The sequence below is a fragment of the Orbicella franksi genome, unplaced genomic scaffold (genome assembly GCF_964199315.1).
Source record: "Orbicella franksi unplaced genomic scaffold, jaOrbFran1.1 SCAFFOLD_61, whole genome shotgun sequence".
In the NCBI taxonomy this organism is placed as follows: domain Eukaryota; kingdom Metazoa; phylum Cnidaria; class Anthozoa; order Scleractinia; family Merulinidae; genus Orbicella; species Orbicella franksi.
The window spans coordinates 22838-87000 of record NW_027670644.1 but is presented as its reverse complement, the minus strand read 5'-3'; the positions used below and the strand labels follow the sequence as shown (position 1 = coordinate 87000).

At 39.0% G+C, this 64163-nt stretch overlaps 6 protein-coding genes and 1 pseudogene across 6 annotated transcripts; 3 read left to right on the top strand and 4 right to left on the bottom strand.

Moving 5' to 3' along the window:
- The first annotated feature begins 4539 nt into the window (after nucleotides 1–4539).
- LOC145473618 (uncharacterized) lies at nucleotides 4540–16377 on the top strand (annotated as a pseudogene).
- A 2161-nt stretch (nucleotides 16378–18538) lies between these two features.
- Nucleotides 18539–20653, bottom strand: LOC145473620 (neuropeptide FF receptor 2-like). The gene has a single exon (XM_081455066.1). The coding sequence runs from the start codon at nucleotides 20038–20040 to the stop codon at nucleotides 19111–19113; it is 930 nt and encodes a 309-aa protein (XP_081311192.1). The 5' UTR covers nucleotides 20041–20653; the 3' UTR covers nucleotides 18539–19110.
- A 2347-nt stretch (nucleotides 20654–23000) lies between these two features.
- LOC145473621 (uncharacterized) lies at nucleotides 23001–28239 on the top strand. The gene has a single exon (XM_081455067.1). It carries the CDS (start codon nucleotides 24153–24155, stop codon nucleotides 24933–24935), a length of 783 nt encoding a protein of 260 aa, XP_081311193.1. The 5' UTR covers nucleotides 23001–24152; the 3' UTR covers nucleotides 24936–28239.
- A 1473-nt stretch (nucleotides 28240–29712) lies between these two features.
- On the bottom strand, nucleotides 29713–33163 carry LOC145473612 (uncharacterized). The gene has a single exon (XM_081455060.1). It carries the CDS (start codon nucleotides 33153–33155, stop codon nucleotides 32427–32429), a length of 729 nt encoding a protein of 242 aa, XP_081311186.1. The 5' UTR covers nucleotides 33156–33163; the 3' UTR covers nucleotides 29713–32426.
- A 2633-nt stretch (nucleotides 33164–35796) lies between these two features.
- LOC145473611 (tubulin polyglutamylase complex subunit 1-like) lies at nucleotides 35797–44575 on the bottom strand. Its single transcript, XM_081455059.1, has 10 exons — nucleotides 44360–44575; nucleotides 42972–43062; nucleotides 41285–41415; nucleotides 40417–40480; nucleotides 39544–39659; nucleotides 38702–38755; nucleotides 38174–38255; nucleotides 37721–37778; nucleotides 36641–36724; nucleotides 35797–35878 (listed from the first exon to the last, which is right to left on the bottom strand). The coding sequence occupies exons 1-10, from the start codon at nucleotides 44448–44450 to the stop codon at nucleotides 35861–35863; spliced, it is 789 nt and encodes a 262-aa protein (XP_081311185.1). The 5' UTR covers nucleotides 44451–44575; the 3' UTR covers nucleotides 35797–35860.
- Nucleotides 44576–44591: 16 nt separating this feature from the next.
- Nucleotides 44592–54818, top strand: LOC145473610 (angio-associated migratory cell protein-like). Its single transcript, XM_081455058.1, has 11 exons — nucleotides 44592–44702; nucleotides 45466–45585; nucleotides 46723–46842; nucleotides 47570–47709; nucleotides 48836–48980; nucleotides 49464–49547; nucleotides 50951–51066; nucleotides 51471–51553; nucleotides 52055–52145; nucleotides 52957–53111; nucleotides 53832–54818. The coding sequence occupies exons 1-11, from the start codon at nucleotides 44597–44599 to the stop codon at nucleotides 53905–53907; spliced, it is 1236 nt and encodes a 411-aa protein (XP_081311184.1). The 5' UTR covers nucleotides 44592–44596; the 3' UTR covers nucleotides 53908–54818.
- Nucleotides 54819–62546: 7728 nt separating this feature from the next.
- LOC145473617 (histamine H2 receptor-like) lies at nucleotides 62547–63512 on the bottom strand. Its single transcript, XM_081455065.1, has one exon. It carries the CDS (start codon nucleotides 63510–63512, stop codon nucleotides 62547–62549), a length of 966 nt encoding a protein of 321 aa, XP_081311191.1.
- Between the last annotated feature and the right edge of the window lie 651 nt (nucleotides 63513–64163).

Genomic DNA, 64163 nt, shown 5'->3' with positions numbered 1-64163 from the left:
TCAGGCGCAGCTTCCGTGTGTCCATTTGTTTTGTTGTTTTCAGCCATTTTACAGGAATTTGTTAGATTTTTCGGATAAATCTGCGTTCAAACCTTATAATAGCGTCAAAATCAGTTCCTTTCCGTATTAAAACCAGGTATAATAGAGACTAAAAGGAAGAACTATTGACTACAAAACTGCACGCGGAGTATAGAATTCAACACTTTCGGATTTCACCACATTTTATCAAACCACAGGCGGCCCAAGCTCACAATGCGAGGATTTTTTTTTTTTTTAATCTTTATGCGAACGTTCAGCGCGCGAAACGTGACACGGTTACCGCCGACATCTACTATTACATAACGACCGAGTTTGGTTACGCGAAACGTGACCTTCGCCTTGCAGCATGTGGTGGTGTTGTGTTACAACGGTTTGAATTTATAAAGGTTTGTATGGGGAAAAACGGTAATCGACATTATAGCTGAAATTTCGGTATTTTTGGAATAAAAATGACTCACCTCAATGCCTTGTTGTCTTTTCTATTGTCATCTCGCTTCTCAGCTCGATCCGAAGCTATTTAAGCAAGTTGTCGCTTTTTGGTTTTTCTCTACTAAGAAAGAGTAAAGGCTACACACTCGATTCTGGACTGACCCCCGCAAGAAGCGAAAAAAAAACACTGAAATCCCGCCAGCCGCCCCAATTCCTCCGCAGAATCACAGTACAGGTTTAAGCGCTCCCTTGCAGTTAAATTCCAAGCCAAATTCATCTCCACAGCGCACGATACAAAGCTCTGAATCGAAGAAAGCTAACCATCCGGAATCAGTGATCATGCTGGCGGCACCATTTGTGGACACATTCGAAACCCGAGCGGAATGCCGGACTAACAAATTGACCCTAACCAGGGGAAGGGAGCGCACAGTTCTCGACAAGCCAGGTACTTTGAAACGCCTTGTACGCGAATTACAAAATGCGATTTAAAAATTTACACAGCGAATATTACTTACCACGTTTTCCATTGAAAATTCGAAGACATCCTTCAAAGCAAAGCTAGTTAAAACTTTCACGGACAATCCAACGATTAGATTGAGATTGCCGGTGCGAACGAAGCACTTTTTTTCAAAATTTGTAAACACGTCTAGTCGTTGCTTTGATTGGCTTGTCACAACAATGCTTCGTCGGCGGCCTGGACAAAAATCTTCCCAGAGGACCGTGGAGCAGAGTATCTGGCTTGTCGAGAACTGTGCGCTCCCTTCCCCTGGTCAGGGTCAATTTGTTAGTCCGGCATTCCGCTCGGGTTTCGAATGTGTCCACAAATGGTGCCGCCAGCATGATCACTGATTCCGGATGGTTAGCTTTCTTCGATTCAGAGCTTTGTATCGTGCGCTGTGGAGATGAATTTGGCTTGGAATTTAACTGCAAGGGAGCGCTTAAACCTGTACTATGATTCTGCGGAGGAATTGGGGCGGCTGGCGGGATTTCAGTGTTTTTTTTTTTTCGCTTCTTGCGGGGGTCAGTCCAGAATCGAGTGTGTAGCCTTTACTCTTTCTTAGTAGAGAAAAACCAAAAAGCGACAACTTGCTTAAATAGCTTCGGATCGAGCTGAGAAGCGAGATGACAATAGAAAAGACAACAAGGCATTGAGGTGAGTCATTTTTATTCCAAAAATACCGAAATTTCAGCTATAATGTCGATTACCGTTTTTCCCCATACAAACCTTTATAAATTCAAACCGTTGTGACACAACACCACCACATACTGCAAGGCGAAGGTCACGTTTCGCGTAACCAAACTCGGTCGTTATGTAATAGTAGATGTCGGCGGTAATCGTGTCACATTTCGCGCGCTGAACGTTCGCATAAAGATTAAAAAAAAAAAAAACTCCTCGCATTGTGAGCTTGGGCCGCCTGTGATCAAACACTTTGAAGTGAAAAGCCGCTGACAAGTTAGGCTCAACTGAACGTTGTGTTACAACCAACGCGTGACGACGTGTAACATTGAATAAACAATAACCTGCTCGGATATTTGTCCCCGGACACTATCTGTTCCGAGAAGCGAACAGTTTTCCGAGAGCGTAACACGAGGAAAACTGTGAGCATTAAAAAACATATATTTACAATGTCCAGGGACAAACATCGGAGCATACTTTTGCGCCAAATGGAGGCTATTGTGTTCATTATCCTTCAAATATTTTTCACAACACGGGCAGTTTTAAAAATTGGGGAATATCACATGGATATTTCCCACTTTTGGCTAGGGCATATTCAGTCTTGTGAGGGATTTAGACCAATTGCGCTCGTATCACGCAAGCGTATATTGTCTGTTTCTTTGTTTTTGCGCGCCCGTCCGTAATCGGCCAGTGGCATTATAAGAGATTATTATATGGCCTTGTCTCACAAGGACTGGGAACTGCCGAATTCACAAATTTGATTGGCTGAAATCGATATCGAAAGCGGTCTAGATTTTCCCATCTAGACCGGCATCTAGACCGGTAATATATGTTTTGCGGTGAAAAAGTTGCAAACTAAAATGCAAAAATATTGACTATTTTCTTCTAACAATATTTATGGAAGTGTCAAAAAGCCTGAAGAGAAAAAAAGTAAAGAGGACAAGCAGACTTTTATCATCTAGTACAAACCAGTTGCATTAAACAAATTAAATTTTTCTTGTCTCCCATATGATAAACCTCCTCTTAGGCAATCAGAGCGCCCGTTATACCAAATATTAAGCCTTATGCAACGTGTCAAAAAATCGTAGTTTATAGAGATTCGACCACATGAAAATAGCAGACTCTGACATTATGTTATATCTGTCCGTAAAGTGGGAAACATTCTTACGGAAACATTGTTAGGGAGGTAAATATTCCCCAGTTTAACTGCGCGGGATACATATGTTGCGGAAACAAACTGTTGCTGCCTGGAAACAAAAACAAAAAATTAATTGCCCCATGAAAACAAAGTTGACTAGGTTCCAGTGCTGCTCATTAAAAATGTTTCCAAGCAACGGCGAGCGTACAAAAATGGCGGCTGACGGCAAAGAACCAATCGTAAGCAGGTCACAGAAAAGAGAAGGGAAAGAAAAGAAACGAATTGGAACGACAAGGAGACGGAGTTACAAATTACCTTTTATGAGGACAGAGCCTGTTTGTGGGATTTAGCTTATAAAGATTATATGAATAGGGACAGAAAGGAAGTGGCTTATTGTCAAATCAATGCACACATGTCAGAGAAATATACTACCATAAGGGACGATTATTTTAAGATCACAATTTATGCGAACGAGTCGACGAGAATATGTAGATTCTTCCCCAGACTTCTTGGGAAGTCAGTTTGTTACAATACGAATGCGTGACCGTTTGCCACTTCCGAAACAATATTTCCTAGTTTAGCCACCTGGGCAGCAAAACACTTTGTTTGCTTCCCGCTGATTTAGCCACTCTCCAAATATAACAAGAAGCAATGTTGCCGCAACAATGTTTCCTAGTTTAGCCAGGTCTTGAAAATTCGGTTGTTCATATAAAAATGTTGATTTTGGCAACAGACAGGAGTTGAAAGTCAGCTAAAAATGAATGCAATGCAATGCAATGCAATGCAATATGCAAACCTACCCAAGCAATCAAAATATCCAAAGCTACACATTTACACAAAGCAATCAGGCAGCAGAACTTTCAAGGAAACTGACACTATACCCTTAAGGGGCCTCCCGTCATTAAGTGTTCCTGTCTTCCCAGGGGTGCTTGGATTTATCTTTGCCATGTTTGCTGGCTATATGTATGTACTGCAGTCCTCTCAGTGTCGCAACCCAGTTCATTATATTCAATTTGCACATCACGGCATGTAAACTATACGATCACCCGTAGTAATTTATCAACTACGAGTCATCCCTCTTTACCTCTCTTTCGCTTAGTCCGTCGTGCGCCACGCGAGAGAAAACCGCGTGAAAAAAATGGCCGCGAGAAATCCTGGCCCTATTCAAGGTGACCGCGCTTGACGGACTAAACGAAAGACGGACTACTCGCAGTCTAAGTAATTCATGCCGTGTTTATCAATTTACCTTGTCAACTCTTTTAACCAGGTCGTCCTAAAATGATTTGACACGTTTGTTAACTGACGTAGAAGACTTTACTCTCTTCTTAGACGAAAAGTTTAAGGAGTCGTATTGAGAATGTGCAGTGCGAACCCATGCTGGCATAAACACCTTTGAAATGCAACCCCATTCTAATCAATCCAATCTCAAAATGAGACCCAAGCCAGCGGCACATTCCCAGAAGCCTATCGATAGGAAATAAACCACTGCCACCCTTCCCCCCACCCCCTCCCCCCGCGCTAAGGTCAGCTTAATATCTGTCAACGAAACTGGCTGTGGCTTGGTCGCATTCCTTGGAATCAGAAACCGAAGAACATCTATCAAAAACAACGCTCATGATTGGTTCGTGCAATAAAAATATTATCATAATAAAAAGCAGATTCTAAGAAGAGCTAAAAAAAGAAAGTCACAAGACTTCATTGTTTCGAGTCGAGTTCTGCGGAAACCTAGTTTTACTCGCTTGTTTCTGAACACGACATGGATATCAAAACGTTGCTCCATAATCTCCGTGAAGAAGTGTCTTGCTCGGTGTGTGCCGACATATTTACCGATCCAAAACATCTGCCATGCTTACACAGTTTCTGTCTGCACTGCTTGAAACAATGGCATAGGACGAGCCATGGCCGCGACACCATCAGATGCCCGAAATGTCAAGCCGTTAGCAAAGTACCTCAAAATGGCGATCTGAAAGATCTTCCGACCAGTTTTTATCTCAATGGCTTGATTGATGTGCTGGCAATAAAAGAATGCAGAAACAGCCCAGTAACATGTGGAAATTGCGACAAAAAAGGCTCCGACACTTCTTATTGTTTCCACTGTTGCATATTTTATTGTCACGATTGCGTAACTGGACACAACATAATGCGAAGAAATAAAGATCACCGTGTTCTGGCGCTAAAAGACTTTCGAGACAAGGACTATGAGGATGTGTTAAAGCGGCCTGTATTTTGTCCTAAGCAGGGACATACGGAGGAAGAACTGAAATTCTTTTGCAAAAACTGTGAAACGGCAGTTTGCCAAACTTGTGTCACATTAGGCCACAAAAGCCATACAATGAACTTAATCCAAGAAGAAGCAGAAACACAGAAGATTCAGATGAAATCTATGGTTGAAACACAGAAGAACAGTTTAAAAGCAAAGAAGAACATCATTCGTCGACTTGATGAAGACTACGCCAAGCTCATACAACAAGGCGAAGACGTGAAGAGAGATGTTCAAAACACTGTTGACTATTTGATTGCCGTCATTGAAGCGAAGAAACGAAGTATTTTCTCAGCGGTGGATAATCAAACAACCAAGTCGCTAGAAAGTCTCACAAAGCGTAAGACCAAGATCGAGGAACAAATAACGGTCGTAGAATCGTCGCTAGAAAAGGCTGAAAAACTTTTAACGCGAAGTGTAAACGCTGAAGTTGTACAAGTCAAGAAATCATTGGAGACAATCTTCGCAGGAGTTGATCAAACCAAGCCAATTGGTGGTGATCCTGAAGGTCTTCTAGTGCGTTTAACTTTCGCGGAAAATCAAAAAATCTTAAATACTGTCAACACCGAAGAAATTGGTTCTTTGGAAATTCTGCACCAAACAAAAGCAAGTCAGTGCATCGCTATAGGCAAGGGACTCGAGGAAGGAACTGTTGGAGGTGAAGCACAATTTGCTCTGACGACAAGAAACGCTCAAGGAAGACAGTGTTATTACAAACATGACCGTGTAACGGTCGATATCAGGGATGAACAAGGACGAGAATGCGCGACGGAAGTACGAATAAATGACAATGAGGATGGAAGCTACAAGATTAGCTATTCACCCAAAGATCAAGGCAGATACAAAGTGACAGTAAAAGTAAATGGAGGACATGTTCTCGGCAGTCCTTTCACTGTTGAAGGAAAGCTATTTCAGGTCAGACCTGTCTTAACTTTTGGAAAACCTAATTCGTCTGTCGGAATGTTTAACCATCCCTGGGGGGTGGCAGTGAATGCCAGGGACGAGATAGCTGTAACTGATAGTTGGAACCACAGAGTTCAAATCTTCAGTAGTGATGGAAATTACTTAAGATCCTTTGGTCGGGAAGGTAACAAAAACGGAGAATTTGTATATCCAAGGGGAATAGCATTTCATAAGAATGGGAATATTTTCGTGGTTGACGGTGGTAATTCTAGGATCTAGATTTTCAGTGGGGAGGGCAAGTACGAGGGTATGTTTGGTGGGAAAGGAAGCCTTGATAGCCAGCTCTCTAATTCTTGTGGTTTATCTGTGGACAGTGATGGAAATATCATTGTTGCTGATACAGCTAACAAACTGATTAAGATCTTTTCTCCTGAAGGCAAGTTTCTAATGAAGATAGGTGGGCAGGGTTCTTTTCCTATCCACTGTGTTCAGTGTGATAGATATCTCATAGTGTCAGACTACAGTAAACATTGTCTGAAAGTTTACGACAGGAATGGCAACTTTCGGTACAAGTTTGGAAAACAGGGTGGAGGGGACGGGGAGTTTAATAATCCACGTTGTTTCTCAGTGAACAACACAGGACACCTGATGGTCTGTGATACAGGTAATCATAGAATACAAGTATTTCAACTAAATGGAAAGTTTGTTGGCAAGTTTGGAACAAAGGGCAGTAATTTAGGAGAATTCCAATCTCAATGGTCTGTGGCAGTTCAAAGTAATGGCCGAATTGTTGTGTCTGACTTCGATAACAATCGTATGCAGATATTTGAGTGAAACGATGTCTTCTCCAACTTATGATAAGTGTTATTATTTTGTTGTTGAAGCATTAGGTTTAGCTGATGATGATGACGAGAAGAAATTCAACCACAGAAGGACAAAATATTACTATGTCCGTAATTCCAATTTAGAGAAATGTGATTATTTTGTGAATTTTACATTAAAACGTACAGTGTAGGAAAATGAGAATTGTGGTCTTTTTCTAAGCAGTGCAGATGGATGAAAATATGCGCGAGTTCCAATCAATTTTTTGACAAGTATACATTATTTCAAAGAGTTAATATTCCAATTGTGATTTTGAACTAGTACACAAAGTTAATATTCTCCTCTTAAACCGCCAGAATAACATTTTTTATTTCAAACATATCAGCCATCACAACATTTATGATTTTGCTATACTCTTCATTTGGTAATTGACAAGCAATCTTTTATAAGGATTGTATTTAATTAGTCAATTGTTTGATTTTCCAAATTTCTCAGCTTGATCAATAAGTTGATGTATGAATGGTGATATTGTTTAACCAATTTTAGTAATATTTTTGTAGAGAGGTATTCAAGGCCTGTGAATGCACCATTGAAGTTTGAGCTAAAAATGGTAAATTAAAATCATACGAATATTCTACAGTGATGCATCTGAAGATTTGATTTAGTGTACAAAAAAATTTTACCTTGTATAAGAAGTAACATAGCCTGGTGAGGGTAATTTAATTTGCGTAATTAACAAATCGAATGTGGTTTAGCGTTATCTGTACTCTTATCGACAACGTTGTACGTCATCGCAGTGGTCAAAGTGTCGTGGACTCACGAGGCGCTTGACCAAAAGCGTGACACATTGACGCGAGTAGCTTGTCTGGACTCTTATCGACAACGGCAAATTAGCCAGATTAGTAGCAATTGTGGTAAAACTTAGCATAACCTACTGACAGATCTATCATACAGAAAATAGTTTTTATTACAGAAACTCCACGAAACCATTTTCAAAGATTTATCATGACCAGCTCTACAAGCTCCGTCTATCAATCTATGAACGGCCCCTGTGAAAATAATATCATCGCGTGTTTACCTGATAGTCCAGCTGATAGTCGATTGGAGGTTATGCTAATAATCATTAGTTTTGTTTCTATTGTTTTCCTAAACATAACATTTGAGAAAAAAAGTTCTACCTTTTTATTGACAGAACTAAATAGTTTCCAGCTGCTGGAAATACTTGAGTAATTTTTATGTGAGGTTTTCAATAAAGTTTGTTTGAGTCTTAACTGTAGTTGCTTTATACTTTGTATATATGACTTGTGTACAGCTATTATTTTGCATGCTGTTGCATATTTTTCAAAACGTCTGGCTTTCTAGTAACATTAACATGACATTTGTTTCGTAATACAGCAATAGGTGAAGACTTCAACTAAATTACGCGAGTCAATTCAAAATTAACAGTTCTAGCGTATAACGCAAGATTGATTTGTAATTATTATTGATTTCGGACAAGAGATAATATTGTGCATAGTAATAGCAATATCTGAAACATTTTGTGCGAGAAAAAGCCTGGCCGTTCTTAGGTTTGTTTTGCTATTTGCGCCTGAAAATATCTGTCGAGATGTTCTTGAGTTACATGTATTGGCATTTCAGTGAATAATGCGTGAGTGCCCAGGAACTTATCAAAGTGCTTAATTATTTTGCTTGTTAGCAGCTGTTATTGTTTTGGAGCTAGGGGGCATTGTTTCTGTTGTTTGTTCTATTATCCTCTTAAAGGGTATCAAGCCATTTATGTGAGACCTTACAACAGCTGCTACCCGACCCCTAGTAAAACGACGACAATTGCAATGACCGAAGAACAAAACAGATCAACTCAAGGCGTCCGTTTATGAGGTGGCTGCCTAGAGAAATTAATGTCAACGTACTTTTCTGTAGCGTCCACTCTAGTGCGCCGGAGAAATTTGAAAACGCAGCTTTATTTCTACGGTTAGGCCTACCGTCCACACTAATCCGTCACGAAAACGGAGCTCGTCAAAAACGCTTTTCAAACCGGAGTGATCTGAAAACGCCGGTGTTTTATTTTCGTGTGGACGGAAAAGCTTTTCAAAAACGATGGCGTCGCGATAATCCTGTGATATCCCTGATATTTGATGCGTTTTCAGAGTGACGTCACCGTTTTCAAATTCTTTGGGCGTGGTGTGGACGGAGCCTGAAGCTGTTTGTTAGTCGCTTGGTAACCACTCACATGGTCGGTTGCACCTGATTTACATGGCTATGGTGGCGACAACGGGTAAAACCACATCCCGTATAACAGCGGCAACAGAATTTGAAAACAAGTTTGCTAAATTCAGGGCTAAAAAATGCGTAAATAGCAGGGTTGAGGCACGAGCTTGACATCTGCGCTAGGTAACACCAGATGCGAAGGGCGAAGTTGTTTACACTTCTAACTCCATAGACCGTGGCATACAGTAACTCCACCCAAAACGTCAGCCCCCAGCAAAGGACAAATCCAAGAACTGCAACGACCATTAAACGAGTTGATTTCACTTTAAACTTGGCAACTGCACCGTGAATTGTTCCATTTTTGCTTCTTTTCCACAAACTAACGGCAATCTTTGTGTAGGTGAGGAACATGTACATTAAAGGAATAACAAACGCCAGCAAAAAGTAGATTGTTTTGGATAGCTGGGTTTTTCAATCTGAAGGCAAATCAAAGAAGCTATATTCTTTGCAAGTTTCCGTGCCGTTGTCCTCTTTAGAGCAAATTACTTGAGAGTGTGTCCTAACGCTATAAATAAAGGAACAGACGTTATAAAGGCGTAAATCCAAATGGCAGCAACCAGTTTAAAATATGTCTTCAAATGTCTCGGCGCCAAGCTATCAAAAAGCCGCAAGACGTTTCTGTGTCGGCCCCAGGCGATCGCGACCAAACTGTTGCAAATGGCCGCGGCGCAGGCGCAGTCGATGAGCACGAGAACCTTGCTTGATGAAGAGTTGCCCTTGGAGAATTGAATGTTCCAAAAAATTGGAACGCTCAAGTGAAGCAGTAGATGCGTGACAGACAAATGGAAAATCAGAAAGCTTGAAATATTCGTAAATTCGTCTATACGTATATTGCCGTATCTTACCACTTCGAACCATGACAAAGACAACCATGATGTAGAGAACAGCACCACATAAAAGCAACGCGTAGTAAGCGCCTTTAAATAAGTAAACATAGTCTGTGCGATAGAGACACGGTGATGAGGAATTTTTATCACTTGTGTTACTCCAGCTTTTTTATTGTTTGATTCATTTTCACGTTTTCAATTGATTTTCTCGTGAGCTTTGCCTTCAACGCCCTGACTGGCAGGAGACGAGAAAATGGTCTTTTTGGACTCAAAATCTTGAAATTCCTCACTTTTCTCTACCAAAACACAATAAGCTCTGTTGGTTAAATGCAAGCCTTAACCCCTTGAGATAGCGTGTCTTACGAAAGCCATATAAATTTTCTCTTAATGTTCCGGACACAGGTTGGTGGACAGCTAAGTCAATAAAACCCGCTGCGAAAAATAAAGAGTTTCATTACAACGAACGGCAAAAAGGAAACTTTTGGACAAGTACAATGAAAATCAATTATAAAGCCCCCGGTCTGTCTTTTTACGGTCAAATATATTTATTTTTCATTTCTGCATTCTCTGTCTTACAATATTTTAGAAAATAACAGAAATAACCTATAAGTGCTTCCAGCTTAGGTCGCACTAAATTTGTAATTCACTGTGTATTTTTTCGCTAAGAGTTTGCTATCACACAAGGAGTGTGCTCTGTTTAAAATGAGTTTTTGCCGCCGTCAAACAAAACTACAACATCGTAATGGTCAAAAACTAACTGGAAAGCCAACTTGCTCTACTCTTCTTAATCGTAGTCTGAGAGATTCGTAAAAGCTGCAATATTCATATACCGTGAGATCTCCCAAGAATATTTTTGTATTTTATTCTCTGGAACAGTTAAACCACGTAGGAACCACAAAAGGGACCCTCAATAACGACGTGACCGTATCAACCGTGCAAGTGTCCGCAAAAACCCGGAAAGAGGCCGTATCAAACGGCAGGTGTACTTATTATCCTGGAAGTGACCGGACCGACTGCGTATCTACCGTTTCAACCGGGCAGATATACGTATTAAATGTGGAGGTTTATGTATCAACCTGGCAGGTTCCCGTAACAACAAGGTAAGTGGCCGTACCCTCCGAGCAGGTGTATGTATCAACCGGGTGGGTGTATGTATTAACCGGGAAAGTGTCTGTATCGACTGGGCAGGTTTCCGTATCGAACAGGCAGGTGTACATATCAACCGAGCCGGTGACCGTATCAACCAGGCAGGTACACATAACTGGGCGGGTGTCCGTATCAACCGGGCAGGTATCCGGAAAGCGGGCTGCGGCACTCCTTTTTCATTTTTTTCTGTGTAGTTTGTGTATGAAATACTAGATGTATCAGTATTGCAGTCCGCGCAAAACCTTTCAATGGTATAAATTAAATTCTTAAACAGCAACTAACAAATCACAAAGTATAATGCATCGGCACTTGTAAATGACCTGGCAGACGTCAACCTATGGCTACCTATCAGACGCTCGTCTCGCCTTTGCCCTTTGTAAACAGGCAACCTAACAGGGCGGCTTGAAGAGAGGGTGCACACTGTAAATCCCATTCCTCAACCCAATTTGTGCCCAGATCTCAGGCTATTTTATGCCGGAAGTCCAGTCCAATTTTCATTCTTAGTTTGTTATTCCCAGTCCCCGTGGTCCAAATCTCCTTTTTCTAGAGAAAAAAAAAAAACAAAAATGCCATCCAAATTACACTTTCCATTTCACCTCTTCAGATTCCCCTCAAAATGATAATATAACACAGACCGCACGATAAAGTAAAGGAAAATATCAGCAGTAGCTTCTGCAGATCAAACAAGTCAAAATTAGAGTATTTTATAACAAAATCATTGCTTGATATTCAGTGAATGGTCAACTGTTGAATAAGATTGCAGTCAAATTAAAGATTCTTTATAAAGTAATTCATTTTTCGGTAGCAATGCGATGCTTTTTTCTCTTTTTTTCCTAAAACGTCTGCCTCACGTTTTTCAAAAGCGCGGTGACAATCAGAAATTAAAGCTTTTTATATAACGTTAGACTACGTGCATGAACTCACAAACAACATTACGAGCTTGTTTTTCTGCTGAGTGATTCGGCGGACGTGAGGGTGGGGAGGTACGCGAAAACGCATTCAGGAGTCTATAAACTGGGGCTCAAAATCAAGTTCAAAATCAGGTCAATCAAGGTATTTGTGAAGAAATTTGGAGAAAAAAGAAAACAAAGCTAGTGAAAACTGCTCTGAAATTTTAAAATATCCACAACCAGTTCCGTCAGTTGGTAAATTCTTCTATTTTACAATAACTGTCTGATTTCTCGTGCGCTGATTGGCTCATTTTTATCATCAATAAGAGTACAGACAGATAAAATTTCAATTTATTTAAGCTTTCAAACTATCAACTTGTTAACCAGTGAGTTTTTAAGACCTTTTTTAAGTAGTCAATCAAAGAGTGAGAAAAGCTATTGACAATGTTCACGTCAGTTTGAATAAAATTCACCTATCTTTGTTTATGGCAAGTTTACTACGTCTTTTCTTCTTGTTTATTTCCCGGCATTTGACCATTTTGGGGTCTTGTTATTGTAAGAAACAAATTGACGTTAGTTTTTTATGTGTCTGTCCTCTTATTGATGGTAAATTTCGTCAAAACATTGTGAAAGTTTACTGCGGAACCACTTGCCTGCGGCTCGTGATTCCACAGCCACTTTAACAATGTTATGACGCAATTTATCATCAATAAGAGGACAGACGCATAAAAAACTGACGTGAATTTGTTAAACGAGCTCGAGATTTCTATCGCGCGATATTTGACTAGGGCGCAGCCCGAGTCACCTATCACACAGAGAGATCGAGAGCGAATAATCTAATTGTTTTAGTATAAATCTACTAGTCATCTAAAACCTTAGCTAAATCATCTTCACAGACACTTCGAAAATGCCAAGAAGCGGCCGTCATTTTGTTAACAAGGGCACACTGCTACGCTACTCAGTATCTATCACAGAATAGATAGTGAGTAGCGTAGCCAATCAGAGAACGTGATAGAACGCTAGTAGATTTATACTAATCAGTTTTAGTATGCTTCAATCTGATTGGCTTACCTACTCGTATACTATCAGCCATTACAGTGCAGTAGCCAGAGGTCGTCCACATAATGACTGCGTGTTTCAGTTTCTCTAAAGCATCGAGGAAGATTTAGAAATATTTCTGGATAATTAAATTCTTAAGAACTGTAAAGGAAGGAAACTGACCACCATGCGACTTAAAAACCTCGATATTTTTCAATGAACCGATAAGCACGTGCACGACTGCAAGTTTCAAATAACACTTCAATCTGCGCTACTTTGCTGAAGTATGAAGTGTAACACTAGGTCAAGAAATTATTGGAAATCATTATTTGAACGAAATTTAGTTAGAATTCTACTAAAAAAATAACTTATTCGCTCTCGATTTCTATGTCGGTAGAAATAGAGGGAACATGTTTTCCGTTTCTTTCAGAAAACACTACGCGCAGAAGAAAGAACAGTCCTACTCGTTTATTTTGATTATTAAAATATAAATTCCCTTTACTCGTGCCATAATGATCACTACGTCAGCAGCTCGATTTAGTTTTGTTAAAAAAGCTAAGAAGTACGGCTTTCAGCCCGCGCTTTAATTTCTTACAACACAAGAGAATGAAAAACTGAGCCGGTAAATAGATCCAGTCCGTATCTATTCACGGTAAACCCATAAAGTCTATAGCATTATGCGTGGTGTTCTACAATCTGTTCGTAGACAAAGGCTGTCAGACTAAACTTTATACAGTCTTTCATTCGTCAACTCATCAACGTGAACAGAACTTGAAATCAGCAATTCTTTGTTCCGATCCATGTCTGAAAGACATTTGTCACATCAATTTTTGGAATCACTATCTAAACACGTCCTATGATTGGTTGGCCAAAGGGAAAATTATCATAGCAGACAGCTGATTCCAAGACGAGCTATAAACAAAAGAAAGTCGCAATTAAACCTTCCTTGTTTCGAGTTGAGTTTCGCAAAAACCTCGCTTCGCTCCATTTTTCCTAAGCACGACATGGATATCAAAACGTTGTTCCATAATCTTCGTGAAGAAGTGTCTTGCTCGGTGTGTTCCGACATATTTACCGATCCAAAACAGCTGCCATGCTTACACAGTTTCTGTCTGCACTGCTTGAAACAATGGCATAGAACAAGTCATGGCTGCGACACCATCAGATGCCCGAAATGTCAAGCCGCTAGCAGAGTACCTGAAAGTGGCGATCTGACAGATCTTCCAACCAGTTTTTATCTCAATGGCTTGATTGATGTGCTGGCAATAAAAGAATGCGGAAACAGCCCAGTAACATGTGGAAATTGCGACAAAAAAAGCTCCGAGACTTCTTACTGTTTCCAGTGTTGCATATTTTATTGTCAAGCGTGCGCAACTGCACACAACATCATGCGAAGAAATAAAGATCACCGTGTTCTGGCGCTTAAAGACTTTCAAGACAAAGACTATGAAGATGTGTTAAAGCGGCCTGTGTTTTGTCCTAAACAGGGACATACGGAGGAAGAACTGAAATTCTTTTGCAAGGACTGTGAAACGGCAGTTTGCCACACTTGTGTCACATTAGGCCACAAAAGCCATACAATGAACTTAATCCAAGAAGAAGCAGAAACACAGAAGATTCAGATAAAATCTATGGTCGAAAAACAGAGGAACAATTTAAAAGCAAAGATGAACATTATTCGCCAGTTTGATGAAGACTACGTTAAGCTCATACAACAAGGCGAAGACGTGAAGAGAGATGTTCAAAAAATTGTTGACAATTTGATTGCCGTCATTGAAGAGAAGAAACAAAATATTTTCTCATTCGTGGAAAACCAAACGACCAAATCGCTTGAAAGTCTGACAAAGCGTAAGAACAAGATCGAGGAACAAATAGCTGTCATAGAATCGTCGCTAGAAAAGGCTGAAAAACTTTTAACGCGCAGTATAAACGCTGAAGTTTTACAAGTTAAGAAATCATTGGAGATCACATTCGCAGGAGTTGATCAAACCAAGCCAATTGGTGGTGATCCTGAAGGTCTTCTAGTACGTTTAACTTTCGCGGAAAATCAAAAAATCTTAAATACTGTCAACACCCAAGAAATTGGCTTTTTGGAAATTCTGCACCAAACAAAAGAAAATCAGTGCATCGCTGAAGGCAAAGGACTCGAAGAAGGAACTGTTGGAGGTGAAGCACAATTTGTTATGACGACAAGAAACGCACAAGGAAGACAGTGCTACAACAAACATGATTGTGTAACGGTAGAGATCAGGGATGAACAAGGACGAGAATGCGCGACGGGAATACGAATAAATGACAATAAAGATGGAAGCTACAAAGTCAGCTATTCCCCAAACAAACAAGGCAGATACAAAGTGACAGTAAAAGTAAACGGAGGACATGTTCTCGGCAGTCCTTTCACTGTTAAAGGACAGCTATTTCAGGTCAGACCTGTTTTATCTTTTGGCACACAAGGTACGCCTGTTGGAATGTTTAATAATCCCTGGGGGGTGGCAGTGAATGCCCGGGACGAGATAGCTGTAACTGATAATGGGAACAACAGAGTTCAAATCTTCAGCAGTGATGGAAATTACTTAAGATCCTTTGGTCGGGAAGGTAACAAAAACGGGGAATTTAATAATCCAAGGGGAATAGTATGTCATAAAAATGGAAATATTTTCGTGGCTGACAGTGGCAATGCTAGGATCCAGATTTTCAGTGGGGAGGGTGAGTACGTAAGTTCGTTTGGTGGGAAGGGAAGCCTTGATATTCAGCTCTCTAATCCTTGGGGTTTATCTGTAGACAGTGATGAAAATGTTATTGTCGCTGATGCAGGTAACAAAGTAATTAAGATCTTTTCTCCTGAAGGCAAGTTTTTAATGAAGATAGGTGGGCAGGGTTCTTTTACTTTTCCTATCCACTGTGTTCAGTGTGATAGATATCTCATAGTGTCAGACTACAAAGAACATTGTCTGAAAGTTTACGACAGGAATGGGAACTTTCAGTACAAGTTTGGTAAACAGGGCGGAAGGAACGGGGAGTTTAATAATGCACGTTGTTTGTCAGTGAACAAGTCAGGACACCTGATGGTCTGTGATTTAGGTAATAATAGAATACAAGTATTTCATCTAAATGGAGAGTTTTTTGGCAAGTTTGGAACAAAAGGAGGTAATTTAGGGGAATTCCAATCTCCACTGTCAATGGCAATTCTAAGTAATGGCCGAATTGTTGTGTCTGACTACAGTAACCATCGTATGCAGATATTTGAGTGAAACGATGTCTGCTCCAGCTTATGATAAGTGCCATTATTTTGTTGTTAAAGCATTAGGTTTAGCTGATGATGAAGAAAAGAAATTCAACCATAGAAGGTCAAAATATTACTATGTCCGTAATCCCAATGTAGAAAAAGGTGATTATTTTTTTTCCACGAAACCATTTTCAATGATTTATCATGACCAGCTCTACAAGTTCCGCCTTTCAATCTCTGGACGGCCCCTGTGAAAACAAAATCATAGCGTGTTTACCTGATAGTCCATTAGAGGTTATGCTAATAATTGTTATTTATGTTTATATCAATTAATTAACTTCCCCTTGCTTCTCTTAAAATAAGGACAACAACAACTTTGTGTGGCCTGAAAATGGGTAAGTGGGTGACAGAGTGCTCAGTTAATAGTTTAGCCCCATGAACCCCTGGAGTGTCAAGAAAACAAAACCTACAGCCCAAGGAGATGTAGACAGTGGATGAAGAGAAGGGAGCAGGCCTTCACTGAGGGCCACTGTAAACATTCCTGGGTAGACAGGAGGGAGTGGGCCTCCTCTCTGACTGGAGGGAGTGGGCCTCAACTGACCTAACTCCAGGGGGTAAAATTGGAGGGAGTTGGCCTCCGTAAATCGAGTCTATGGGGGTAAGAGTGTGACGAGAGGAGCACTTCATCCCCATTCCCGTGTTTATCTGACCAACCTAAACAGAACTTGCAAAGAACAGTAACAATATAAAAAAGTATAAATTGTGAATTATGATTTCAAGTATGTATTACAGGACTGGCAGAGTGTTCTCATCTACATAAACAAACCTAAGCGAGGTACTTAGTTTCTATAGTTCGTTCAGATAAGTAACATACTTAAGTGTCTCTGAGAATCGCAAAGATCCTTCAATAAATTGACATGTTGAAACCACCTCAAATGTGGTATGTAATTGCTCTAAAACTTATAAATGTTCGTTTTGGTAGGTTTAATTCGAGTGTACACAAAGAAACCTCAAAAGAGGTGCTTGTTCTAAGAGTTCCATTGCTCATCTTAACAATTAACGCATCTATTAAATACAACTAAAAGCGGTGCTTGAACCCTCAAGGTTAACATGTTATGCCAGGAGTTTTTATTAATTGTGTACATGACAACCTAGGGGTAAAACTGATGTCGTCCTACAATTTAAGTTGTATTACAAAATATCCTAGACGATTGGAAAAGCCCTTAGGCAAACTATATTATTATGAAGACCTATGAGCGAGCAAGTGCTTTGGGTGGGTGGGAGGGAATAGAAAATAGTCTGGACAAAATGTCGCACTGTAGTCTATCTCGTGTGAGAGCAAAAGACAGTGGCCAAATTTAGTAAGCACGTATCAAGGTGCTAAAGTTCGCTCTGATTGGGTGGTTTTCAGGATTCTCACGTGAGGCCATCCAAGGTCAATGAATGGATGATTAGCAAAGCACATAGCTCAAAATGGAAACAAAAGTTGTTGATTAACTGAAATTTATTTCATATGTTCAATAGATTGTGATTATTATTCAGTAATTTGCTGTTTCTATTGTTTCACTATAAATAACACTTGAGGAAAAAAGTTCTACCTTTTTATTGAAACAACTAAATAGTTTCTAGCTGGTGGAAATACTTGAGTAATTTTTATGTGCGATTTTCAAGAAAGTTTGTTTGAGTCTGAAGTTGCTTAATACTTTGTGTATATGACTTGCGTAAAGGTATTATTTTACATGCTTTTGTATATTTTTCAAAACGTCTGCCTTTCTAGTAACACGAACATGACATTTGTTTCGTAATACAGCAACAGGCTGAAGACAGGGTAAAGCACAGTTGAAGACTTCAACTAAATTACGCGAGTCAATTCAAAATTAATAGTTCTAGCATAGTTAATAGTATAGAGGGAAATGGTTATGAAACTCGACAAAGTTCTTTGTTTTATGTTTTTGTTCTCTTTTTTAGCCTTGACCGTGTAAAAAACACAATACTTGTTTACTACTGACCGAGGAACTAACCAGTAGAAACGTATAGGTCACGTAATTCGTGCATAGTGTATGAGCCCAAAACAAAAGATTGTGCACGGTCATGGACCTTCCAACATAAATCATGGCATCTTTGTTTGCTCTACTGATGTTTGCCGGGCTTCATAACCATTCCCCTCTATTAACTATGGTTCTAGCGTGTAACGCAAGATTGATTTGTAATTATTAAAGATTTCAGACCAGAGATAATATTTAGCATAGTAATAACAATACCTGAAACATTTCGAGCGATACAAGCCTGGCCATTCTTAGGTTTGTTTTGCCATTTGAGCCTGAAAATATCTGTTGAGATGTTCTTGAGTTACATGTATTGGCATTTCAGTGAATAATGCGTGGGTTATTAAAGTGCTTAATTTTTTTGCTTGTTAGCAGCTGTTATTGTTTTGGGGCTAGGGGGCATCGTTTCTGTTGTTTGTTCTATTGTCCTCTCAACGAGCATCAAGCCATTCATGTGAGACCTTACAAGAGCTGCTACCCGACCCCTAGTACAACGACGACAATTGCAATGACTGAAGAACAAAACAGACCAACTCAAGGCGTCCGTTTATCAGGTGGCTGCCTAGAGAAATTAATGTCAACGTACTTTTCTGCAGCGTCTACTCTAGTACGCCGGAGAAATTTGAAAACGCAGCTTTATTTCTACGGTTAGGCCTACCGTCCACACTAATCCGTCACGAAAACGGAGCTTGTCAAAAACGCTTTTCAAACCGGAGTGATCTGAAAACGCCGGTGTTTTAATTTCGTGTGGACGGAAAAGCTTTTCGAAAACGATGGCGTCGCGATAATCCTGTGATATCCCTGATATTTGATGCGTTTTCAGAGTGACGTCACCGTTTTCAAATTCTTCGCACGTGGTGTGGACGGAGCCTGAAGCTGTTTGTTAGTCGCTTGGTAGCCATTCACATGGTCGGTTGCACCTGATTTACATGGCTACGGTGGCGACAACGGGTAAAACCACATCCCGTATAACAGCGGCAACAGAATTTGAAAACAAGTTTGCTAAATTCAGGGCTAAAAAATGCGTAAATAGCAGGGTTAAGGCACGACCTTGATGTCTGCGCTAGGTAACACCAGATACGAAGAGCGAAGTTGTTTTCACTTCTAACTCCATAGACATTCAGTAACTCCACCCAAAACGTCGGCCCCCAGCGAAGGACAAATCCAAGAACTGCAACGACCATTAAACGAGTTGATTTCACTTTACACTTGGCAACTGCACCGTGAATTGTTCCATTTTTGCTTCTTTTCCACAAACTAACGGCAATCTTTGTGTAGGTGAGGAACATGTACATTAATGGAATAACAAACGCCAGCAAAAAGTAGATTGTTTTGGATAGCTGAGTTTTCCAGTCTGAAGGCAAATCACAGAAGCTATATTTTTTACAAGTTTCCGTGCCGTTGACCTCTTTAGAGCAAATTGCTTCCGTGTCTGTCCTAACGCTATAAATAAAAGGGACAGACGTTAAGAAGGCGTAAATCCAAATGGCAGCAACCAGTTTAAAATATGTCTTTAAATGTCTCGGCGCCAAGCTATCAAAAGGTCGCAAGACGTTTCTGTGTCGGTCCCAGGCGATCGCGGCCAAACTGTTGAAAATGGCCGCGGCACATGCGTAGTCGATGAGCCCGAGAGCCTTGCATGATGAAGAGTTGCCCTTGGAGAATTGAATGTTCCAAAAAATTGGAACGGTCAAGTGAAACAGTAGATGCGTTACAGACAAATGGAAAATCAGAAAACTTGAAATACTCTGCCGTATCTTGCCACTTCGAACCATGACAAAGACCACCATGATGTTACAAAGACAACCATAATGTTGAGAACAGCACCGCATAAAAGCAACGCGTAGTAAGCGACTTTAAATAAGTAAACACAGTCTTTACCATAGAGACACGGTGATGAGGAAATTTAATCACTTGTGTTACTCCAGCTTTCTATAGTTTGATTCATTTTCATGTCTGTTATTGCTTTTCTCCTGAGTTTCGTCTTGAACGCCCTGACTGGCAGGAGACGAGAAAACGGTCTTTTTGGACTCAAAATCTTGAAAGTCCTCGCTTAATTCTGTACCAAAACACAGTAAGCTCTGTTGGTTAAATGCAAGCCTTAACCCGTTGAGATAGCGCGTGTGATGGAAGCCATATAAATTTTCTCTTAATGTTCCGGACACAGGTTGGTGAACAGCTAAGTCAATAAAACCCACTGCGAAAACTCAAGAGTATGATTACCACGCACGAACAGCAAAGAGGAAGCTTTTGGACAAGTACAATGAAAATCAATTATGAAGCCCCCGGTCTGTCTTTTTACGGTCAAATATATTAAATTTTATTTCTGCATTCTCTGTCTTACAATATTTTAGAAAATAACAGAAATAACCTATAAGTGCTATCAGTTTAGGGCTTACTAATTCACTGTGTATTTTTTCGCTCGGAGTTTGCCATCACACAACGCATGTGCGCTGTTTAAACTGAGTTTTTGCCGCCGTCAAACAAAACTACAGCAGTCGTAATGGTCAAACCTAACTGGAAAGCTAACTTGTTCTACTCTTTGAAATCGTAGTCTGAGAGATTCGTCAAGGCTGCAATATTCATATACCGTGAGAACAACTGAATTAAACCACGTACGAACCACAAAAAAGACCCTTAATAACGAGGTGACCATATCAACCGGGCAAGTGTCTGCACAAACCTGGAAAGAGGCCGTATGAAACGGCAGGTGTACTTATTACCCTGGAAGTGACCGGACCGACTGCGTATCTACCGTTTCAACTGGGCAGATTTACGTATTAAATGTGAAGGTTTATGTATGAACCTGCCTGGTTCCCGCATCAACAGGGTATAACGTAAGTGGTCGTGCCCTCCGAGCAGGTGTACGTATCAACCGGGCAGGTGTGCGTATTAGCCGGGGAAGTGTCTGTATCGACCGGGCAGGTTTCCGTATCGAACAGGCAGGTGTGCCTATCAACCGAGCCAGTGACCGTATCACATAACTAGGCGGGTATCCGTATCAACCGGGCAGGTGTTCGTAAAGCGGGTTGCGGCACTCCTTTTTAATTTTTTTCTGTGTAGTTTGCGTATCAAATACTAGAGGTATCAGTAGTGCACTCCGCGCAAAACTTTCAATGGTATAAGTTAAATTTTCAAACAGTAACTAACCAATCACAAAGCATAATGCATCGGTACTTGGAAATAGCCTAGTAGACGTCAATCTATGGCTATTTATCAGACGCTCTTCTCGTCTTTGCCCTTTATAAACAGGCAACTCAACAGGACGGTTTGAAGAGGGGGTGTACACTGTAAATACCATTCCTCAACCCAATTTGTGCCCAGATCCCATCCCAAGGGTTTTTAGTTTGTTGCTTCCAGTCCCCGTGACCCAAATCCCGTTTTCCCAGAGGAAAAAAAAAATGCCTTTCAAATTCCACTTCTCATTTCACCTCTTCAGATCCCTCTCAAAATAAAAATATGACACAGACCGCACGAGAAAGTAAAGGAAAATAACAGCAGTATTTTCTGCAGATCAAACAAGTCAAAATTACAGTATTTTAAAACGAAATCATGGCTTGATATTCAGTGAATGGCGAGCTATTGAATAAGATTGAAGTCAAGTTAAAGCTTCTTTATACAGTAATTCATTTTTCGGTGGAATATTCACAGTTTTGTTTAACTTGATTCACTTTATAATTTCAATTTCGATCACCTGCCAAGATACGTCCCTGCATGGACAAATTAAAACTGAGAGAGGCCTTGTTGTTTTTGCTTCGTACTCTTTTTTCCTAAAACGTATGGCTCACGTTTTTCCAAAAGTGTGTGAATCACAAATTGAAGCTTGTTATGTAACGTTTAACTACGTGCATGAACTCACAAACAACACTACCGGCTTGTTTTTGTGCCCACGGCGATTCGGCGGACGCGAGGTTGGGGAGGTACGGGAAAACGCTGGCAAGAGTGTATAAACTGGGGCTCTAATTCCAGTTCAAAATCAGGTCAAACAAGGTATTTATGAAGAAATTCGATGAAAAAAGAAGAAAAAGCTAGTGAAAACTGCTCTGAAATATTAAAATATCCACAACCAGTTCTGGAAGTTTGTAAATTCTTCTAATGGCATCTGCAATACACGTCACATAAAGCACTACAAATGAGCTCTCTCACTTCAGGTTTTGATAAACGTTTGTTGAGTATAAAACAATTCATGTTTGGTTTCTCCTTCTAAAGGTACGGCTGGGTATATAAAAAGATTAAACAGTGTTAATATTGCATTGTGAGCAATACTGTTGAAACAAAATACAACCATGGTTGATTTACGACAACGAAGCGAGACCAAACTGCACAAACTAAAATTAAAGAGAGATACAAGGTATTTTATGAAAACAGTCTGGATATTCAACGAAGGAATTGCATATCATAAATTCCCCTGACAATCTATTTCCAGAGAAGTCTAGAAGATTTGCAAATTCAATTTGCAAATCAACGGCTTTCGGTGGAACTTTTATTTGTTAAAATAATCAAATATGCGGGATGTGCACTTTTCAGTTCCTTTGTAAACCGGCATTTGGGTGCGCTTGCACAAGCTGTAAGAAAACTAAATTTAATACATGTTTCTAATGGATGTTCTCTTCGTCTAAAGTACTGAACTCACGTGTTTCCAAAGAGTTTGTTACATAACTGATCTGCTGCAAGTGATCGTAGACGTCCTCAATTATTAGGCAATTTAGGTAACCACGATTGCAAGCGACGCCAGGGAAAACGCCGTTTAATACTTTATAAATGAATTTAGAATTTGCTTACGATTCTCGCTATACAGTTAAGTCATTTAGTTTGATTGTCTTTGTCAAAACCATCTTGAAACTGAAAATGGAACACGGTGTTTAATCTGAAAAAGGAAATTAGAAAATAAGCCGTCTTGGCTCACGCTCTCAAGACAACGCAGAATGTGGTCATATGCCATTTTGCAGATGACGGCAAAGAAATGCACCAAGAATTATACTGTTGTGCTCATTAAACCTTTTAGTTAGCCACGCTGCCGTTGCCATTGCGTTCGTGTTTTTCTTAAACATCCTAGTATGATTACAACAATACATGCAGTTGTTTTGCTCCTTCAGTGAATTTTTTCCATGCCCAATGACTCTTAAAGTAAAAGGTCTTCTGAGAATACTGCCAATTAGGTCTCTCCAAAAATCATAGTTACTCTAAAATGCTCCGAGGTGTTTTAAATCCACGTAGAGTAAAGAAAATCGTCTTTTTTGTTTTGAAAATTGAATTTCTCAGTGTTGTTCTCAGTGAATCATGTGAAAACAGTTGCATAGCTGTGAGTTAACTCAAACGGGAAATATTTTTCTCTGTTTATTTTTCAAAATGGTCGACCTCACGTTTTCCCGACGCCATGTGAAACCAATTTTCAAAATGCTTGTTATATAAGGTTAAATAAACTGCGTCTTGCATTGAGCTTAACACGTTATTGTTACCAAGACAATTTTAAAGTTTATTATTTCTGGCGGGGAGTTAACGGGTGTTGTGAAGTGAAGGTCAAAATTGCTACGGAGGGCCACATGACAATTACAAAAACAAAAGAGACTAAACGAAGCGTGTATAGTAAAGTGAGATGACCTAGGGAGAACGCTGTGTAGATTTTATCCATTTATCAATTTTATATTCTATACTTTTAGCTTGGTAAAAGCTAACGTTGTTTAGTATTTTATTTTGGTTATAGCAAACTGTCCCCCTTTCTTGCAATAGTCACATTGACAGGAACTTACAGCATATAACGACACAAAACTCGCCTAGAAAAACACCATCGACGCATTATTCCACGTGTTATATAACGAAACGAAAACTCACGTGCACCTGCAACACCTGTTCAGCTTTGGTTCCTTCCTGAACAAGAGGGGATAAAAAGGAATCAATAACACACCGCAATCTTCACATTAGACTTGAATTTAAAGCGATAGACATGGAGAAAGGAAAACAACACGGCAAGACAAGCAGTGCAACATTCCTACCCGATGCTGCGATATCTTCCAGATTTCTGTACAGTTTTCAAGGAATGATTCATCCCGTAAATGCTAATGCTCCATTCGCAGATAACAGAGTTTTAATTCAAGACATTCCAGAAAGTAGCGAGGCTAACAGAGTCCGCCAGATATGCAGTGAGTTGTTATCGTCACTATCAGCCAAGAAGAAGTTATTCCAAGTGGGCAGTCAGCATCAAACGCGTGAGGGGAAATCGTGGGCGCTGGCATGTGAAGGCGGGAATTATGGTGGGCAACATGAAGATACGAAACTGTCATTGCCTTTCTTGGTACACACAAAAAGCACAGAGTGCAACTCCCCCGTTTCGAGGGACTGCTCGAAGGAAATTGCCACCTTTGAGAGCGCAGCTCAAGCGGTATCCAACAAAGACAACAAGGAATACAAGTTAGAAAAAACAATCGCTCAGCAACCTGAAAAACAAGACAAGTTAAGCGACGAACCTGATGGAAAGAAGAGAAAAGAAGACGCTTTAGAAGACGATCACACACGTAACGGACCAAAAGAAAGAGAAACTTATTGGGAGCGAAGAAAGAAAAATAATGCTTCGGCAAAAAAGTCAAGGGACGCGAGAAAAGCCCGAGAACTGCAAACACAAATAAAGGCAGCTTTTCTTGAGAGGGAGAACCTGGGAATACATGCACAGCTTATGATTGCTCAACAGGAAAATGCGTGTTTAAAACGAATTTTATGCGCCAAAATGTAGAGAACGTTGTGACTGTAGACATTTGTGTTTGTAATTTGTACCAGCTGACGCGTTTATAAAATGCCTTGCCATTGCTTAGAAATAGTTTTTTCTTGATATAACTATGTATAAAAATCCCTCTTAATGCAGGAATCTCTGTGTAGTTAGAAGGGCGGTAGCCCGTGACAGGCAAAGTGAGGCACTTGCCTCAGTCAACTTTTTCGTTTTCTGTTGTTTACAGTCATCATAAACACGCTAAATACCTAGGAAGAGAATTTAACCATGGACATTCCGTCGGTTTTAATTTTTTCATGGACAATGCCTCAGTCACATTAAATTTTTCTGGCCACGGTCCTGGTTATTTACTGTTATGTGTACTGATATTTCACATACCGCACTGCTTTTAAAACTTGATTGACACATTGTATTATCTGACAATTTGTCATTGAATCGTTAAGAATAATTGCTTACTTCACTCACGGTTTATTTTTTATTCGTCTTCGCAGATGTCACCCATCATCTGTCTGTGTGTAAATCGTTCCTCTCTGTGGGGCTGAGGGGGTGGAGAGGAGTGGGCAGGGGGTGGAGGGGCGTGGACAGGGGGTGGGGGAAAGACTACGTGAGGAGAATAGTGTCTCTACTTAATTTAAATTTCGCAATAATGGAAGAGACAAATGTCGTGAGACTTAAAGGAGCTCACTCACGGTATTTTGAGTTATTTTGGCCGCATACAAAATTACCTTTAAATGGTAGGAAACCTGAAAATAACAGTTTAATAAGATAGAAAAACACCAAAGAAATAATGATAAAGGAACAAGGATGGCTAAGGATCGAGAAGATTGACACGGATTACAAATGACGAATTTGAAAAATGGAGGCTAAACTTTTCAATATGCGCAAACCGTGACTGAGCTCCTTTAAGCCTCGTTCACACTACGCCGGAAAAATTGGAAATTGCAACTTTAATTCTACGGTTAGGCCTGCCGTCCACACTAATCCGTCACGAAAACGGAGCTTTTCGAAAACGATGACATCACGCTGAAGCAGTTATTGTAGCGTTTTAAAATTTCTCCGGCGTAGTGTGGACGGAAAACATTTGATGCGTTTTCAGAGCGAAAACACCGTTGTAAAATTTCTCCGGCGTAGTGTCGACGAAGCCTTGAATTTTGCCAGCATACAGCAAAAATTGTGCTCAAAAAAACAAGAAAATTTAGCCAACGCGTTTCAATATTATTGATCAACCATTACAACCAAAGTTTCAGAATTAATTTTGCTAAGCCATATTTTACGTTGACAGTGGACGGAACCCTAACAAAACAAACTTACCACAGGTTGACAAGTTCTATTGTGGCAAGGTGTATTATAGTACAAAGGTCAGCATTTTCGTTATGGATTTTTTAAGTAATCGTGATTCACAGGAAGTGTTCGAGAGCATCAGCAAGGAATTTTAAATAGAGGACAAACACACACGCTACAAAATCATGTGAAGCGGCGTTACAGAAACAAAAAGGTTTGTTGTAGGAAATCAGAGTTTGCGTTGCTGATATTCGCGGTAATGTTTTTACGGGACTTTTTTTGAACTGTGCTATCGCAAAAATTACGAAAATTACATCCTGCAAAGTAAGTGGTAATAAATTACCTGATTTCGCATTGCATCCGCGTGGTCGGACACTTAGCATAGATTAATCAGTTTTAACAGTGTGAGACATCCCACTTCGACGCCATCGACTGATCGAAGATGACGTCACCTGAGTCAGGAAGATTACGCATGCGCTACTCGTTCTAGTTTTCCAAGCGATTGATATCATACCGAAAGAGTGGTTTTTGATCGCATACATGCATGATACAGCGGATGCTAAGGATTGTGGGACAAACTTGACTCGGTACAGTGTACAAGAGCCAAAACATAGGACCTTCTGAGACGCTGCTACATTGTCCAAGTGTCATAGATTGGAAAAAGGGACTCGACGTCACGCTTTGATTGCTTAGGCCTCGTCCACACTACGTCGGAGGAATTTGAAAACGCAGCTTTATTTCTATGGTTACGCCTACCGTCCACACTAATCCGTCACGAAAAAGGAGCTTTTCGAAAACGCTCTTCAAACCGGAGGAATTTGAAATCGCCGGCTTTTTACTTTCGTATAGATGGAAAACATTTTAAAAACAAGGTTTTTCGAAATCGATGGCGTCCCGATAATCACGTGATTTCCCTGCCCGAGTTTTCCTCAAACACAAATCCAAAATGACCGGTGATTGGTGCGTTTTTAAATTCCTCCAGCGTAGCGTGGACGGAAAGCATTTGGTGCGTTTTCAGAGTGAAACCTGCGTTTTCAAATTCCTTTGGCGCAGTGTGGACGGAGCTTTAGTATTGCACTCATGACAAGGAATTGTAGGCATATGAAACAACCCGCGGTTTTAAGTAGTAGATAATTTATTTGTTCTTGTGAAAATTGTTTGATTGACATGGGACACCACTCGAAGTTGTGACGTCTCATTAACACAATCCTTAGTTCTTCACTTTCACAAACTGTAGAGCCACGAAGTTTACTTTTAAAAGGTCGACTCAGTTAATATGGTATTAATCAAATTCCAGCTCGTTTACCTTCAAACCAAAGTACACAAGGGTTGATACAATTGGATTGAAGTAAACAAAATCAGCAACAAAATGGGGTCAATAGGGTGGTGACTTTTACGGCTAACGGTTATTAGTATAAATCTACTAGCGTTCTATCACGAATGCCGTGCTCTGATTGGCTACGCTACTCACTATCTATTCTGTGATAGATAGTTAGTAGCGTAGCAGTGTGCCCTTGTTAACAAAATGACGGCCGCTTCTTGGCGTTTTCGAAGTGTCTGTGAAGAGGATTTAGATGAGGTTTTAAACGACTAGTAGATTTATACTAAAACAATTAGATTATTCGCTCTCGATTTCCATGCGCGATAGTTGACTCTGGTTGCGCCCTCGTCAGCTATCACTGGAGCTCATAATCAAATTGCTGAATATTTTGGTCTTTTCACGGCTAACGGTTTATTTATTTTCCTTACAATAAACAAAACCTTAGAAAATAATTATCATTGTTTGAAAAAGTTAAATTAATTTTCATTGTTTCAAAAGTTAAAAAGTTTATTTTGATTACTGTTAGACATAACTAAACATTTTTTGAGGTTAACATTTTTTATGGCTAACGGTTAAAATTTTCCAATTTTTACGGCTAATGGCTTAATTTTCGGCCTGTATAACGGCTAGCGGTTAACCCCATTGAGACTCTCGAAAAGGGTGTAAGAAAATTATGGTGCTAAAATAGGACAACAAGATTTCTTTAGTACACTCCTTCGTTTACGATACGGTGTGCTGTGGCCGTCCGGAATGGACCAGTTGTGATTTGATGACCGCTTTTCAACAACCGCCAATCATTGTACGACCACGTGTTCCAACCAATGGCACCAACCCTACCACTTTTGGCGGGAAAGTTACTAGCACTCCACCAAGGTGCGCGCCACATGTGTCTGACGTCACTTGAGCGCTCGCGTGAATAACCTTTGTGACCAATGTAGCTTGCGTCACGCAACTCGTAACGGGAAAACGGTTTGATACCATCAGGACCAGAGAATATCCAGTTGCCATGGCAATCGGTGGCATCCGCCATTTTAGCCGCTTATTGTGTAAAAAGGAGAGGAAACTAAGCAAGTCATGTAGTAGTGTTTATATTTCTTTTAAAATGTCCATCATTTAAAAAGGTGGAAAATTAACTGAAGTTTTAGTGCGATTGCCTTGTATCAGCGTTTTGCTTGTTTATCATAAGCCATATTTTTACCCAGACCTTGTTTGATTATCACTGATTATTGATCGTTGTCTTATTAAACTAACCGTCAAAACACAGAGCGGCAAATTCAACTCGCCCGAGCTTGCTATTTTCTTTTCTTTTTTTACTTCAAGGAATCGAAAGTTGACATGGAGTGCATCGCTATGTATTTGATCATCTGTATACGATATTTCAGGTATTTCGAGGAGACGCAAAGTCTGGATTTTTGTGAAACAATTCGGTAATGAAGTGGAATTTCTATTGTTGTTTCAGGATTTTCAGATAACTTGCAGCACGATATGAACTCACCGTTTGATTACTGATGTTCTCTCACACACTCCGGACAAGAAGAACTTAGAGAGGTTTAATCAAACGAGTAAATGTTGACTCGAAAGCCAGGAAACTTGTCTCCTTGGAAACAAATATAGAAACTTAGGAAAGGACTGAACTAAAATAAGCCGGCACTTGTGAATTATTAACAAATGGCTGCATTATTAATAACTAGCATTCGCATATCATGGCACAACAACCCAAGCTCTTTTGCGAGCTTCTAATTCATTAACATGAAACAGTAAAAAATAAGTAGAAAATAAATGGCAATTATATCGAAAAAACGATATATGTTGTTGTTGATATTAAAATTCCCGGCTTTACAGTCAGACTGAAATCGTTCTAAATTAATAAATATTCTTTTTCGTAGGTTTTTTCCTCTTTCGTACATACTTCCATACAGACGTTTAAGCGGGGCAATATCACCGCATATTTTTAAATACGGTGTGTCAAAATAGCTCCACAACCTTATTTTTCACTGCATTTGAGCCTTCTTGAGTAATACTAGATCATACATGTGGCTCAGAGATGCCTTTCTCGAGACTATATCCGCTCAAGTTACTCCAAGGAAAGACTTAATTGAAGTGTCAGTGGATTTAACATTACTCATTGGTTAAAAAGTTGACAGTTTGACAGCTGAAAGGTGAACATGAAAGTCTGCATAAATAAACAGTTTATCCCTCTCTACTCTCGATGATAAAAATGAGCCAATCAGCGCGCGAGAAATTAGACAGTTATTGTAAAATTAATACATTGCAACTTCCTTTTTCTGCATTTATCATATGAGCTTATTCCTCAAAAAAGAATCCTACGCGTTAGCAGGGTGAAACCGTTTTCCTGAAAACTATAACGGGTACAGGGATGTTGAACTGCTGTTCTAGTTGTGTTGCCTTCCCTTCTCTTTCATTCGTATCGACTTAATGTAATGTCTTATGTGACCATTGCAGTTTGGCAGTGTATTTATTCTTTTTTTATGATCTCTCTGCCATAAAGCAACGAAAAGCTAGGCAGGTGTTTGACCCAGTACACGTGAGTTTTGATTTCATTATATAACAAAAGCGGAAACCAATGCATTTGTTTTTGTTTTACTTGGAGACTTTCATATCAGCGTTATATGATTATTATTTCATATCAGCGTTATATGATTATTATATGGCTTATGATAAACAAGCAAAACGGGGAGGGGAAGGAGGTACGAATCACCTGCGTTTTATTATCATAGTAATTGAAATGACGATTGCCTTCTGTTAAGTTATTTTTCGATCGTTTGATTTTTTTATTTTTGATCGTTTATGAAAACTGCTTATATTATGTAAAACGACTTTTGCTCGTGTCCAACTCTCGTGAGTTCTATATTCTGGGGCAAAGCGGTAACCGGTTAAGAACACGTTCGCTTTTAAGCCATTTTATATCCACATACAATTCTACAAGTGATGTTACATAGTTGAACAAGAATGACAAAATTTACAGCCAAAGTCCATCCATTTCAGGAATAAAAATCAAACAGAAAAATCCTAGATTTGCAAATTGAATTTGTAAATGGTTTCCTCTGACATTTTATCTCAAGGGCTCACGTGCACACGTGCTCATGTGCGCATCAGTGAAAAGATCACGCGACAAAGTGAAAGAATGAGTTATGAAATGTGGCAGATTGCATAAAAGGAATTGAACAGTTAACAGCTGACTGACGTGCGTTCTACATTCTCGAACAAAGCGATAGCCATTTAGAAACATCTTCACCTTAAAGCCATTTCGTACAATTCTACACGTGATGTCATATAGCAGAAAAAGGATGACAAAATTTACAACCGAAGTTCAATAATCTCAGGGATAAAAATTAAATAAAAAAATAACTTTGATTTGCAAATTGAGTTTGTAAACGATTTTCTCTGACATGTTATTTTCAAAGGCTCACGTGCACCTGTGCACATTGAAACGATCAAGCGACAACGAAAACCAGTGAGTTATTAAGAAATATCGATCGTCTGTGATAGATTATATAAAAAGAATTTAACAGCCGGCTTTAGATTGATGCTCCTTTTTAAGACATTGGTCAATTTTAGCGCGAATTTCACAGTCTGTTCCCTTGTCGCTGCTTTTGAAGCCTATGTACATCCACCCCCTCCCTTGCAAAAAAATTGATTAACGACCCCACTACACACAGACGTCCCTCTTTCCGATTTTTTTGAGAAGAGAGGGGGATGTACACAGGCTACTTTTTTCAGTCATAGATGAAAACAACGTCATTGTGAATGTTGTGATTTATATTTACGTTAAATAACAAGCTCCAGTTTTTGAAAAATGAAAAACGTACTCGCAAAACATTTTAGGTAAATTGAGCCAGAAAACACCAGTTTTTTACAAAAATATATATATATTATTTTCTCCGTACAGACACAGCTGAACGCAGATTATAATTCTCAGATGCTACTACTGTGCCAGGATAGAGGACCCGGATGAAAACCAGCTAAGGCTGATGTGGTCTCCCCTCTAAATATCGTAATTTATTTTTATTAATTTATTTTAATTTTCTGCCAGTGTCATTTCATTTTACCGCAATGATTCGATTTAGTTTCGATGCAGCAGTTTTGTGATTGGACAAGACAGGTTGTTCGCATACATTCGTTCTACGCATGTGAAGGAATGGACGACGAAAATTAATACATAATCTTCATTTACCGAACGTTTATAAAAATTATATTTATTATGATCAGTTTATAGATCTTGTTTTCTTTATACTGCAGAAAAAGAGGCTTGAAAATGAACAAAATAACAAAAACTTTCCGTTATGAAACATTATTAGCTTAAGCTCAAAATTTGTAAACCATTTCTTCTTCAGAGCGACAAAAGTTGTTACCTTTCGGGTTAATGTTACATTTTGTGCCCAAAATTGTTACATTTCGCGTTAGTTCTTACAATCTACGAGTGCAAGACATAGAAAAACCAAGCACAGTTGACAGTACAAAGGCCCGGAAATATAAGGCTCGTCACACAAGAGAATTTTGTGACAGGTCTTACAGAACGTCACAGAAGAATGAAAACTTCAAAATAAGTCAATTCAATACATATTCTCAAAATTCTTACGTCATACAAAGTATTTCAATTTATTACATTTTGAAGACAACGCGGTGAGCAAATATCCCGCTGAAATTCACAAATCAATTGACAAAGATTCCTGGACCAGGAAACTAAAGGTCACATACATACTCATTTTCAAGAACATAATCATATCAAGAACAAAGATCAATTTTAAACAACAACAGACTATTTTGCCGTATTATCAGAGAAAACGCTGATGGATTGATGAAATTCTGAGGTTTTCCAAACGCGTAACTAGCTAACAGTTTACAAACACAAATGTCTACAGTCACAACGTTCTTTACATTTTGGCGCATAAGACTCGTTTTAAACACGCATTTTCCTGTTGAGCAATCATAAGCTGTGCATGTATTCTCAGGTTCTCTCTCTCAAGGAAAGCTGCCTTTATTTGCGTTTGCAGTTCTCGGGTTTTTCTCGCGTCCCTTGACTTTTTCGCCGAAGCGTTATTTTTCCTTCTTCGCTTCCAGTAAGTTTCTCTTTCTCTGGGTCCGTTGCTTGTGTGTTTGTCTTCTATAGCATCTTCTTTTCTTCTCTTTTCTGCAGGTTCGTCGCTAAAATCCTCTCCGCGCTTTTCATGATGCTTATCAAGTATCATTTTAAAATTGTTCTCCTTGTTGACTCTGTTGGATACTGCTTGTGCTGCGCTCTCGAAGGCGGCCATCTCTCCCTCGACGTCATTCCTCTTGGCAGGGAAACTGCAGTCTTTGTTTTCCGTGTTAACTAAGAAAGGCGATGCGAGTTTCGTGTCTTCTTGTTGCCTACCATAATTCTTGTCTTCATGCGCAAGCGCCCAAGATTTCCCGTCACGCGTTCGAAGCTGACTGTGAATATTCTTCTTGGCTGCTGACAATAACTCACTGTATAACAAACGCATTTGTTTATTCTCCTCACTCCCTAGGCTCTCGTGGGAGTGAAACATTCCTTGAAAACTGTCAAGAAATCTGGAGGACGTGGGATCTTGTAAGCGTGTCGGGCTGCTAGTCTCGCTGTCTCGCCTTCCCTTCTCCATTCCTGTGGCTTTGGTCTCAATTCTACTGTGAAGAATGCAACGTTTTGGATTCTTTTTTATATGCTCTCTGCATTTGGAAACAACGGAAACTGAACAGCTGTACACGTGAGTTTTGATTTTGTTATGCAACACAAAAAACGTTGTCTCGATCAGTCATAAAAAAAAGTTCCAATGCAATAATTTAGATGAGAGGCTTGAATTTATTCAATTAATTAGGTGAAAACTGGGCAAAACATCTAAATCTGCACTTAATATTACCAACACTGCTTTCCCTCGTCTCTAACGTGCCCTACTTCGGTCATAACAAGTAATGTTTTATGTAACGGTTTGAAAATTGTTTTCACTTCGAAGCGCCACCCTTAGGTAACGTGACTTGTTTCAATGAGCCTTTCAATGCACGCACTTTAATGTTATATAACAATTATTTTACAAAAGGCTCTAATGGGGAGTTGCCAAAGCGTGAGGTGACTCTCTACAGAAAAATGGGAAAATATTTATCCACAGCTGTGCAACTGATTTCAAAGGTTAAAATCAATACCCGCCCGACAAGTTGACAACCAAAGTTGATTTTTCCTTATTTTTCCCTCAATATATAATAAAACACAGGGCTACATGCTTTACTAAAAGAAAATTACATTTCGTATAAAATAAACTCATCTTTCCTCGCGATTTTCGACGTGAATTCTTTAGCTGAATCGTCAAATATTTTGGGATTAAATAGTATAGTTGTTTCAGAAGTTTACATTTAGAATTAGACTCAACAAACATTTGTTAAAATGTTAACATACTGGTAGGTGAATGGTTCACGCGGTCATGAAGAAAACAGCAGCAGCAAAAACATCACCCTGATTAACACGGAGCTCAACTAACTACAACGGCAACGCCGAGGACAACGTCGATTAAAAAATGAATTTATCTTTGGCCTACGAATCGCGCGATACTCTTAAGTCAGTTAGTTTTTCTCGAAACTGAATATGGAATACAGCGTTAAATTCGAAGTATAAATTTAAAAAATCAGCCGCCGTAGTTCACGTTCTCCAGACAACGTAGAATTTGGTCATTTCACGTTGTTGTTTTGCAGAGGACGGCAAATAAATGTACCAAGAATTATAACACACGAGCACAGCCATCGCTTTGCTCATTAAACCTTTTGTTTAGCGACGTTCCCGATACCGTTGTGGCTTTCTAAAACTCCCTAATTGTGAAATGACGTCTGTGCTGTGCATTACTACACTGAAATGCAGCAGATATTTTTAAACTTATGACCTTTTTCACGTGTTTTAAAACGTGAGCTTCTAACCGGAAAGCAACCAATTCAAGCCGCTTTTACCTCCGGTTTTATAAAATCAAGTTGATCCTCTTTCAGTCAGATTTAATTCTTCAGACGTTTCGAGGTCGTGGGAGACTTCACGAGCTAAAAAAACCTTTGCACTTGTTTTGTAAAGTGTTCTAGAATGGTTTCCTTAGATACGAAACCAGAAAGTAACCTATGCCATTGCCTTGTTCTATGTTATTTGATGTAATTCACTGATTATGCAATTCGCGTTTCAAAAATTTAAAAAAGGCAATTTAGGACGGATTTTCGGTCAACTAAATCATTGGACTACAATTCACAAAGATTAAACAATGATTTGCTTTGTTTAAGGTACCTCTCATCTTGACACGAAACCAAAAACCTTTGATATTTCAGATTTATAAACCTTGTCATTGTTTTACAATGTTTGACAAATAATTTAAAACGCTAACACTTATCTTGCAGTTTACATACACAGGCATAATTAAGTAATTTCGCCCTCTTGATCACTAAGTTACAAACTTTCTGAACGAATTGAGATCTTTCTCGAAACAAAAATCAAGGGGACTGCAAGAAGATTTTATTTCGACATGTCTATGAAATTTACGTCGCTACATCGTTTTGGATATAAATTAATCCTCCACGGAAACCCCACGCTTTGTTTATTTTTGGATCATTTACCATTAACTGAATTTGAATTTGAGTCTCCTTCAAGACAATTCATTTTATTTTCGCAAATTTTTCCATGGTATGGAATCTGATCTTCACCTTCTTTATTCAGTCAACACTGAAATGCTTGGTTCAGTCGAGAGCTGTAGAAAGAGTTCAGACCGTCCAAAGTCTGCGTTTCATTCAAGGAAGAAATTCCCTACACCACTAAAACCACATACAAATTGAACGTTTTCTCTAGAGAGCATATTTTTTTCTTTTAAATCGCAAAGTATTTTACATCGTTCGGACGAAAGAGTGTTAAAGGCACGACTTTGCTTTCTGGCCGATTTGAACCAGCACAAACAGTCGGGGAAACCAGCGTCGTTTTCGGCAAATATTCGTTGAAACACTCGAACACTTTCCGATTTACATCGTCCAATCAAAGCCCACGAGAACTCCAAAGACTGTGGCACGAGCATGTGCAGTGAGGTACGTTTTACGTCACGTTGCATAGCAACTATGGGAAGAAAACTGCACCTGGACCCAGTCAATTCTCGACCACGAAATGTCGTAGTTAACTGTTTATTACGTTGATCCTCGGAGCTTTGTGTAAAATGCAGGCTTCAAGTAGTTTGCCGTAGTGTGATTTTCAATACGTATGGCTATTGTATGGTTAAATACAGAAACTACAGATTTGGTCGCCTTCATTCATTGTAGCTGCTTTGCAGGTGAATGGAGATTTTAACACCAAACACAAGCGTCATCTGAGATCTGGAATCTGATAGAAAAAAGTAACGACAAAAAACACTTTTACTCCCATCGCTGAAGGCCAATTAACCTGCTTAATGTTATAGGGGCTATCGTGAACATGACCTGGAAAAGGCAAATGCCAAAAGACAAATTTAGATCAATAGAAACCCAAACATTATGCTCTTCCACTGAAGTTAAAGGAGAGTCATCTTCAGTTACGCATGCATGAAGTCTTGATCGCAAATTGCAAAGTCACGCAGATAATTTGGTTCTCCCTTTAACAATTCAGTTACTACCTTTATCGATGAATTCCTGACGAATTCAGTACAAAACCGAAGGTAGTCCAGTTCTGTCACGCAACGGAACACTTTTGAAAGTGGATCCTCTCTCCGCTCCTTAGAGTGGAGCGTTGCGTGACAGAGAGAGGGCCAGAACTGGCGTAAGTGAAGATAAATGGCACCGTTTTGCCAAAAATGTGCCAAAAATTCCTGGATGTTGACCCTTATAGGGGGATCTCTGTTCAGCTGAAAACCATTTTTTTGTAGCTAGCGTTTCTGGGTGTTTGAATGCTGTAACGTCGTATGTACACAGTATTATTATGTACATGGGTTTGGCCTTCTATTCCTGGATTATCCTTAGAGTACTTTCTTAGGCTATTTTTTTCAGCACTAAGAAAACAAGGTTTGAAACAAAACCTATTCAATGCCGAACCTATTACCAGGCTTGCAGATTGCATGGAAAGGAGGCTCGAGTTGGGTGTCACATGATAGAGTACAAAAACTGGTCAAACCTGCTCAAGCAAGACTTCTGCTGCGCCCACAATGAACTCATCGGCGGCCATCGCCTGGCTACTTGCACCACCCTTCACCAAAGCCTGAAAACAAATAAACGCAACATATCACCCCAAGAGAAACTGTTTTCAGTTCTTTAGGGAGAATATATTGACGTCAGAAAACCTCTCTTGCGTATGTGGACAACTGCCGTGACTTGCAGTTTCCGAGTTCAAATCCTCCTCCCTGCCACTAGATGAATTAGTGTTTGGTGGTCTCAGATTCAACTCCTCCACGCTTTGTAAATAGCCAACTGGTCAACCTCCCAACAGTTGGGTTTTTTGACAAGTTTCTGTTCAATTTACAATATTTTAGTGTTTTCTTGTTTCAGTGTTCCGAATTAGCACAGTAATGCTAAACACTTCGACACTTACATAAAGTGATTTTTTTATTGATTCATTGAAGTATAATGATCGGGAGATCATTATAAAATACAAAATGGATACATGTAGGTGATCTCTCTTTTTTACACATTGCAATTGCAAAAGTTTGGGAGAACTCGAAAAATCCGTGAAAACACTCGCCTCTAGGTCGTGTTCCCGTAGCATTTCTCGTTCTTCCAAATTTCCACTCGTGTTTCTACAACTCGATAAAAAAGACGGTACATGTTTTCTCGGTATTCCTAAACTGTTGAAAGCAATTGAAAATCGTTGCACTTTGGCTAGTTTTGCGTTCAGTAACAGATCTTCACAATTTGTTAAAAAATTCCACAACATACATGTACGTAACCAATCAGAGCAAACATGCTGCTTTATCAACCAATCAGGAAGCAATAGTGACTTGGCTTCTGTGCGTATTCCCGCGCTTTTTACAGATTAAATGCTTCCCGGCTTGGTGTAGGCCAGTCCAGTTCCCACTCTCCCTCTGTCGCGCAACGTTACGCTATCGGATGAGAGGATCCAGAACCCCTCTCCCGAAGGAGTAGCGTTGCGTGACAGAGAGAATTTACCAGAACTGTACTAGGTATGGGCAAAAAAGAAAACTGGTAGCGAATTCTCTCGCATGTCCTTAGCTGCAGTTTCATGGAAATTTGTACCCACCTCAGCCATGACTTTGTTAAGGCGCTGCGAACTTAACATGGAGCCCACTTGAATGACACTGCAAGTTGACAAATCAAAGCGTGATAAAATGGCCAACAAAATCCTGTTCCAAATGTTTACAAGGTAGAAAAGGTCGGAGGAATTAAACCCCTAAAGGAGACCAATCTGGATGTGGTTCAAGCTGCATTTGAACCCTAAAAGATACTACTCGACGGTGTTTCTCATTATTTCTTTGAGTGCACCCTAAAAGATACCTTGGCAGTTAAAAATAGTAGCATTTCGTCTTGAACACGTTAAGTGAGACAAACATCTTTGATTTACACTCCTAAGCAAGATGATGAGCATCCCTGACCCACCCCCCCCCCGGGGGGGGCTAAAATGACATGTCGCATTTCAGGATTTTTCAGTCAGAATCTAAGAGACTACATCACAGCTATTGTATTCCAAGCTTGCCTGATTGGGTCATCCGTGGTCTTGAGTACAGCTTGATGCAATTCATATATTACAGCTTCACAGAGATGTTTGTCAGCTTTACCTGACATAAAACAAAACAACAAATTAAAATGGATGTGTTTAGCCATCCTAGAGCATAATGCAGTCTAACCCAGTCAAATCTACTGACCAAGGGTCGGCACCCATAAGAAGACAAGTCCATGGGATTGGTTTCTGCGACAAATGGTTATTCACATGAAGGGTTTTGAAGGGTAAGATGCAGTGACTGGCCCCTTGAATTCACACCAGTTTGAATTTGTGGGGCAAGTCGCAGGACCAAATAGGTTTTTTGACAAAAATGGTTGGTTCACATGGAAGGGATTTGTTCCCTCAACTTGTTGCAGGGACTTAAGCCATGTGCAGAGACTGGTCTCTTTGTGTGTGCCGATCTGAAAGAACAGATCCAATGATATTTATTATTTCAACAGCTTTATAGTTAGACTCTAAAATTAAATGTTATCATTTCTACCATTAACTTCAATTGCAAACCTCTGCCAGTCAAATCCAGCTCATTGTACAGTGATTCGGCTTGCTTTAAAAAATCTACAAAGAAACAGAATTCACAAATGTCATTACAATCAATGAATTTCAGATATATATGTGACATGAAGGCCGTAATGCCAGGGACATTACCCTGGGGACATTACCCCAGGGACATAACCCTGGGGACATAACCCCGGGGACATTACCCTGGGGATATTACCCCAGGGACATTACCCCGGGGACATTAACATGGGCACATTACCCCAGGGACATTACCCAGGAAGGAGGAAGGAACAACTCCATGAATGGATTTTAACGAGTCAAGTTCAACTTGAGAAGGAAAATGTCAAATATCAAAATAGAATGTACCTCTCCTCCCTCAACTCCAGTTTTGATCCTAGCAAGAGTCATTTAGTTGTAATTTTTAAGTTAAGTCTGCGTAAGAGCCAAGTGGCCCATCAGGCTGGCGCTTATCTCCAGTTTCTGAGGGATGAAGCAACTAGGAGTATTTCAACTCCTCCCTGGATGGGATGCCAGTCAATCACAGGGTTACCCCCAGCATTAAATTCGCCAGTACCCATTTATACACCTGGGTGGAGAAAGGCACTGTGAGAGTGAAGTGTCTTGCCCAAGAACACAACGCTGACAATATCTCTGAGGTCAGGGCTCGAACCCAGACTGCTCAATCTTGAATTGAGTGCACTAACCATGAGGCCACCACTCCTCCCCTTGTGTTTGTTTAAGGCAAGACATTTTAATCGCACACTCGGATAACACATGTAACACGCTTTGTAATAGATGTAACTGAGAAAGTCTAGTAAATGAGGACAAGAATTTTTTTGTTTTACCTTGATATATGAATGTTGCTAACACTCCTAGTTTAAATACTGGAAATCGCACAACCTCATGGCTTAAACACATGATTCGTTTTTGAAGAGGCTCCACCTCTTGACCAGTCAGGTCCCTAAAAATACATCCAAGCCAGTGATTACCAAAAGTTATCTAGCATTGTACATGTAGGTCTGGAATGTATGCCAGGAGATAACTATCTGCCATCATAGGTCTGCACTGCGTACAGAAAAATTGTAAATTCCTAATAATCCTCGTTACGAAACTGATAACAAACTTTATAATATCATTATGAAAAGTTTTTTGAACAACACAACCAGTCATCTCAGGGTTATTGTTCATGACAGATTGAAAACCAAATTCTTCCAACTTGAAGATGAATCCCTAAAACAATTATTCATACTGGTATGAAGCATTTTATATGTTTTTTTCAGGGGGGTTAGACAATTTCCAAAAAATTTGGGAAAATGGAGCTAAAGGGAAACAAATTGGAAGAAGTGAATTCTCCTAACCAGACCCTGTGTTTGACTATTATTCCTTAAGGGTTGTGGGGGGTGCATTAGGCAATTTTCTGGGGCATGATATTTTGTGTCACCATTAGGTTGTGCATGATTTTTTTGGGGTGGGCAGTAGTTTGTGCAAGACTTCCTTTGCAAGATTTTCAACAGCACTTTTTGCTGTGTGTAATTAAACCAAAAGTAGCTTATTGTTGTAAAATTAAAATTTACTAGGTATCCTCTTTAAAAAGTCCCTTTGGGGAAAGTCAATAAAAGCCCCTTTGGGTAAAGTCAATAAAGGGTGTATGCACATATGTAAATGAGAGGAAAAACTGTTCTGGACATTTCTTCAACAGCTCTTTCTTTTCACCTCACCTGCATAACAATGTCAACAGATCATTATAAGTTTTTCCAGTAAGTCCTCGTAAGCCATTACTATCTGTCAGAATAAACAGACTTTTCAATAAATACATGCTCTTACAGTGTAAACTGTTAAACCATTCAGTAACATAGATGTGCAAGTTGAGGGGAGGGGGGGGCTGCAGCCCCCCAGTTTTGGAAATTTTTTTTTTTTCTTTATTGAAACAAATTGATATTAATACAGCAAATTAGTTACTTACCTACATAATTATAATAACAACTAATATTACTAATACTAATAATATAATACAACTAATTAGTACTAATAATACTACTACAACTAATGTTATTACAACACTAAAAACACCAATATCACTAACAATAGATAGTAACCAAAGAAAAATTCCAACAAACTATAACTAAATATTTACAAAATATAATGTAAATAACATATTAATTAGTGTTACATAGGTCAACATACAGAAAGTGAATGCATATTAACACCTTTAAATAATTAAGCTTTTACAAGAGGCGACACTATCCATTTAGCTTCAAAGAAATCCTTTGTTTTTTTACTATGCAGACTTATATATTTTTCCGTTTCATATTTTACAGCAATTTTCTTTTTAAACCATATATATTTGGAAGAATTTGACTTCTTCTACAATCCCATAAGTACAATTTCCCAATTATAATTAGATAGTTTAGCTAAGTTTTGAAATTGTTTGGCAAAAGGTTTGTGATTTGGGCAACAGCACTTAGGAGAAACATTCCAAACCTTAAAAATAAAGTTTCTAGTTATTTACTTTGATGACGGCTCTCCTACATGTATGTACATAAACAGTGTATTAAAATTTAGGTGCAGAAATCTTGTAGTACTTACTCTTTTGCTGTTTAAGGACATTGTAGGCTTGAACAAGGTTGTTCTGGAAGGACGGTCGTGAGTGATGAGCCAAAAGTAGTTTCTGGTGAGATTTGACAAGCGCTGTCGTAGTGTTGGCATGACTGTCAAAACTGAAAGCAGGACCACGTTATTTTAAAATCCTTATTTTACTCTAAACCAATTGACATATCAATTGGAAGGTGCCTTAAAGGCTCAAAGAGGAGAGCAGCAATCTCCCCTCAGCACGGAAGTCACCATGGCAGATCTCCCGAGGGGGACTCCCAAATGAAAAAGTGAGAGATGCTCATCAGAAAATTTGAATTAAACCCTTAAAGAGAACCAATCTGGGTGTGGCTCAAGCTTTATTTGACCCCTAAAAGATACCACTTAAAACAGAATAGGCTCCATTATCAGTCGCTGTTCAGGAAGGAAGCCCATGCTACTAACCCGGACTCGAGAGAGCCACAGAAATTAAGCCTAAAAATGGAAATGAGAGCGTTTTTTTATTGTCACTGTACTCCTTTGAGTGCACCCTAAAAGATCATTTGACTGCTAAAAATGGTGCCATTTCACCCTGAACACTCTAAGTGAGACCAAAACCCTTGATTTACTCCCCTAAGCAAGATAACAAGCATCCCCAACCTTTTCGTATAGGAGTTCCTCCCCTACCAGGGAGCAGACCAAACACAGCCTACATGTACCTCCAGGCACCTATCAACACAGCAATGTGAAGAAACAATGTGTGGAAGATATAATGTACTTGCCCAAGCGGGAGCTAAGGAAGGGAGAAAAAAATTTAAAGCAAAATTATGTGTAAGTGAGCAAGACACTGCAAGAAAAGCACATTGTATTGCCCCTGGAACTTCTACCTGTACCCCTCACATATCAGATAGCTGGCCAGCAATGGCTTGATTTTATCTTTGCCTGGATTTCATTTAGCATTAATCACAGATAGCAGTTACTGTATTATCCTTGTCTCTTGTCTAGGGGTGGTGAATGGTGAACGGGAGACTTTGCGAGACGACAAGATTAGCGTTTTTCTTTGCAAGCCCGAGACATTTTGATTTCCTCAATTGCGAGACTGAGAATTTAAAGTGTTTTAAATGCGAACTCAAGACGTTCAGGTTGTAAGATGTTGTGATGTCATTTAAGTTTACTAAAAAAAATAAACAAATCGGTACTTCGCGACTTTCTTAGCCTTGAAAAAAATCGAGACTGCAAGACACACATAACCGCTAAAAAACGAGACTGTGAGACCAGTGAAATTCAGCGAAAATTTTGCGAGACCCATGGTTTTTGAAGAACCATTCACCACCCCTTTTCTCCAGCCACAAAGTAAAGTGAGGGTGGTAAATACATGTAAAACAAGTCAACATCAGCCTTGTACTGTAGTTTAACTATGTCATTTTGCTTGGCTGAACTTCCTTAAAGATTAACATTTCATGTCACAGAAACCATTCATAGCTCATGCACTGAGCAACTTGGAGAGGTGCTGACTGGTCCTTCAAAAACCATGGGTCTCGCAAAATTTTCATTTAATTTCAAGGGTCTCGCATAATTTTACCATTCACAACCCCTACTTGGCTCCTGTAGCCTCCAACCTCCTTCCCAATTTGGATTATTACGTAATTTTTTTTAGGTTGTTAACAATAAGTTGCAATTTAAAATATATATACAAGCTACTTACAATTCTGCCATAAACATTATAGGATCCTCAGGCCTGTTTTCAATGAGAAGAGCTATCGCATCTTTTATTTCATTTGTGACACCAGTGCGAGCTGCAGATTACATGAAACCAAAAGGTATATTCCAAGCTTAAATAAGATAACATGTATCTCACAGATCAATGTTTCACATTTTGCACATTTAAAAAAGTTGCAATAGACCTTATTTTGGTTTTGGAAGCGATCTTGGCGGGTAGGCAACAGCATCAGCAATGACAGTGTTTGTATGGGACTCTGATGACATTTAATGTATAAATTATTAAGAATATACATTGTATATGAAAACTTTGATACATTTTGCATTTGTATTAAAAAAATAAACACATATAACATTTACAAATTCCAAAGATTTAAGAGGGTGCTAACAGGGAAGAACTTAAGACAATATCCAATAGGAAATCGAGCAGTTTTAACTTTCAGTGGACAAAAACCTTGTACCAGAATAATTTTAAGTATATTACAGTCTTTTTTGCATTTTCTAAAAGCTTAAGATATAAGTATTTGCCTGAAATAACACCAAAAACAATTCCCATGGGAAGTTGAGGAAATACATGTCAAAGTTTAGAGAAATTGTGCATTTCACCACTACTTTCAAGTGTTTCACAAGAACTTCAACATTTGTTTTCGCCAATTTGGTGTTGCTAGAAATGATTTCTTTTGAGAAGATATTTAAAACAATAGCACAGAAGTTTGCAATACAATATAAGTAATGTTGGTACTAAGTTTTTGTCCACTAAATACTCGATTAACTAAATTTGAGGGATGTAGCTGAGCTAGAAAGCATCCTGACGCATTTTCCATACGTTTGTCTACAATTTTTTTCCCGCAAAATGGCGCGAAGTTGCACACGGCTTACAAGTTCACGCCTTTGTGCGAGAAAAATCGCTCACAAACGTATCGAAAATTATAAAAACGGGACTGAACGTTTTCTAGCAAAGCTACATTTACAGCCCTCACATTTGGTTATTGCAACCCTTTGTCTAATATCTTAATTCTGCTATTCATAACTTGTTCAGAATTCCGTAGAGAATTGTATCTGCTGACCCCTCTGCCATTGCATTCCCATAAAAAACAGTAATTTCTGACGCCTGCTGCCTAGCCGTCACAATGGCTTCCAAAACCTTGATAGGATCTACTTTATAAGCATCTTAAGTCATCATTGGAAATAACATCTGGGTGAGATGCAACTTAAGGCCTGATAATTTGATTTTTGTTGCTACATACCTCGCTCATAATAAACAGCTGGCACAATCCGACAATAAGAATTTTCCTCTGGCATTTTCTACAAGGTTTGCTACTGTATTATACATGTAGCTTCCTATCAAAGTATAATATCTGAGCTTATACTCACACAAAAAGTCGAGGGGAGTCTCTGCTTTCTCTGGTTTGAAATCGCGTTCATCTAGCAACAAGTTTGTTTTGGAAGGCTTCTTGTCCGCCATTTTGCAGTGGAAAGCAGAAAAAGACTGGGGCGAGCATTACACTACGCTGTCATATACATGACGTAGGAAAAGCAGTCACGAGCAGAGTTTTTCAGTGGAGGAGTTTACTTTTTATTTGCGCGCTTAGTAAAGTGTTTCTTCTAGAGATGGACGAAGAAAACAACCCAGAGAGTCCAGAACAGGACATTGAATTTTTGGAGGATGATTTTGTAGAAGTGGTAGACTTGGATGACGAGGGTGAAGCTGCAGAAGGTACGAAGCACTCGTACCCTTCACTGGCACGTGGAGGTGTAATTTAAGTTAAGTTAAGAACAAGAATCTTGTAAGGTGCTTTCATTGTCATACTTTGTGGTTGTTTAGCTGTTGAGTTAACTTCCTCCAGCGTCAGGATAATATTCTTCACTGATAAGTTTCACCATCGTCGTCGTCATCGTAATCTTCATCATCGTCATCATCATTATCACGATAACTGCGCTGTCGTCACCATAATCAGCGTTGTCATCGTCATCAGCATCATTACAACAGTCATACATAAACACCATCAGCATAAGATTGTTCGAGAAATAATCCATACCTCCTCTCCCATGGTTTTTTTAATTAGAATTCTCCTACCCTTCTGGAAATTCTCTTTTAGCTTCATAATTTCCTTTAAAGAGTTTGCCTTTTGAGCCTACCTTCCACTTCAAAATTCAAATAACCTTTCTTGGGGTGAAAGGTACATGATGGCTATCATTCTCGACATCCTTGCTGCAATCATCACCTTTGTCAAAATTTTCATCATTATCACATGTTATTACTGCACATGATATATCCAAAAAAAAACATGCATGTTAACTACATAATAAGTTTTTTGAAAAATTAGCTGATTTTCCATATATTTACCCCTGGCAAATTATCAACATTGGTTAATGAAATGAATATAATTAGAACACCTTGAGATTATGTTTATCAGGCTTCTACCTGTAGTAAGTAATAAATTTGTTGTTATTCTCTGTTATGAATGTTTTATTTCCAGATGGACTTGCTATTGGAATGGAAGACATTGGAGTCAGTGAAGAAGTAGACAATCAAGAAGATGAAAATGGTGCCATAAGTGAAGACGACGATGCAGACTTATGCTATGAAAAACATACTGGTAAATACTGAGACCTTTCTGTGCAGCACTGATACGTGATTCACTTCACTATTGTAATGATCAAGTATAAACAATTATTGGCCGAAAGCGTACAGTGAATTTTCGAAATCAGCCCCTGTGATGTCATATCTGCAGATTATACAATAATCATGTCAAGGACACTCAAGGTTACAGATAATCATGTCAATTTCAGCGCTTTGTGTTGCTTGCCGTCAGTGAAGAAGCAAAAACATGACTTCCATTTTTTTCGTTCAATGTATAATAAAACAATAATTATTAGACTCGGTTTCTGTGATATCCAGAATAATAAAGGTTTCGATAAGGGTTATCAGCCTCAGCCCTTGGCTTCAGCTCACAACCCCTACCTCGACCTTGATTATTCTGGATATCACAAAAACCGAGTCTAATAATTATTATTGTTTTATTATACATTGAACGAAAAAAATGGAAGTCATGTTTTTGCTTCTTCACTGATGGCAAGCAACACAAAGCGCCGAACTTGACATGATTATCTGTAACCTTGAGTGTCCTTGACATGATTATTGTATAATCTGCAGATATGACATCACAGGGGCTGATTTCAAAAATTCACTATACGTTTTCGGCCAATCAGAAAAGAAATAGTGAGTTCAAAGTATAATAAAAGACATTAACACTGTTTTCACTGCTCCTTGAATGATCTTCAAAATCAAAATGCTAATTGGCAATTGACCTCTGTCAATCAAACAGTAGTACCTTTCATGGTCTGAGAAATGAAGCAGCTTTTGATCACATTCACAGTAAAAATGTTGGCAATGACAAATTCTTCAGAAAGTTTGAATGTTTATAGAGAAGATATATGTAGCTATGAAATTATGTTATTGCTTGAGCCCAATCTGCAACATTATTGTTGTTGATGGAAGGCCTCCGGTGGTGTGAAGCCACATCGGTAGACCAGTATTCCATATAAGATACTGCCTTATGATTGACGCAAGCCTATTGCAATCTTGAGCATTTTGATTTCAAAGGTTACGTAGCAGTAAAAAAACCGGAGTAACATCTCTCCCCCAGGCATGCCTCTGACTTTCTTCAAACTGTTAGCAGTATGTTTTGTTTTTTATTTCATTAACACTGTTCAATCATTGCCCTTGTCTTCAGCCTCCATTTTCTCAGTGTCAATTGACCCAGTAAACAATTCCATGGCAGTTTCTGGAGGAGAAGATGACAAGGCATATGTTTGGCGAATACAAGATGGAGAGACTCTCATGGAATGCCGTGGTATAGCAATCTTGTATTTAAGTATAGTGATTGTAAGTTATGCTACTAGTTTTAATTATCCTGTGGTCTCATACAAGAAGCTACAAGGCATTATTTCATTATTCTGAGCACAGAAAACCCTAGTTTGACTTGACTGAATTAGTCGTCTTTGAGACATCATGAGGCAATTACTAGGCTTTCTACCATGTATGTGGCTCTCCACTGCCAGACTCTGTTGTTGATAGTCTATTTGTCCTCCATCAGCTCATGCGGGGTACGCAAAAAAAAAACATGAATTCCAGCTTTCCCTTTAACAAGCAGCTTACCCTGGGCAAGTCTTGTTTACTTTTTGTTGCTTAAGATGGCAGATGACTTGCCTGATGGCAGCCTCATTCCCAGGGTCTCTAATCTACTTTTCCCAGACAACCTGATTGCCATTTTATTGAGCCCTTCTCATGTCTTCCCAGTGTTCCCTTGCAGTCTCATACATCATTTAGGCAATTATAGTCATTTGCCTCTAGAGGCAGAAATGAAACAATTTCAAGTGCATTTCATGTAAATTGATGGTACCGTTAACTTCAGTTTGTCTTTTAGTTGGCTAACAATTTAATAGCATTTGAACTTCTAATAAAAGGAAACTTCAAATTATTGCTGTAATCACTTAGTCTATGTTCCATATGCAATTATTTTTAACTAGTTAACTTCTGTTAGTTAGTGGCTCTGTAGTGATTCTTTCTTCCCCTTGCAGGTCACAAGGACTCAGTGACGTGTACAGCTTTCAGCCATGATTCTAAACTTGTTGCTACTGGTGATATGAGTGGCTTGATCACAGTTTGGGATGTCGCTACGCAAAAAGAAGTCTGGAATTTTGAGACGACAGACCTAGAGGTGAGATTACATGACTGTATAAACCTACTTCCTTTATTGTATTGTTAGAGCGGTTTTCAGTTGAGTGTCGTAAAACCAAAACCAAACCAATAACTTACCAATTAGATTACTGACAGCCAATCTCAAACCGAAGTTAAACCAAAACCAAAACCAAAGTTATTATCTAATTACTTTCGACACTCAATTGAAAACCGTTCTAGTAGCTTTAAATGATTTTCAAGATAATAAAACCGAATCTGTTGATTTGACATGATCTTGATTAGTCAAGATTGCATGGCACCATTAATCAGAAAAAAATGAAATAGAGTAAACATTATAAAACTACAACAATTCAGGACACAGAGACTACAGAGGGGTGAGATTGGAGTTTTAGAGAATCACAAGGACTCTCATAACACAGATCTCTCCTGAATTCTTTCAAGTAATAAATCAAGTTGATGTTATCACAAAGAAACACTTTGCCATTTTTGAAACAGTTTTAATTTATTGCCACAATGTAGACACTCAAGGGGTTCTTTTGGAAGTCTGCAATTCTGATTGGTTGTCCCATTGTTGTCTAATTATCAATTAGACTACAAGAGTTTTCTGTCAGCAAATGTTCAACAAGACGTAGCTGGGTTGACTATCACTCATTGAAAACAAGGACAAGTATTCTGATTGTTTTAGTAGACACTCTTGACTAATACGTTTACAGCACAAATCTTACAATTTTGTATTAACTACTTGGTTGTAAGGATAATATGATCGTTGTTCATCAGCAAATAGAAAACAATGAGAGAACCAATCAGATTTGTGGATTTCCAACAAAATGCAGCTGAGTGGCTTGTAATTACAGATAGAATTTGATTGGACATGCACTTGCTCTTGATATTTGGCTCAGTTTACAATACATAACATTGTAGGTTTTGGACTGTAATCCTAAGTGCAATTGCCTACTAAAATGAGGCTTCTTGCCATTGTGTTCTATGAAAAGTAGTCAGTTTGGCTTCATGTCATTGACCATAAAATATAATGCTCACAGAAAAATCAGGCTCTTAGTAATCATAAAACCAATGTTATTGCCACATTTGGTCCCTTTTATGATTGTTTTCTTTCCTGCCTCAATTTATTTAATATGTTATCTCAGTGGCTAGAGTGGCATAATGAAGCAAATATATTACTAGCTGGTACAGCAGATGGTAATGTATGGATGTGGAGGATTCCCAGTGGAGACTGTAAAACATTCCAAAGTCATGGCTGCCGATCAACTTGTGGAGTATTCATGAATGACGGTAAATGGAATTGATTTTAAGGTTCTCATTCTCAGGCATAATGCTCGACTCCGGATCAAGCGGTCCAGGTTTGAGTCCTGGCCGGGGACATTGTGTTGTGTTATTGGGCAAGACACTTTACTCTCACAGTGCCTCTCTGCACCCAGGTGTATAAATGGGTACCGGCGGATTTAATGCTGGGGGTAACCCTGCGATGGACTAGCATCCTATCCATGGGGGAGTAGAAATATTCCCAGGTGCTTCGTGTTACGGAAACTGGGATAAGCTCCGGCCTGGTGGGCCCTTGGCTCGTATGCAGACTTCTTTTCTATTCTCAGGCATTGCCCAGATTTTACATATTAAAAACCACGAAGGAGGTTGCCTTTACTTTGGAATAACTGTTTTGATTGCTTGAACAAGAAAATGAGAAGAATTTGTCTCAGAAAGACTAGCGGGACATATGAGGAACTCTTAGTTACCATATGTATTTTTTGTGGTTATAAGGTAAAAGAGCCAGTGTTGGATATGAAGATGGCACCCTTAAAGTTTGGGATTTGAGGCAAGGGATGCACACTTTTCATCTATCAGGTAATTAATATACAGTCCTTTTAGTTTGGTGACATTCAGTTCATTAATCCAGTTCGGGGAGTAAAGTGTTGTACACATAATGGAGCTGGAAAGGTAGCCATTGCAAACAAAAAAGTTGGGAAGACAAGAGACCTGAAAATGAGGTTGCCATCGACTTTCAGCTACTGAGATTCAACAAGAGACGACATGAGTTGATGAGACCCTCTGAGAAATGCTCAAGAGTTTCAAACAGAGTAAGATGATATTATTGTTGTTGAACTCTTGTCAACTTTTGGTGGAGTCTGGTCCAGACATGCAAGGCTCTTGTCTAGAACAATGCTCAATTTCTTATTCAAATAACCGTCAGAAGAAATTACTGTCTTCGCCAGGACAGCTGCAAAATGGTTAATATACTATCACTTGAGAAGTGGCAGCTGTATATCTGCATGTAAACCGAGCAAACACTGAAAAGATAGCAAACCCTGGCTTTGATCAGTGACTAATTCATATCCACACAATACTTCTGAATGTTGTAACGAGTATGCGTACATGAAGTACAAGTCCAGTTCCCGCCTCACGGATCACATGACAAGGGGCTCATGTGGTCGGCCATGTTGTAGTTTTCGTCGTTGCTGCTTAGTGCATTAAATAAGTTGTTTTGCAGACACTGTTGTCTATCCACTTGTCGTTACAAGTGTGATATGTGTAATATATTTCTGTGAAAGCCTTTAACAGGAAAATGGATAAAAGCTTTAAGAAGTAATATATCAAACATGAAAAACCTTTTTTGATCACATTTCCAAACACTGAAAAGAAAGTTGATAATATGACGTGCAGGGAACTATGTTTATGAGCTACGAGGTGATTGGAAATGTGGTCAAATACTGTGTTAAGTGTTTGATACATGTATATCTTCTCAATTAAAACTAAAAGTAAGGACACAACTGAGAAATAAAATCGTAAAAATGTATCCTCATTAAGATCGGATATTCAAGCAATGTCACAGTCATAATTTCCTTTGTTTTTTAAAACTTGATGAATTATTAAATGCTTGATCAAAAAGGATTTTTTAAAACATAAGCAGGTGAATATTAACGTCAAAAGCCAACGTTTCGGTGTCATCATGACACAATTCTCAAGGCAAAGTGAATAAATAATGCGAAGATTTGATTTCTATACAGTCTCTACAAATTGGCATAATAACAAAGGATCACAAGTGAGTTTGAGAAATCAAGTGGATAAATTAGTCGTCTGATTCCAGGTTACATACACTGCACATATTTGCAGCATTTTGTTTCAGCTGAACTTTAGGTTCCAGTACTTTATAAACAAGCCCATGACAAGCTTAACTAGGACAGCAAATACATTTTCAGATACAAATAAACAATATGAAAAGACTAAGTTGTAACTGCTCCACTCTCCAGATGGCACGTCTCACCAAGGCTCAATCACCTGCGTAGATGCACACAGAGACAATGTACTTGTAGCAACAGGATCAGAAGACTCGACAGTTAAAGTAGTGAATACCAACAGTGGCAAGGCAAGAATCTGGAACATTTTCATGTTATTAATGTATCTGCTGTTCGTGTACACAAGGCATACATGCCTTGATTCTTAAGTTGAAAGCACCAGTACAGCCAGGGTCCTCATTTTGTACTCAGTTTTTTGGTAGAGTTCCCACCCTTCCCCCTCCCTTACTCTCAGGCTACCCCCTGTTTGCCCCTTTTGAGATAACTTTATTGTGACAGAATACAGGGGGGATCCTGCTACATGTAGCAAAGAGGAATGGGAGGTTGCATCTGTACTCCCAGCTGCTTCATGCAACTACCAAGTAAAGCAAAAGTGCTAATGAACCAATTGGGTCCTCAACCTCCAAGAATTAAATATATATTGTTAAACTAAAAAGACTTTTGAACCATATCCATCAAATTGATTTACTGACAGGTACTGAGTACATTAGCAGCAGGTTTTCAATCTGATGATAGTGATTCACCACCTTCCATTGAAGCGGTTGGATTCTCTCCTCAGTAAGTGTTATTTGACTAGCAGACCTAGAGCCCCTTTGTGAGAGGTGTGGTAGCCTTTAAAAGGTTAGTCTCCTGATCTGATTAAGAGGTTAGCTCTGAAGCTCTGGCAAGAACCTTCTGGTTTGTTCTAGAGCAAGACATTTAACTCTCACAGTGCCTTTTACCAACAAAGATAATTTGATGGCTACTGGAAAATTGTTGATGCAAACTTTTAAAAATTGTGTTGGTGTTCACATGTAGTGAGATGGAGTGGAGTCACCACTAGGGAGGGAGCTGATAAGCTCACTCTAATTAGTGATTACCTGCTGCAGAAAATTGAGCTAATGCTACTTGTACCACTGAAATGTCATTGGTATCCTCAGACCTTTAGGGTCAGAAAAGACCGTTTTCTCTGGTTAAATAGACTGTCTATGATGGTTTTCTAGCATAGACAATATTATTTTCTCTTTCATTTGTTCACTGTGCTTTCATGTAATGGTACCTCATATGACTTGCCCACAGGCAACCCATGCTGGCAACTGCATCCTTGAGTGGCGTCCTTGGTATATGGGATCTCTCGTCATACAGACTTCGACAACAGTGTAAACATCCTGTAAGTACTGTATCACTATTGTTTTCCAAGTCTTGCTCGACCATCTTTCTATGATAAGATGATAGAGGAGCCAACACAATTTAAAGGAACTACATCATGGTTTGCACATCTTGAAAAGTTTAGCCTGAATTTTTCAAGTTAATCACTTGTAAATAATAATAATAAATTAATAAATGTAGTCTTATATAGCGCTGCTTCTTCAGAATCCAGCAGTGCTGTACAGAATTTATGAATAAACTAGATATAAACTAAAAGAGCTACTGTAAATGTAATTATAATTACAGTTTATAAATACCTTTAAAAAGATGGGCCTTGACTTTTGATTTAAATGAAGCAAGCGAACTGCATGTCCTTGTAAACAGTGCTAATCTTCTCCATCCTTAAAGGAGCTCAGTCACTGTATTTTGAGTTATTTTGGCCACATACAAAATTACCTTTAAATGGTAGGAAACCTGAAAATAACAGTTTAATAAGATACAAAAACACCAAAGAGATAATGATAAACCATAAGAGAACAAGGATGGCTAAGGATGGAGAAGATTAACACAGATTACAAATGAGGAATTTGAAAAATGGAGGCTAAACTTTTCAATATGTGCAAACCGTGACTGAGCTCCTTCAACCATCCTTGTTCCTTTATGGTTTATTATTATTTCTTTGGTGTTTTTCTATCATAGTAAACTATTATTTCCGGGTTTTCTTCAATTTAAAGGTAGTTTTGTACATGGCCAAAATAACTCGAAAATGTCATGACTGAGCTCCTCTAAATAATGTCAATTTTGATTTTTTTTTTTTTTTTTTTTTTTGTCAGGGTGGAGTAGTGCAATTGAAGTGGGATCATTCAACACCTCTTGTCTACACTGGATGTCTGGATGGTGTGGTCAGACTTTGGGACAGTCGTTCAGGAAGCTGTGAGAGAGAATGGCGTGGCCACAATGGAGAAATCCTAGATCTTGCTGTGTCAAGGTAATGCAAGAAACTTTATAAAAATCGTTCAGATTGTATCGCTGCAGTACTTTCATGTGGTACTTTTTATTTATATACTGTACAAGGTGGTTCTAACTTTTAAGTCTGTGAATTAAACCAAGCCTAGTGTGTGACCATTCAAACGAAAGTTGTGGAGCAGTACTTTCATGTGGTACTGTTTATTATGCCATACAAGGTGGTTCTAACTTTTAAGTCTGGATGAAACCCTACTGTGTGACCATTTAAATGAAAGCTATTGAGCAGTACTTTCATGTGGTACTGTTTATTATGCTGTACAAGGTGTTTCTTCCTTTTAAGTCTGTGGATGAAACCCCAGTGTGTGACCATTCAAATGAAACCTATTGAGCAGTACTTTCATGTGGTACTGTTTATTATGCTGTACAAGGTGGTTCTAACTTTTAAGTCTGCGGATGAAACCCTAGTGTGTGACCATTCAAGTGAAAGCTATTGAGCAGTACTTTCATGTGGTACTGTTTATTATGCTGTACAAGGTGGTTCTAACTTTTAAGTCTGCGGATGAAACCCTAGTGTGTGACTATTCAAATTAAAGCTATTGAGCAGTACTTTCATGTGGTAGTATCTTAACTATGCTGCACAAGATGGTTCTAACATCTACATGTGTGGATGAAACCCTAGGGTGTAACCATGGTTTTAAGTTTAAAAATTCAACGTTCTGTTAATTCAATGTTGTGTTTGCAGAGATGGTAGCTTTCTAGTGACAGGATCAGGGGACAGTACAGCAAGAGTATTTACAGTGCAAACACCCGGAAGATGACAATAAAAAACAACACTAAAGATGTCTTAAAATACTATTTAGCACATAATGATTCCCTTCCCAGTACAAAGTTCTCGACCCTTGCATAGCACTGCCGCCTTCATACTCTAATGTTGGAAGAGACCTTGCCTTGGACTGGTTACAAACCCTGGATTACTTTTTAGTCGAGGTTTTCGCAAGTACAGTTGATGAAAGCCACGTTATGAGCCGGTGTTCACATCGCTGAAATCGATAAAATTTTAACAGAAGTTAAGACGTAATCCGATAGAAAATCGAGCAATTTCAGGTTTTAGTGGACAAAAATCAGGTACAAGAATAATTTTAAGTATTTTACAGTCATTTTTACATTTTCTTAAAGCTAAATACATAAATAATTTCCTGAAATAACACCGAAAACAATTTCCCATGGGAACGAGAGAAAATAAATTTCAAAGTTCAGAGAACTTGTGCAAACACAGGCAAAATTTCGTCATCAGTTTCATTTCACCAGTACTTTCAAGTGTTTCATACGAAGTTCAACATTCGTTTTCGACGTTTGGTTTTGCTAGAAATGATTTTTTTTTTTTGAGCAGATATTTAGAACAGTCGTACAAAAGTTTGCAATACGATGTAAATAATCTTGATACTAGGTTTTTGTCCACTTGCTACTCAAACTTCTGGTGGATTCCGTCTTAATGTCATTCGTTGTGATTGTATTAGCCTCCATCACCATGTCACTGTTTCAACCCCGTATCACAGGTCACAATTTTACACACGAGCTCTTTATTCAGCTTGCGATAAGATTAAGTTACATCCCTGCTTCAACTTTCTAATGCTGGAATGCTTCACAAATATGTTTATAGTCAACATATGTGAATTAATTAACAGTTGGTAATCAAACTATACAAGGGAATAAATGGTTTAAAATATTTAAAGTTATTCTTTGATAATAAATTAGACAAGTGTTATCCTGCCATCTCGGGTCGCGCCAATCTCACATGGCAAAATAAATTTGACTTTAAATGAATCGCTTACTAGAATGAAAACAGTGATTCTAGAAACTGGGCAGGAGTCGGCTTATGACGAGCTGTCACCGCGCCTTGGCCCCAGTTTACCAGAGGGCATTTTCTCTCCCTCATTTTTCCTTGCTCACTTCGGAGGGTGAGGGTCTCCAGAGAGTGGAAGTCACTGTTTCTCTCAGGGCCAATAGTTTAGTACTGCCACGAATAAAGGTGTTAAATAAGTAACAGTTATTGGACGAGGTTGAGCAAAATAGCGTGATTTGTCATTGGCGAGCAGATCAATTTTTTGCTGAAGCCGAAGGCTGAGGATAATAATTAATCTGCAAAACACTGACAAGTTACGATATTTTGCAATAACCAAGTCCAATAATGGTTTTATTATTCAGTCACCAAGTTTGTTTTCATATTTAAATCATTCTCTGACAGCTGAGGGAGGCGATCTGTCATTTTTCACCCGAGAACGTGGTTACAATATTACGCATGAGCCGAATATTATTAGCAGCGAAACACATCAAGACGGTGCTACGCATGAGCAGATCATTACTCGTAGGCAGTTTTATGCAGGTCAGGTGGTGGGCTCTCAACCAATGAAAAGAGAGCAAAAATGCATCGAGTGATATAACTATTACTCGTCATCAAGACTTACATTAAAAAAAGTTCTTGTCTTCAGCTTCTTCACTTAATGGCAGCTGTCGTCGACTGATTATCACGCAATGATTTTTAAGAAGACTTGATGCAAAATTGTGGCATCAGCCGGTCGGTAGATAATGTCTATATTACGATTTGAGTGACACTTGTCTACTTGTCTCTTGTGTCTGTGCTTACGTTTGGACCTCGTCAACAATCGGCCTGGCCAAGACAACGCATTTTTCATATAAGAATGTTTATTTTTCATAATTAGACCGCCGGCATATCGTTTTGTACCTTCTTGCCGTCGACTGATTTACTCCCAGAGACTCGGGAGAAATGAAATTCCCCAAGGAACTTATTTCCCAATACAAGAGTTAAATTTACCATTGTTCTTTAAAATACAGTACTTTCAGTTGAGAAATTTTAAATTAACTTTAAAAAAAGACTTGTTCAACTTCAAACAACAGTTAATTTTTATTTTCTTGTTGATACGTAAAAATGCACGCCATGGTGTTAATTTTAGCTCCTCAAAATTTCACATTAAACCCGTCTTTTCATGTAGCAGGATTTGAAATTAAAGTTTACGTCGACGTATCTTGTCTTACGCTTCTTCTTTGAAATTGGTAGCTGTCGTCGACTGATTGTCTGGCTCAGTGGCTCAGGATAAGTAAAATTAGATTAGGGATTAATTCCCAATGCAAGGCCTATTTTTCCAAATACACGCCTTTCTATAATTCCTATCAAAATTTAACGAGACCCCAGTTTTTCATGTTGCAGGATTGAAACTAAAACAAACAAAACTGAATGGTGGCTAGATGGTAACTTGTCATGTTCTTCAGTTTTTCTCTCCTTCGAAGAAACCGGCAACACTCTAAGTCAACTTCAAAGAAAGTTTATTCCAACACAATGTTAATGAATTCTGTAATATCAGTAACTCCGGAATAGTCGATATTACAAGCCATTGTTTTACGGACTTACGTAATAAGATTTTATTCGTCGTTAAAGTTTGTGCACTTCATTTTAAGCAGCTCCTTGCATGTCTTTCCAAACGACTTATTTCTATAGCAGTATATAATCGGATTGCATAGAGAATTGAGTAAGAAAAACGATACGAAAATGGGCTGGGACAAAACTATTACGTTTACAATGTAACTACTACTCTTAAAATAGGCGTGCAAAAGGAAATAATGCACAATCAAGGGGAGAAAGCACACTAGCAAAGCCATTATAATCATCCTGGTAGTTTTCAGAGCTTTCTTCTCCTTTACAAAGTCAGCAGCGGCTTGTAGTGACACTTGTTCGGATTTGATTTGTTTCTCGTGTCGGCGGGTTACAAAATAAACCGATAAATGACAGTAAAGTATCAACGAAAGGTTTATCAAGCTGAACAAAGCAGCTGCGTCCCTCATAATGATTTTAAACTCTACAAAAAAGCTTTGCAGAATTACTGGCAAACATGCAATGATCCAGGAACCTACAACCGCTATTTTTAAACGAAGCCCCGTAACAATTGTTACATAACGAAAAGTGTATTTTATGGCTACAAACCGTTCGATACTGATAAGTGTCAAATGAAACAGAGATGCTAGAACAGGAATTCCAAATATCAGGTAGATTTCCTTATGGTATCGACAGTATTCAATTACAGATAAACCTTTTATGACATAAACCTGTGTCGCGATGAAACTCGGCTGTGAAGCCAGTCCTACTAACAGGTCTGTTCCTGCCAAACAGGCCAGCAAAATGTTATATTTGCTTTGCAATCTGGGTCTTGTCTTTACCGCCATTATCACCAGCACATTCATCAGGATCGTCACAGGAAAGCTTAGGATGTTCAGGATTATTGCTGTCGTGGCCATGGCAATCTTTTCCACCTGGTACTCCTGCTTTCAAACCATCTCGTTCATGGGACATATTATAACCAAGGATCCCGCTTTAGGTTCAGTTACGTTCATGGAGAGTTTTTCAAAGTACAGCTTGCGCTATCTTTACCAGACGAAACGAAATGTTCTTTTCAAAATGTGTCTGACAAGGTCACTCCCAGATAAGCCTTATAAAGCAAAAACAACCCGTCACAAAGTTGATTGAAGATCCGCTCCGCTTCAAGCAGTACTTCACAGACTATAAAGTGACATTTCCAAAGTAATGTGAAGTACTATTTCGTAAAGCACCAAGTGATAGCCTCAACGTGCAAAGTTACTTTTTGCAAAGTATCATATCCACTACTTCTTTAAGTTTGAAACATCATTCTGCAATCTACGTATTAAAATTTTGCAAAGTATCTTGAAGTATCAGTTCCTAAATGGTAAACGCAATTTCTCAAGTTCAATTATTCAAATTTCACAAATTACAAAGAGTTCTTGAGATATAATTTCCTATATATGTTACCAAAATATAAAGAATCATTTCGCAACTGAGTATCTCGAGTAATACTTCTCTTAAAGTGAAAAATTCCATTTCGGAAGTTACAACTTTTAAGGTTTTAAAAATTTCGCGAAGTTTCATTTCCTCAGCTGCAAACGCAATTTCGCAAATTCAGTATATTCAATTTCTCAAATTAATTGCGTAAAATCATTTGGTGATCCTGAGGTATCATTTCCTATGGTAACCAAATACAGTAACATTTCGCAAAGTATCCCTAAGTAATATTTCTCTTAAGAAAAAATGGAAAATTCCATTTCGTCCGATAAAACTTTTAAGTTGTAAAATATTTCGAAAAGTATCTTGAAGTATTTGTTCCAAAGTGGTAATGGCAATTTCGCAAATTCAAAATATTAAAATTTCACAAATTGCAAAGAATCATTTGATGATCTTGAGATACCATTTCTTATGGTACCTAAAACCAAAGGAACATTTCTCAAAGTATCTCAAGTAATATTTCTCTTAAAGTGAAAAATTCCATTTCGTAAGTTACAACTTTTAAGTTTTAAAAAATCTCCCAAAGTATCCTGAAGTATCTGTTCCTACGTGGTAAACCCAATTTCCCAAATTCAAAATCTTAAAATTTCAGAAATTGCAAAGAATCATTTGGTGATCTTGAAATACCATTTCCTATGGTACCAAAATACAAAGTAACATTTCGTAAAGTATATTTCACTTAAAGTTACAACTTATATGTTGTAAAAAAACTTCGCAAAGTATTTTGAAGTATCACTTCCTAAATGGTAAACGCAATTTCGCAGATTCAAAATATTTCAATTTCACAAATTTCAGAGAATCATTAAATGAACTATCATCCGGTACCATTTCCTTTAGTACCAAAGTAGCATTTTGCAAAGTATCTTAAGTAAAAACTCCATTTCGGAAGTTCAACTTGCACTTCGCAAAGTATCTCAGTGTAAGTACCATTTCCTAACTGGCGGAGAAGATTTAGGAAATTCAAAATATTAACATTTCACAATTTACAAAGCACCATTGCCCAGAATATCTTGAAGTACCATTTCCTAAAGTATCAAATACAATTTGGCAAATTCATTTCGTAATTTCACAATAAGTATGCCGATAGTACCATGTTTTGTTAAGCATGGCATCCACTGCGTCACCAAAAATATCAAACAATCCGATTCGCATAGGTATCTTTCACTCAATGATTTTGAAGAAAGCTTTATGCAAAACTGTGGCATCAGCCTGTCGGGCGATAGTTACTGTCTGTAAATATTGGCTCGAGCTCTTGACGGTACATACAAGAAGGACCGGGCTAAGGCCTAGAGAAATTCTGCTAGTCTACAATGGCTAATGTTGTTATTCGCCTACACATTTCACCGCCTCTTTACAACCAGTCCGTAATAAAATAGCAACTTAAAAAGCTTGAAATCTAGCCCTTAAATTTTCATTCCACTCCCGGCGGAAAATAGTGGACAATTAAAAAATGCGTATCTCATTTTAAGAACTGCGCTCGCCCTAAGGATTGCCACAATATAAATTATTTAAGCCGTCTTACGATCTATTAAAATTGTCATGAGAAGTTAGCTATTGATCATGCATAGATACTGTGTTTACCTTTCTTACTCACCAGTCTGCATACGAGCCAAGTGGCATAGAAGAATTAAGTAGAAGCTTTCGTTATTTTAAGACGATCTTAGCCTACAACCATCAGAAATAACAGAAGCTAGTGACATTAAGATCAGCTAAACGTACTCATTTCAACTCAGCTAAGTCTATTCTTGAAAATTTTGCAGCTGATGTTGTTCCTTGAGGTAAAATAGGCTTTGAAAAAGAATATATATTAGTCTTGCCCTTCCACATTCGAAGAAAACTTCGGTCGAGAGAGGGCAGAAAGGCGAAATATTTGTTACTTCTCTACAGATATTTTCGGTTTTTTTGTTTGTTTAATGGAGAAAATCTGTAAAAAATAATGATGTATGAAAGGAGGAGGTCACGGAACCGTAAGTGAATGAAACCAGAACCAAGCCTATATTTCCACCAAGTTCGGAATAGTTTGAAGAGCATTAAAAAAGAAACTATCTGGATGCCGATAAAATACAAAATTCCAAGCGATCGAAGCTCGATATATTTTTCGGCGGAGACAAAAGACAGCCGAAAATACTTCTACGTTGGCAAACTAAGTGATACGCGGGTTTTAAGATGCCCTTGAGTAAAATTGCCACACTTGGAAACGTGGGTCGCACTTAGAAAAAAGGGTCAAACTATGAACAATGGGTAACACTTGGAAAAATGGGTCACATTTGGAAAAACGTGGGTCACACTTGGAAGAAAAGGCATCAAACTAGGAAAAAAGGGTTAAAAATCCAAAATGGGTCACACATGGAAAAATAGGTCACATTTGCAAAAATGGGTCACACTTTTAACAATAGTTGAAACTTGGAAAAATGGGTCACACTAGGAAAAATGGGTCACACTTCAAAAAATGAGTCAAACTTGTAAAAATGAGACATACTAGGAAAAATAGGTCACAATTGGAAAAATGAGTCACACTTCAAAAAATGGGTCACATTTGGAAAACATGGGGTCGGTGAGGAGTTGATGCGCAGTGATGGATGAAGGCAAACTGACAGGCTGGTTCGGAAGATCATCTGGAGTGAAGCAGGGCTGTGTGTCCCTATGTCGACGTTTCTGTTTCTTCTTGCGGTGGATTGGGTGATGAGGAAAACCATGGAGGGGAGAGGAAGTGGTGTTGGGTGCGACTTCACAAGTGTATTTGAACAATTGGACTGCGCCGCTGGCATCCAAATATAAACACATTCAAGAGGAAACAGAAAGGCTGATTACCAAGGAAGGCAGAATAGGTTTATGTTTAAACGCACCAAAGCTGCAAAGTGTTACGAATGTATACAGCAAGGGTGGGCAAGATTAGAGCCAGGGGCGATGAGGTGGAAGATCTTGCAAAGTTTGTCTACCTGGGTGCCAAAGTCTTGGAAGATGAGGCCGGAACAGAAGACATGAAGAATAGGCTACAGAAAGCTAGAGGCGCCTTTCAAAACCTGCCAAAGCTATAGAAAACAAGAGAAATGGGAAAGGTTAAAGTTTACTTAGACAGGTACTCCCGTATATGGGTGTGAAACATGGAAGAGAGCGAAGAAAAGAAACTAGATGTATCCCAATTTAAATGTTTGAGAGGGTTTCTAAAGATCAGATGGCCTGCACGAGTGAGCAATGAGAGAATCATCGATATGATGTATAACAGAATCGGAGATGAGATAAAAAAAAAATGGTGTTGGACTTGAATTGGAGATAAACTGCGTGGAAAGATCCAGTGACTGCATAATGACGTTAGGGTGGAGACCAGAAAATACAAGTGCAGTAGTAAGACTTAGAAAGGCCTGGAGGTAGAGGAAGAGAGACGACAGGCAGGGTGGAACGACTGGAACATTGTGAGAGCGGTTGCCAGCGGTAGGGCACAGTGGAAACAGAATGTTACGGCCTTATGCGCCTACTGAGGCAAAGCAGGTGATGATGATGCAAGTATTGTGGATTATTATATGGCTAGCTCCGCGAGCGGGCAAGATGAAACAAATCCTGCGCCGTGATTGGCTACCCGAGCGGGCAAGATGGAGCTATCTTGCCCGCTCGGGACTACCCGCCGTGTCCCGCAAGAAAAATTTCCCCGAAATCCATATAATAAATCCTTTATTGACCAAGCTTGTTCGGTCAAGATGGCTGGATATTAGCCTCGTTCTTTTTTTGCGAGTTTATGGACCTCGACTCCGTCTCGGTCCATAAACTCGCAAGAAAAAAACTTGGCCAATATCCAGCCATCTTGACCTCACACTTGGTCAATAACCCATACATATTGTGAGCTGTGTAACCGCTCCTCCAGCAGTTTTCTACAGTTCAGTTCGGATGAAACACGTTTTAAGTCGCTGAAATTAATTAAAGAGGAGTTGGGTTCTCGAGTTTTGGCTGGTTTATTGGCCCCAGAATATTACAAGTATCTTGAAGTAGAATTTCCTAAACAAATAAATGTTACTAATTATTATTCGTCATTAAAACTAACATTAAAATATACCTGTTGTCTCGCGGTTCTTCATTGAAAATTGCAGCTGTCGTCGACTGCTTTTCTGGCTGAGTGGCTCAGGGTAAATAAAATCCGAATTGTAATCCAATTTCAAATAAGTGAAAAATAATTCTGCGTTCATTACAGTGCTGTTAATTAAGTTTTCTTAGGAAGGAACCTTCACGAAGTTCACATATTTTTCGGCAAAACTTTGACAGCTTTAAATTACGGTTGCTTTTATTTTCTAGTCGGTTCACAGACAAGGAGTCTTCTTCGTTTATTCTCCTCATTTCACCTAAAACCCGTCTTTCGTTTCAAGGTCCCCGATTTCCTATTAAAATTTGCGCCGCCAGGAAGAAAAACAGAACTGCCATGTTTTTCAATTTATTTTTCTCCTTCAATAAAACCGACAACACTCAAAATCAATTTCTAAGGAAGTTTATTTTAACACTAACATGCAATGTCACTAAATTTTTGTAACATAAGCAAAAAAAAATAACCTCCTGGATTAATATCGATATCTCAAGCCATATACAGTGTTTTTTAGTAAGTTCCTATTCCTGGTTAAAGTTTGTGCACTTCATCTTTACAAGCTCCTTGCATGTCTTCCGAAACGACTTATTTCTATAGCAATATATGATGGGATTGCACAGAGAATTAAGCGAGAAAACAGAAATTACAACGGGATGAGACAAAACTATTACGTTTTCAATGTAACTACTACTTTTAAAAAAGACTTGCATAAGTAAGTTATACACAATCAAGGGGAAAAGAAACACAAGCAAAGCCAGTATAATTATCCTGGTAGTTTTCAGAGCTTTCTTCTCCTTTGCAAAGTCAGCAGCGGCTTGTGGCGAAACTTGTTCACATTTGATTTGTTTCTCGTGTCGGCGGGTTACAAAATAAACAGATAAATGAAAGTAAAGTATCAACAAAAGGTTGGAACATCCCAATAAAAAACCTGCGACCCTGATGATGGTTTGGAACTCATCAGAAAGGCTTTGCAGAATAGCTGGGCAACATGCAATGACCCAGGAACTAACAACGGCTATTTTTAAACGAAAATCCGTTACAAGTGTCACATAACGAAAAGTGTGCTTCATGGCTACGAAACGTTCCAAACTAATAAGTGCCAAATGAAACAGAGATGCACGAATTGGAATCCAAAAGATGAGGTAGGTTTCCTTATGGCATCGACAGTATTCAATTAGAGATAAACCTTTTATGACATGAATCTGTCCCGCAATGAAACTCGGCTGTGACGCCGCTCCTACTAACAGGTCTGTTCCCGCCAAACAGGCCAGCAAAATGTTATACTTGCTTTGCAATCTGGGTCTTGTCTTTACTGCCATTATCACCAGTACATTCATCAGGATCGTCACAGGAAAGCTTAGGATGTTCAGGATTATTGCTGTCGTGGCCAAGGCAATCTTTTCCACTTGGTATTCTTGCTTCCAAACCATTTCGTTCATGGGACATATTACAACCAAGGATCCCTCTTTGGATTCAGTTGCATTCATGGCAAGTTTTCTTCGAAGTCCAGATTCCTGAAGCTTGCGGTACCTTTTTTGACACAAAACGAAACGGTTTTACGAAATATACCTATTAAGCTCACAGTTTAGGAAACCTATATGAGCGTAGCAACCTTTATTGAAGTAACACGTCATCAAGCAAAGTAACTTAAAGTGGCATTTAGCAAAGCACCTCAAAGGACGATTTCTTCAAGCACCAAGCAATAGAACAAAGTAGCATTTCGCAAAGTGTTTTAAGAACCAATTGTTTAAGGCTAAAACACAATTTCGCAAACCACAAATTAATTCTAAAGTGTGGCAGCGGACGCATTGGCAGTGTGTCGGCCGACGTGTTTGTATTTTGTCGGTAGTGTTTCGGCTGACGAGTTGGTAGTGTGTCGGTAGTGTGTCGGCCGACGTGTTAGTATTGTGTCGGTAGAGTGTCGGCCGACGTGTTCGTATTGTGTCGGTAGTTTGTCGACCGACGTGTTGTCGGTAGTGTGTCGGCCGACGTGTTCGTATTGTGTCGGTAGTTTGTCGGCCAAAGCTTTCGTAGTATGTCGGTAGTGTATCGGTATTGGTTATATCGGATTCTTTAACTCATGACTGCACCAATCAATTTTTCTCAACATGAAAGTGACATTTGACCGCAAAGTATCT

What these genes read in the sequence shown, in the direction of transcription:
- LOC145473620 (XM_081455066.1), bottom strand. Translation starts at nt 20,040, where the DNA reads ATGCGGTGCTGTTCTCAACATTATGGTTGTCTTTGTAACATCATGGTG.
- LOC145473621 (XM_081455067.1), top strand. Translation starts at nt 24,153, where the DNA reads ATGGAGAAAGGAAAACAACACGGCAAGACAAGCAGTGCAACATTCCTA.
- LOC145473612 (XM_081455060.1), bottom strand. Translation starts at nt 33,155, where the DNA reads ATGGAGAAGGGAAGGCGAGACAGCGAGACTAGCAGCCCGACACGCTTA.
- LOC145473611 (XM_081455059.1), bottom strand. Translation starts at nt 44,450, where the DNA reads ATGGCGGACAAGAAGCCTTCCAAAACAAACTTGTTGCTAGATGAACGC. An exon ending in TGTCCTTAAACAGCAAAAGA is followed by an intron (nt 40,481 to 41,284) that starts GTAAGTACTACA and finishes TTATTCTGACAG; the next exon opens with ATAGTAATGGCTTACGAGGA. An exon ending in TTAACAAAGTCATGGCTGAG is followed by an intron (nt 36,725 to 37,720) that starts GTGGGTACAAAT and finishes ATTTGTTTTCAG; the next exon opens with GCTTTGGTGAAGGGTGGTGC.
- LOC145473610 (XM_081455058.1), top strand. Translation starts at nt 44,597, where the DNA reads ATGGACGAAGAAAACAACCCAGAGAGTCCAGAACAGGACATTGAATTT. An exon ending in GCGGTTGGATTCTCTCCTCA is followed by an intron (nt 51,554 to 52,054) that starts GTAAGTGTTATT and finishes ACTTGCCCACAG; the next exon opens with GCAACCCATGCTGGCAACTG. An exon ending in CTAGATCTTGCTGTGTCAAG is followed by an intron (nt 53,112 to 53,831) that starts GTAATGCAAGAA and finishes TTGTGTTTGCAG; the next exon opens with AGATGGTAGCTTTCTAGTGA.
- LOC145473617 (XM_081455065.1), bottom strand. Translation starts at nt 63,512, where the DNA reads ATGAATGCAACTGAATCCAAAGAGGGATCCTTGGTTGTAATATGTCCC.